Below are 60,948 nucleotides of genomic sequence, written 5' to 3'. Positions count from 1 at the left end.
TCTAAATCTCCAGGGTTCCTGAGAATCAAAGCACATCTCAGCTGATCCAGAATCCAGGGACCTGCATCAGAGTTATAGAGCTAATGAGCATCATTTGTAGCAATGATCTGAAATGTGAGTAGAAATTGTAGTGAACTATTCTGACATTCTGCTACCATCAATAGTGGGGATAAGGTGATGATGAGTTGGACTTTCTATGGAACTGGAGTTAAGCATACAAAGCCCTAGAGACATTGTAAATAATGTAGGTGCTACTTGTTGCCTTTGTTGTCTTCTAACTGCCTCTGCCACGTTCTATTTTAACTTGTGTTGCCCAAGAAACTGATTTCAATAAACAGTTGGTTCTGAACAACAGCATTGGCATTGCCTGAATCACTCTGAGAGTGGAGGAAAAAAAAAAGAAACAGTGTGTAAAGCTGTTTATGGCCTCCTGGTGAGTACCAGTCCCGGCCCTGGTCTCAACCAAATAAACTGTTTATGTAGGGGGTCTCCATAATATCTGGGTATACAATAGGGTCTGCCTTACACTATAAAGAATATGCATAAGATAAATTTATTTATACTGGAGACACACTGAATGGAAACCTATCTCATGCAAATTCATCGTGATACTCCTGAAAACCCAACTGGCTAGATACGTCTCCATGAGAGAGTTGAGAAGCACTGGTACAGTATACAGAGAATCCTCAGAGGATTAAGATTGATACACAAACACACATATACAATCTCAGTGAAACAACTGTCTTCATCCCCAGACCCATACTTTATTCAGCTCACATTTTTTTTGTATATGGGTTCTAATTTCTGCATTGTTTACTGAATTCCATTGTAGCCTTTATTGAACAGATGATGCTGTGGACCAGCTGAAGTGAATCAGTCAACGTTGATGGTAGCTCAAACTCTTCTGTAATTGGAAATGCTCCAGTGAAAGTCATCAGACCCTGGGTTTTCTAAGCAGATGGCTACTAGTTCGTCCCCTCCCTCTCTAATTAAAATGATTCCTAGTTGAATGCAAGTTTACTGGTGGTTCCACAAGGTCTGTTCAGTTATAGGAATAAGATAAAGACTCATGTATTGCTTGACCATTGAGATGCAGAAACATGTTGCATGAGATAGCCTTCACTTACATCGGCACACACTCATAAATGACACCCTATGAGTACTGTTCCCTCTAAGCTAAGCAGGGAGTCCTCCAATTGCATTGCTACCAGCAGGGGGTGGTGTTTCAATGTTGTGTTTTGAAACACCAGGGACAGGCAGATTCCCTGGAGTCTGCAGAACTTGCCTGTCCCTCACTATTGAAAATGTGATAGTGATATAGCACCCCCCCCCCTCCTTCCACTACTGGCAGGAGAGTAGATGGAGGACTCCTATGAGCCTTTCTCAGCATACACTTTAACCTCTGGGGTGGTAATAATCAGAACAAACCCTTGTTTGCACATGTCAAATTTCAGGCTTATTATGTTCTCTTGTGCAGGCAAAAGTGGAGGAAGTCAGATCAGGTGAAAGAAACTGTGCACAAATTAGGAGATATTCAGTGCCGTTTAAGTGGAAAGAAGAGGCTCCTGCCTGTATAAACCAAGGAGGTTTGATTAACAGGAGATGGCGTGATGACACAAGACTGAAGCCACTCCACTCAAGGAGGTTTTCATTTTCCCCAATGCGGCCACTGCCATCTTGGTACATCCAAAATAACGTAATTGATATGGAGACAAACTCCGCCTACTGGCTTCAGTCCAGATAATGGGCCAAGTACACTCCTGCCATCTCCTGTTAATCAAACCTCCTTGGGATAAACCACACTGCAAGGACCAAGAATGGATATTCAGGATATTGAATCAGACAGCGTCTCTGAATAATCACTCTGACTGGCCAGCACTTATCCGGTTATCAGCCATATTCAGACCATTATCCTTTGGCCTGGTGTAAGTGACCATGCCTAACTTTTGGAGCACCAAAGAAGGTTTATGCTAATTTTCTATAAAGTCTTAGGTGCACCTAAGTGCCGTTATAAAGTTGATGTTCATTCCGCCCCATTGCGGTGCCTTATTCAAGGCACCAAGGTATAGGATTACCCTCATATCGCAATGCCAATCATCTGAACCATGTAGTTTGAGAGATATGAAGATGCATGACACTGTGACCACCCCTTCAGCTATCTAATTCCTAGAGGTGAAAGACAGTATCCTTTTTCCGGTTCTATGAAACATCCAGTCCCTGAGGTGAAAGCCTCTGCAGCCCTGTTACCATCTCCCAGAATCAACCATTCAATCTTTGGCCTGCAAGTATGGAAGTGTATTAGTCAAAAGAAATACCACCTGGACTGTCAACTCCAGGAGGGCCAGCACTAAAGACGCCAACAAACACTAGTACATCAACCCAACACAGCCATGTTTCGACATCCACTTGCATCGGGGTAATACATCTCCTTGGACAAAAACACAGTGCTCTGCTGACTCTATAGGACTTCTTGATTGAGAATGTTCTAATGTCAAGTAGTTCTGCACAACTTCACAGTGGCCACGTTGGGTTGATGTGCTAATAAATTTGATCCTGGTTGTCATAATGGCGTTTGATGGTGTCTTTACTGCTGGCCCTCCTAGAGTTGCCAGTCCAGATGGTATTGCTTTTGACTGCTTCTTTCTCAAAATTAAGTCAGATGGTAGTGAATTTTCTCATTGTTGAGAGAAGAAAATAGAGAATCTGTAATTAGAACAAATTTATGTGCATCCTCCCATGCATCCCAGAGGATAAGCCAGGCTATGATTATCATCACACCCCATTATTTTAAGTCACACACCTACTCTTCAATTAATGAGTTGGAAGGCACCTGAGGACCACCTCGATTATACAGCAGTAGAAATACAGAGGCCAGTGAAATAATCTCCAGACAGAGAAGATATAAACCCACTGATTCTAAAGACAGTCCTGTGGCACAGTTATTCAGCCACAACATTATTTTTCATAGTCTTGTCTTTTCTGCAGATTTCGAAGCGCAGCTGTGAGAGCTCTCTGCTTCTCTCTTGGTCTTTCCTGAACAGATCTACATTCCACATTTCTCTGTTGTGTTTCCTTCCCTTGTCTTTTGTACCCTCAGCACTGTTCTTTGCTACAGTAATAAAACCAAAGACTTTATGGGAGAGGGTGGGAGAATGAGACTTTATGGTTGGGTGACTCTTCTGCTGCTCGCTGTCCCCCTGAGGGAAGCCACAGCTCCAGGATGTAAGCTGGAACGCCAGACGATGACTCCCTCCTCCATGGATGGAGACTTGATGCTAGGGGTAATATCTGCAGCTCACACTGATGTGGTTTACCCCATCCTTAACTTCAGAGAAGCTCCTCATCCAACGCACTGTAAAGAGTAAGACCTACTGCCTAATCTGATTAACCTGGAAAAATATAGGGGTCATGGGGCTTATTTTCAAATTGTTTTGGGGCATCTCTATAACTGGGCGCCAGCATATAAGCATCACTTGAGTGCGTGAATGTACAGAATGCTAACATACGAATGGGTAAGTGTACATGTATGTAAAGGCAGCAAAGTGATTAAGCTTGATTCTGAAAGGGAGCACGTGAATGGCATGGAGTAAATTCTAGAAACGGCAATGAAAAATCAGCCCTGGAAAAAATCGACACTGACTGCTATTCTATGAACAGCGCTCCAAATTGAGCACAATTTACAGAATAGAGCTTCGAGCTGATTCCCACACCCAAAGTTGGATGCTGAAACCTCATATAAATGCTGGCACCCAACCCTTGGCATTCGGATGCAGAAATGGCACTATTCTATAACAACGCATGCAATTTTTCGGAATGCCCCTGCCCCACCCCTATTGAGTTGCGCACTAGTGGATCATATCGCCTGGTGTTATAGAATAGTGTGCAGGAAGATGTGCTCAACAATTTCAATTACTGCCAATTAACTGCACTAATTGATTAACATCAATTTTATTGCAAGTTAACAGCTTGTTAGCTAATTCATTTTCATGCGCGTCATCTTTGATCCATGTGCACATTTTTCGGACCGATATATAGAATTCAGGGGATAGATGTAAAAGCAAGGAAGGCATTCACATGGGTAGAGCATGGTTGGGATTGATTGATTTATTTATATTTTAATTTATAAATATTACTACTACTACTATTTATCATTTCTATAGCGCTACAAGGCATACGCAGCATTGTACACCATACACAAAAAAGACAGTCCCTGCTCAAAGAGCTTACAATCTAGATAACACAGGTAAACAGACAGAACAATTAAGGGGAAGGGAATAAATAGGTAAGGTTAAAGGACAGGGCAAGTGAGTAGTGGTTAGGAGTCAAAAGCAGTGGTAAAGAGGTGGGCTTTAAGTTTGGACTTGAAAACGGCCAAAGACAGGGCTAGACGCACAGGCTCGGGAAGTCTATTCCAGGCGTGGGGTGCAGCAAGACAAAAGGAACGGAGTCTAGAATTAGCAGTGTACAATAAAACATACAGAATCATTGTATACATCAAAAATCATCTAAAATCATACATGACAGACAACCACTCCCTTCTGGTTATAATTCTCACATCGCCAACCCAACTTTAGCCTTAATATATACTTAAATAATCTGAAAAGACACACTGAAAAAGAAATGTGTTTAGCATTCGTTTACACTGATCCAAAAATTTAAGCTTATTCCACAATATGGATCCCCACAGTTTAAAAAACTGAGGTTCTGTATTGTTGCAAATGCACCCCCCCCCCCCCGAAGAGTGGGCATATAAAAAAAAATTAGCTGTAACAGATCTCAAAGATCTAGCTGATACCAATGCAAACTGGCAGAAATAACAGATGGTACAGTATTAGTTATTACTTTAAATACTAGTGACAATAATTTATACTGAATCTGAAATTCTATCAGCAACCAATGCAACTTCATCAATATTGGAGAGATATGGTCACAATGACTCAATCCAAAACAGAATTTGGGCAGCAGTATTCTGTGTAATCTGTATTTCCGTGTGCACATTACTGAATAAGTTAAACCCTCCCTTGCCATATTTAGGTCTCTGCAGTTATGCCAGGTCTACGGCTGGTGCAACCGTCTGCCCTGACTGCTGCCCAATACTGCCCTGGTACGAACTGGAGAGTGGCAAAGCAGAGCTACAATCCAATGGCATTTTCTGGTTATGGGCAGCTGAATCTTAGCAATTGGATCAGGCAGAGTGATATTATAGACAGAAGCCTGTCCTGCCCAGTTAAATTGCTCTGAATATCCACTGGGCAAGTTTTAAGCTCCTATGTTTGGCTGAAAATAGACCACAAACTTAGGAACCCATCTTTTTCTGAATCTCAGGCTCTTTGGAGTCGATATTCAAAGCAATTTAATTACAGTTAAACTTATATTCGGCAACTTACCAAATTTTGGATCACTACGGATTACAATGTATAAAAAGAAACTAAAACAACCCTAGAAAGGAACATTAACCAAAACTTACAATAAATTAACATAACCCCTAAAAAAGAAAACAAAAATCCCTTAAAACAAACATTTATTTATTTGTTACATTTGTATCCCACATTTTCCCACCTATTTGTAGGCTCAATGTGGCTTACATAGTACCGGAGAGGCCTTTGCAGGCTCCGGTGTGAACAAATACAGGGTGATGTTATGGTAAAATCAAGTTCACGTGGCACAGCCACATTAGGGAATCGGAGAACGGAAGAGTTGTGTTATGTCCATTACGTGCTTTAGTTTGGTTGTGTTGCAGAGATTAGGCATTTAAGCTGGATCGGTAGGGTATGCCTTTTTAAACAGGTTAGTTTTTAGTGATTTCTGGAAGTTTAGGTGGTCGTACGCAGGGGCGTAGCCAGACAACAGATTTTGGGTGGGCCTAGGCAAGAAGTGGGTGGGCACCAAATGTTCTCCCCCACTACCACCAAAAGACATCTCAGCTGGCAGGAAAATGCTTCTTTCCACTTTGGCAGTCTGCAGCAGGCATGAGCTGAAAACTGAACATGCGCAGGTGCCAGTATCATGGAGAGTAGCGTTTTCATTACTGTAATATATGGTAACATATATTAAATGTTTTTTTCCTGGGGCTCTGAGGGGGTTGTTCCAGGGTTTAGGTGGATGCTGCTGGCTGGAAAAGGTTTAAAGTTAGTTTGTGAATTATTAATAGAGTTAGGTGAAGAAAGTGTGAGATGTTTCTTAAATATGGTTTTATTTTATCAGAAATAAACCATGATTAAGTGGGGATTGTACTATAAAATGTTCCTTGCTGTTTCAGGTTAAAATTTGACCTGGAAATTCTCTGTGTAGGAAGTTTTGCAGTAACTTCTATGGGGGTTGGGACAGCCAAGATTCTAAACAGATCAGAGAAAAAAAAACTGTCTTTTCCTGACAAGCTGATTGGTTGAGGGACATCAGGTGTTCCTCTAGAGGGAGTGGGTTGCCAGGGGGACCAGTGTTGCCAGGTGGGCGGTTTTACCACCCAATTGGGCGGTTTTCCGCAACCCGCCGCGGGCAATTTTTGCCCGCAGCGGGTTGCGGTTTTTTGGGCTGCTCTTTGGGCTTCAGGGCGGTTTTTTGGGCGGTTTTTTGGGCCACGGGGGCGGGGTTAGTGACATTTTGGGTGGGGTTAGTGATGTTTTGGGCGGGGCCAATGAAGAGGGAGGCGGGGCTGATGACGGGGAGGCGGGGTTGATGACGGCGGGGGTGATGACGCGGGGGTGGGGGTGTCAGGGGCGGGGTTTGAGTTTGGGCGGGTTTTGGGCTGGATTTAGGCTGGTTTGGGTGGGAAAAAAAATTTCCACCTGGCAACCCTGAGGGGGACTGGTGAACTGAAGACCAGGGCTGTGAGCATGGAGAGAAAGGCTGAGTGTGTGAAATGTAAGAAATAAAAGTATATATTTTATGGGTTTAAAGTGGAATAAGTGATAGTAAGAGTAATTGGGAGACAAGCTTGTGTGTACCAGTTTGAAAGTGAGTACTTAAATAGACAAGACTGCCTTTTTCATGGCTGTGTTGCTGAATACATGTGGGGAAAACTGATGTGTTCTGGGTGAGAGAGAGTTGTACTTATAGAAAGCTGTGAGAAATTTTAAACCAAATTTAGTTTGGTTTGGAGTGAAACAGAGGTATGTCCCTGCATGCAGTGAATGGAATGGTTAAGTTCTAAGAGAATTTAAAGTCATGGAAGGTGGAATGAGAGTCTGTATGCAAAGGTACTAAGAGGACACATGGCTGCCTACCATTTTAGGGTGAGAGAGGCTTTGATTTGTGGTGGGAATTGTACTACATGAGAAAGCCTAAAAGTAAGTGTGACACAGGGGAAGGACTGTGAGGTGAATTGGATATTTAAAAAAAAAAAAAAAAAGAAACCATTAAGCTGTGTCTATGGGGAAGGTGTGTTGTTGGTGAGAGTTCTGAGTTCAGTACAGGGTTTGGAATCAGACTGCAGATTAAAGAAAATCCAGCACTGTTTTTGTTTGAGTATGCTGTATTCTCCAGATTGATCTGATAGCTGTGCAGGGAAATGTTATGTTTATATGTGAAGTCTGTGAGATGCAATGTTGAATCACCATTTGAATATGGAATGGGTTACTGTGTGAGATCTCTGAATGCAGTGTGAAGCCTGCTGGATTTTAGAACAGGGAATCAACAGTGAGAAATGGGTTTTGTAGTGAGAAAACCTTTAACTTATTTTATTTCAATTAGAGAGTGTGACCACAGTATTGAGAACTGATTAATTGTCACCAGAGTGGAGTCCATTCCTGGACAAGCAGGGAGTTTTAAGGGCTTTGCTTCCATTTATTTTCTTTATAAGTGAGGTTTTAGGAAGAAGAATTCTGTAGATCATCCACTGAAGGATTTCCAGATGAGCTCCAACGCAAGAAAGACATCATCTAAGTAAATTCAACTACAGCTAAGTGACATTGCCAAGGGTGTTGAACGGAATATATTATTTTTTTCACAACATTTTAAGGGAAAACAAAGGAACAGACCATCAGATATTAAAAATCCATGAGATCCCTGCAAAAACACCAATAGTGCACACAAAGAGACCAATTTTTACATCAGGAAAGAGAATAACCACAAATATCTGATTTTGATAAAAGACAATTTAAATACTTATCTGAAAAGGTTCTTTTCTGCCTTTTTAGGTGAAACAGACAAAGTTAAGGGTATACATCTAGTTCTACATTTGAATGTTGAATATGTTATTGCAGTTCTATTAAGCCTCACACTAATTGTGAATTAGAGTTTATTTGAATGAAAATTTGCTTGCATTTGTATTCAATAAAGAAAAAGATAATTTGCAAATCTGTAGGTGAGGTTCTTCCAGTTCAGGAACAAATCCTAAATTTAGCTTCTTTTCCTCCTTTATTATTTGAGAGTAAAGGACGAGATTAATTTATTTGTTCCACTCCCTCGGCTGTGAGTATGTGTACCCTGGATATTCACCACGACTACAAACATCAGGTATCTGGGAGCACATCACTACAGTCCAGCCAAGAGGGGTGGCAACATTACCATCAGGGGGAAGTCTTCAGCTGGTAGAGCTTGGGATCTCCACCAGCTATTGCTAAACATGTGCTGCTGTTGGGTGGGCCTGAGCCCTAAGTGGATGGGCCCTGGCCCACCCAGGCCCACCTGTGGCTACGCCACTGGTCATACGTCATATGTATATGTCTTCCATCAAATAGATACATAGAAAAAAAGATGGGTCTTTACATAGTAACATAGTAAATGACAACAGATAAAGACCTGTACGGTCCATCCAGTCTGTTCAACAAGATAAACTCATTTTACATGGTATGCGATACTTTATACCCGAGTTTGATTTGTCCTTGCCATTCTCAGGGCACAGACCGTAGAAGTCTGCCCAGTACTGTGCTTGTACTAAGTTCTGAAGCTGACGTTGAAGCCCCTTAAAATTTACATTTCAGCCCATCCCTATCTATTCACGATCAGGGCGTAGACCGTAGAAGTCTGCCCAGCTCCTGTTTTGTTTCCCAATTACTGGCGTTGCCACCCAATCTCCACTAAGATTCCGTAAGTCCATTCCTTCTAAATAGAATTCCTTTGTGTTTATCCCACGCATATTTGAATTCCATTACCGTTTTCATCTCCACCACCTCCCACGGGAGGGCATTCCATGTATCCACCACCCTCTCTGTGAAAAAATACTTCCTTAACTTTAATAACTTACGAAACTCTAGGTAGCCTGTTTGGAGCTAACTGCTCATTTTTAGTGGTACTTAAGCGGCTAGTGTCACTGAAAATAACCGGTTAACACTGAACTGAGAACCGGCTATTTGGAGAACATTCTGAGGGCGGAATCAGCATTTGGCCAGTTAAGTTCTAGTATTCAGCGTTAACCAGCCAGGTTAATCACATAAATACGAACACATAAAAGTCAGTCCTGTCTTTATGCAGTAATCAAGAAATGGTTAAATGCTGAATGTTGCACTTAACCAGCTATGCGTTAGCCAGTTCTGGAAACCCGGAAATTCCATGCTGGAACCCAGAGAGGACAACATTGAATTTCTGGGTTCAACGCCAGTAATGGTCAGCAAAAGCTGAGTGCCACAGGCTGGAAATCGGGCCCTTTGTCTCTACATATTTAACAGTTCTTATTTTTGCCATCATGCTTCTCTGTTTTTAAATTGTTTTTCCTAATCTTTTGAGACCACAGATGTCAATGTAAGAATATGTGAAATCTTTATCATTACCACACATCTCTGAGGATCAGAAGTATTTGGTCCATGTTGGGTTCCTGGGAAGGGATTCATATTTATCTGTTGGGAAGGAGAATTTTGTCAATGCTCTATCTTTTATATATTTTTTCTTCTTACCCAGTTTTCAGATACGGTATTATCGTAACATCTTGGCCATCCTCTTCGCCATTGAAGAAATTAACCAGAACCAGCATCTACTGCCGAACCATACCTTGGGCTTCCATCTTCTGGACTCTTGCCTTTCAGAGGTAGTCGCACTTCAAGAAACTCTGCAGCTACTCTCTGGGGGTATATTCCCAAATTATATGTGTGAGGCTCACCCAACAGTGGTGGGAATACTTGGGGAGCTGTTCGCTTCGGTGTGTGAGGTCATGGCCAGGATACTGGGCGTTTACAGGATCCCACAGGTACGAAAATTCCTCTCTTTGTGACTCTATCACTGATCCAAGGGGTTGCCATTTAATTTCTTTTCATCTATATATAAGTCTGCCCGGGTATCTTCTGAAGTTATTCAGCTAAACCTTTGGTTTTTAAAATTTCTTCTTAGTGTGGGATAATTTTATCTAGTTAATGAGTTAGCCAAGCAGTACTTATTTGAATAAGAAGAGGGTCAATGGGGAAGGCACAGCATCAGTTTAGTTTGATAATACTGAATATTAGCGCTAACCAACTAAACTTGTATAGACCACCTTGCCATGCCGGAGCGGAGGGCTGTCCTAGCCATAACTGGATACTTTTATCTAGTTAACTTTAGCTAGCTGCATTCAGGATACTGTTAACCAACTGCAGATATTCACTAACCCAGCAGAAATAATGCTCTCCAAGAGCTTCTCAATTTCAAACATCAGCAAAAGAAGAAAAAAAATACTTCTTAATCAGAAAGAGCAGTTCCATCCAGTGAAAGACTCAATATACAAGCAAAAAAAAAAAACCTTGCTATTTTTGTCCCAAAGCCCATGTATGTAGAAGTATCAGTACAACCATCCAGCAACCAGAAATACATTCTGACTACAAGCATGTTTTAAATATGACTAAAGCTAAGTTTCAGTCTGAAACTGAAAATATGACTGAAGCTAAGTTTTTCCTTCTGTGCACATATTCAGCAGACTGCAAAAACCTGTCGTTTCTTTCTCTATAATATCACCAAAATTTGCTCATTCCTTTCTGAGCATACTACCAGATCCCTCATCCACACTCTTATCACCTCTCGCTTAGACTATTGCAACTTGCTTCTCACAGGTCTCCCACTTAGCCATCTCTCTCCACTTCAATCTGTTCAAAATTCTGCTGCACGACTAATATTCCGCCTGTCGTTATGTTCATATTAGCCCTCTCCTCAAGTCACTTCACTGGCTTCCTATCCGTTTCCGCATACAGTTCAAACTCTTCTTATTGACCTATAAGTACATTCACTCTGCAGCTCCTCAGTACCTCTCCACTCTCATCTCTCCCTACACTCCTCCCCGGGAACTCCGTTCACTGGTAATCTCTCTTATCTGCACCCTTCTCCTCTACTACTAACACCAAACTCCATTCCTTTTATCTTGCTGCACCATATGCCTGGAATAGACTTCCTGAGCCGGTACGTCAAGCTCCATCTCTGGCCGTCTTCAAATCTAAGCTAAAAGCCCACCTTTTTGATGTTGCTTTTAACTCCTAACCCTTATTCACTTGTTCAGAACCCTTATTTTATTATCCTCACTTTAATATTCCCTTATCTCTTATTTGTCCTGTTTGTCTGTCCTAATTAGATTGTAAGCTCTGTCAAGCAGGGACTGTTTCTTTATGTTCAAGTGTACAGCACTGTGTACGTCTAGTAGCGCTTTATATACCGGAAGAGAGTGTGTATGAACAACTTAAAAATCTAAAGGTGGACAAAGCAGTGGGACCGGACGGGATCCACCCTAGGATATTGAGGGAGCTCAGAGAGGTTCTGGCAGGTCCTCTTAAAGATTTGTTTAATAAATCCTTGGAGACGGGACAGGTTCCGTGGGATTGGAGAACAGCAGAGGTGGTCCCGCTTCACAAAAGTGGTGATAGGGAAGAAGCCGGAAACTACAGGCCGGTAAGCCTCACTTCGATTATTGGAATAGTAATGAAAGCGATGCTGAAGGAAAGGATAGTGAATTTCCTAGAAGCAAATAAGTTGCAAGATCCAAGACAACATGGTTTTACCAAAGGGAAATCGTGCCAAACAAATCTCATTGAATTCTTTGACTGGGTGACTGGAGAATTAAATCAAGGATGTGCTATGGACGTAATCTACTTAGATTTCAGCAAAGCTTTTGACACGGTTCCCCACAGAAGGCTCTTGAATAAACTAGACAGGCTAAAGATAGGACCCGAAGTGGTGAACTGGATTAAGAACTGGTTGAGGGACAGAAGCCAGAGGGTGGTGGTGAATGGAATTCGCTCGGAGGAGGGAAAGGTGAGTAGTGGAGTGCCTCAGGGATCGGTGCTGGGGCCGATTCTATTCAATATATTTGTGAGTGACATTGCTGAAGGGCTACAAGGTAAAGTTTGCCTTTTTGTGGATGACACCAAGATTTGCAACAGAGTGGACACCCCGGAGGGAGTGGAAAACATGAAAAAAGATCTGCAGAAGCTAGAAGAATGGTCTAACGTTTCGCAATTAAAATTCAATGCGAAGAAATGCAAAGTGATGCATTTAGGGAGTAGAAATCCAAGGGAGACGTATGTGTTAGGCGGGGAGAGTCTGATAAGTACGGATAGGGAGAGGGATCTTGGGGTGATAGTATCTGAGGACCTGAAGGCAACGAAACAGTGTGACAAAGCAGTGGCCGTAGCTAGAAGATTGCTAGGCTGTATAGAGAGAGGTGTGACCAGCAGAAGAAAAGATGTTTTAATACCCCTGTATAAGACGTTGGTGAGGCCCCACCTGGAGTATTGTGTTCAGTTTTGGAGGCCGTATCTTGCAAAGGATGTTAAAAAAATGGAAGCAGTGCAAAGAAAATCTACGAGAATGGTATGGGATTTGCGTTACAAGACGTATGAGGAGAGACTTGTTGACCTGAACATGTATACCCTGGAGGAAAGGAGAAACAGGGGTGATATGATACAGACGTTCAAATATTTGAAAGGTATTAATCCGCAAACAAACCTTTTCCGGAGAGGGGAAGGCGATAGAACGAGATGACATGAAATGAGATTGAAGGGGGGCAGACTCAAGAAAAATGTCAGGAAGTATTTCTTCACGGAGAGAGTAGTGGATGCTTGGAATGCCCTCCCGCGGGAAGTGGTGGAAATGAAACCGGTAACGGAATTCAAACATGCGTGGGATAAACATAAAGGAACCCTGTTCAGAAGGAATGGATCCTCAGGAGCTTAGCCGAGATTGGGTGGCAGAGCCGGTGGTGGGAGGCGGGGATAGTGCTGGGCAGACTTATATGGTCTGTGCCCTGAAGAGGGCAGGTACAAATCAAGGGTATACACAAAAAGCAGCACATATGAGTTTATCTTGTTGGGCAGACTGGATGGACCGTGCAGGTCTTTTTCTGCCGTCATCTACTATGTTACTATGTTTAGAAATGATAAGTAGTAGTAGTAATCTATATAGTCAACAGTAGACGCATTGCCCTTGGGTGGCTTCAGGCATGTGGACATCTGGTTGTCACCCCTCCCCCCCCCCCCCCCCCCAAAATTGCATCTGTAATATATGAGGGAAGGTTCTATAACTTGGTGCCCACATTAATGTAACACTGACAGGTGTGAGAAACAACACAGAAGCAGAGGGTGACAAACAGGCTTATTTTCAAAAGGGATCGCTGGCGATCTTCCGACACAAATCGGGAGATCGCCGGCGATCTCTCAATCCCGGCCAAATTGGTATTATCGAAAGCCGATTTTGGCCGGCCCCAATTGCTTTTTCGTTGTGGCGCCAGCCAACCTTCAAGGGGGTGTGCTGGTAGGGTAGCGAAGGTGGGAAGGGGGGGCGGGGCGGGGTTACGAGATGGCTGGCTTCACCTTATTATGAAAAAAAAAAAGGCCGGTTCGAACGAGCATTTCGCCAGACGGACTTGGTCCATGTATTTTTAGGAACAAGTCCCAAAAAAGAGCCCCAACTGACCAGATGACCACCGGAGGGAAGCGGGGATCACCTCCCCTTACTCCCCCAGTGGTCACCAACCCCCTCCCACACACACAAAAAAAAAATTAAAAATTTTTTTTTACAGTCTGTATGCCAGCTTCAAATGTCATACCCAGCTCCCTGACAGCAGTATACAGGTCCCTGGAGCAGTTTTTAGAGGGTGCACTGCACTTCAGGCAGGTGGACCCAGGCTCATCCCCCCCCCCCCCCACCTGTTCCACTTGTGGTGGTTAATGATGAGCCCTCCAAAAACCCCCAAACCCATTGTACCCATTGTACCCCTCTTCACCCCTTAGGACTATGGTAATGGTGTAGACTTGTGGGCAGTGGGTTTTGGGGGGGATTTGGGGGGCTCAGCACACAAGGGAAGGGTGCTATGCACCTGGAAGCTAATTTTGTTTTTTTAAAGATTTTTTAAGTGCCCCCTAGGGTGCCCGGTTGGTGTCCTGGCATGTCAGGGGGGCCACTGCACTACAAATGCTGGCTCCTCCCATGACCAAATGCCTTGCATTTCGCTGGGTTTGAGATGGTCGGGTCCGGTTTCCCTTATGGCTGAAAATCAGAGCCGGCCATCTCATCTAAACCTGACGATCCCGTTCCAAACCCGATGAGCGATTTGGCTGGCGCCAAGCGTATTTCAAAAATACGCTTGGCTCCGCCCACTCACGGAGCCAGCCCCGGAGATGGCCGGCCAGCGCCGTTTGATTATGCCCTTCAAAATGACTTCCAGCCTGAGAGGAGATATTCAGAAGTTCTTTATTTGTAAAGCACAGGTAGGATGACCCGATATGGGTCTGCGTTTTGGCGTTATTTTTGAAGCGTCGGATATGACGGCGCGCTGGGGGTGGGAACTACCACCGGCATGCTGAGGTAACCCAGCGGTACTTCTTTTTTAGCGAGCGGTAAGCCCACGTTGGGCTTACCGCTGCTTTGTAAAAGGGGCCCTAAGCATACCAGTGCCTGATTACACTGGTATTTTCCCAACCCAGTCCTCGGGAAACTCCTAGTCCCATCGTGTTTTCAGGATATCCACAATAAATATTCATGAATTACATTTGCATGCAATTGAGGCAGTGCAGGCAAATCTACCTCATGCACATTCATTGTGGAAATCCTGAAAACCCAATGGGACTAGGAGTGCCCCAAGGACTGGGTTGGGAACCAATGATATAGTGTAGGCTCTCAACACACACATTAGACACAGCATATTTTCAATCCAAGCCCCTGAACTATGGAACTCATTGTCAGTCTATTTAAGGCAATGCCATTCCGTAGACACTTTTAAAACTGATTTAAAAACATTTCTTTTTAAGGACACCTTTTCTATTGATTGAAGACTCTACACCTCATGTTTGTAAACAAATGCATATAAATTGATGTTCTCACCCTCCATCCTTTCCTATCTATATTGTAGTTCTACCCTCTTTCCTAGTGTTTCTTGTCCTGTCTCAACTTAATTTCCACTTAAAAATTTAGACTGTAAGCTGCCTGGATGGTTTTTCCAGTAGGCGGGATAAAAAAAATTCTAAATAAACTTGAAACCTAAAAGGAGATGCCACCAAAGCGACATTCAGTGCAGGAAAGTGATGGGGCCACCATGTTAGTCTACTTTTAAAGGTAATAAATAGAAATAAAACAAAACAAAGAAAACAAAATAAAATGATACCTTTTTATTGGACTAACTTAATATGTTTTTTTGATTAGCTTTCGAAGGTAACCCTTCTTCTTCAGATCAGAAGAAGGGTTACCTTCGAAAGCTAATCAAAAAATGTATTAACTTAGTCCAAGAAAAAAGTACAGGAAAGAAAACTGAGTCATAGGCATGGAGGTTTTGAAATTAGTCTCACAAATTCTCCACATCCGTTGTTCAGTGCTTTCCACACTAAACCACACCTCTTCTTTTCATAAATGCCATTGGTCCTAGCACGTTTGTCATTATCTTTGCAACATAACCCTTAATATTGTTATTACAGCACACTCAGATCACGGCTAGAGTTCCAAGGGTGTAAATGAGGGAGATAATGGAAATCTTTCTTTTTCAGATCAGCTTTAGAGCACAACACCCAATGCTGAGTGATAAGCACCAGTTTCCATCATTTCTACGCACTTTCCCCCCAGACACCCTGCAGCCCCGGGCCGTTGCTCAAATGCTCCTACATTTCAATTGGACATGGGTTGGAATCCTGTCTTCCACTTCAGATAGCAGAATCCTGAGCAGCCAGAAGATACGGCAAGAGGTGGTGCAAAATGGTGGTTGTGTGGCTTTCCTGGAGAATATCGATGATCGTTACCCCAGAGAGAGGCTGGCAAGAGTAGCAGAGGTAATCCATCAGTCCTCAGTAAGTGTGATTGTGTGCAACTGCTATGAAATGCACCTTAAACCCCTCTTGGAGCTGCTATCCCTCCGCAACATTATCCATATAGCCTGGATCTTCTCCTCAGGGATGACGTTCAATCCACACCTGTTCAACAGGGAGTTGTGGCAGACGCTGAATGGCAGTATGGCATTCATTGGCTTCACTGGTGGCATCGCTTATTTTGCTGACTTCCTCTACCACATGGGGCCTTCTGTATACCCCTGGGACACTTTCACTAAACTCTTCTGGGAAATGGCATTTGGGTGCCGATGGGATGAACAGAACATAACCTATGTGTTGACCACTGAAGACGCTATCCCATGCACGGGAAAAGAGGACCTCAAAACTCTGAACCCAGATCTCTTTCAGTTGAATGATTTAAGCTTTTCCTATCAAGCTTACCTGGCTGTCTATGCTTATGCACACGCCCTACACAACATGATTTTGGATGGCATTAAGGAAGACATTTTTGGAATTCACAACAACATTCAGAACGTCAAACCTTGGCAGGTACTGGTAACGATAATTAGGATTTTCATTCTGCTAACCTTCAGATGGGATTACAATAGCGTTTTCCACTTTGGGACAGAGCTTCCTAAACTGTGGGTTAGGATCTCAAATGGTGGTCACAAAATCCACATTTGGGATCGTGACCTGGTTGGGCTTTCCATAGGTGCATCATTAGTCTGCACCTCTGGGGAGGAGGGTGTCACACAGTTTTATTTGGCTACGATCATAAGGTCACAGCCACGAAAAGGTTGATAAACTCTACTCTAGGACTTTGAAAAGATGTATACAGCCACATCTAGGGTGTATATTCAGAAAAAGCATTATTATGAACTTCCAAAGACCAGGAGAGAAAGCACAATATTAACGTTCTATGAAACTTGTCAAATATATTTGGCCAAGATCATACAGCAGTAGACCTGAATGTTAGCAGTGACACCCAGGAAAGTTACATGACCCACTCAAGGTCGTACAAGGAATAAATGACTGAGCCCTGATTGGAACGGAAGTAAAGAGTGCTGTGGTGTTTTGCCCAACTCACGTGAGCAAGTTGCAAGTGGAAGCGAAGAACAGGGAGCTTATGTGACTTGTTTTAAATCAAAGAAAGAATTTGTGGCAGTTCCTTTGCTCTCTTTCATCGTACGTCAAAGCATAAGCCATTAGATCACACCCACTCTGGTATAGTCTTAGACCTATAATGGGATGAACACTTTAGCACATCTAGACCATCTGATGATATGGGATGTTCAAAGGAAAACTGGATCCTGAGGGCTTCGGAAATGCACCATAATAGGATTGTAAAATACATAGTAAATGACAGCAGATAAAGACTACATGACCCATCCAACCTGCACAGAAAGATGACCAGGGTAGTATCTGCAACTCCGTGTGGGTTATCTGCTTATGTTTAGGCTAGTAAGAGATGTCCAGTGCAGTCTACCCCACTCTCGGCCCTTTTATCCCTTTAAAATAAAGTATGGTGTCATTTAAAAATGTTGCAGTGAGTGGAAATGCTTTATACTTTTATTCCGTCCTCATGTCATATAGGGAATCTCTGTGTTTATCCCACACTTGTTGACCTCACCACTTCCCGTGGAAGAGCATTCCAGGCATCCATCTCTGTGAAAAAGTATTTCAGGATTTTTTTTTCAGTTTCCCTCCTTGCAACTTCATTTCATGTCCTCTAGATCTATTGCCTCTCTGTTAAAACTGTCAGTCACAAGGTGGCTCCATAGCAGTGCCATATTGAAGGTCTGGGATGGATTTTTAGGTCACTTGGAATTGAGGATGCTGTATTCTTAGTTCCCGGGAGGAGGGCTTACCAACCATTGCATAACAACACTGGCATCATTGAAACCAACGCTGTTCAGTCCTGGTTCAGCCTACTTAGTCCTATTTTTCTTAGGGGAAACAGAGCTAAGACAAAATTGACAGAAGATGACAGCACCTTTTATACTGAGGCATGAGCTTTTGAGTCTCCTCTCTGCCCCGTGCAGTTTCCTGAACACTTTATTCACTTCATGCATCTGAGGAAGTGGACTCTGATCCTCTAAAGTCCATGCCTTGATAAATTACAGGGGCAGTAGGACCCCTTTATGATTAGAGGGGTCACACAAATCAATCTCTTCCGCCCCTAAACTTCTGCATTGATGATGCCATGTTGGGCAAAATATCGGTATAACCATGGCCCTATGGCCCAACCCATTCCACTGCCTATGAATTAATATTTAAGGTGTTCCCTGATACTGTCAATGTTGTTACACCAGACTAACACAGCTACCCCTTTTAAAGTTCTTTCAGAGCTGAACCTGAACCTAAACAAAACTGCTATAATTCCATAGCAGTGTGGCAAAACTGGGACTAAATCAGTTTAAGGTTAACTTAGATGTGATGGCTTTCCTAGATTTGAGGGGTGAGGGCATGGATGGATGACAGAAGCAGGGCCAGTCTTAGGCAGGGACGACAGGGAGTCACAAAGGGCCCCATACTCCAAGGGGCCCCGCATCTCTGACACATCTGTCCTCTTGTTTCGGAACACCGCCCTGCTCCGTACCTTAATGTGCATCCACATTTCAGTAGAAAGCAGCAGACAATGGCAACGATTTTTATATCCCCATAGCTGCCGAGCCCAGATCGCTGCTGCGTCTCGCCCTTTTTGATGTCACTTCCTGCTTTCGCAAGGGCGGGATGCAGCAGCTCGGCCCTTCTCTCTCTCTCTGCTCTGGTCCCGCCCTCATTTCCTGTTTCCGCAAGGGCGGGACCAGAGCAGAGAGAGAGAAGGGCCAAGTCTGCACGCTTTTTACCGCTGCTGCCAGCCGCCGTAACCCTGACGTGGTAAGTGAAGATGAGTTTTAAAAATCGGAGAGAGGGGGCCTGGAACTGGAAGGGAGGGAGGGAGGGATGATGACCCTGGAACTGGGAGGGAGGGACGGAGAATGTTGGAGGAGAGTGACGTCAGGAGCTGGCTACGATTGCAGGTAGCCTCATTGGAATGTTGCAGGAGCAAATTATTATATTAGATTGGAAGATGAGCATGTGAAAGATTCCTTAATGTTGAATATTTTTCCTTTGTGAATGACCGTGGGGTTCTGTGAAATATTTTGGCATAGTTTGCAGCTGGATATATTGCAAGAATGTGTGCCATTCTTTTCTTTTTGAGTCTGCGTTGGGAGCTTACTTCTAATTAGCTTGTGTTTTAAGTTGGGTGGCTGTCGGAAGGCCAGCACTGGTGGGGATGGGAATATCTCTTTCAGTAATTCATCCTCCTGGAGTAGAGGCTGCAGATCTTTTATGATTTTTCTTTAATTTTTCCAGCTTTGGGTTGTATGTCACTGTATTTAGCATAAAACCTTACTTCATCATTGAATTTCACAGGTTCTCCATTACCTGTGGGGTGTGCATTTCACTACAGATTCTGAACAGGAAGTCTACTTTGATGCAAATGGGGATGTACCCACCATCCTCGACATCAAAAATATCCAGATATACCCTGATGACAACAGTGAACTCATAACAATGGGTAGATATGATTCCAGAGAATCCCAGGGAGAGGAAATTACCCTGAACCTCTCAGCTATCTTATGCAAAATGGTGTATAATCAGGTGAGGAGTGTAGGCTATGGATGTATAAGAATTTGGTCAAAAGAACAAAAACCTGGAAAATTGTCTTGCCTTGACTTTTCTGCAGTGTCTGGAAAAGAGTAGGGCTGGTCCTACCACTACCACTTGGTAGACTAGGCATCTGCCTAGAGTGGCATCATTTGGGGGTCTGTGGCATAGCACCTGTGCGGAAGGAGAGTTGCACTTAAATGCTGCTTTCATGGGGGTGGCAGGCCTTTTGATACAAGCCCTTACTCAAGGCATCGGAGGGAGTGGGACTTGGCAGGCATTAACTTTCACTACAGCAGCAGCTGAGGGTGGAGGGTGGAGGGCAGAGTGGTGGTGGCGGCAGAGGGGGGAGGTACTGCTCATGGGAAAGGTAGAGAAGATGAAAGGCAGGACAATCGTCAAGGGGTAAGGAAGAGAAGGGAAGATGCTGAACAATGGAAAGAGAGTAGGTCCTTGAGCCATGCCTGGTGGGACCCCACAGCTGAAGGTTCGTCTAGAGCTTTGGATACCTTTGGGAAGGCCCTCAAGGGGGATAAGAAAGCACTCACAAAATGGAGACAACAAAAATGACCCAATCAAAATTTATCCCTTACTTAGGGGGTCTTTTACTAAAGATTAGCTCGAGTTATCTGTAGCAGGGCCCATAGGAATAAAATGGTGCCTGTTGCAGATAACGCAAGCTAAAAGACCCTATTAATGGGGAAGTGACTTTGAATATTTACAAGGAATAAATAATGTAGAGATATAACAAATGTTTCAGTGGAGAAGAGATTACAGCAGGAGACAGTACGGGAGCAGTCACAGGGATAGCATTGCTTGATATATGATGGAGTCAATTTTCAAAGGATTTAGGTTCCTAACATTTCGGCTCCTGAAATGGCCTCTTTGAAAATTTAGTAGATCTAAGAGCCTAAATTAATGCTCAGAATTTCACTGCAGCTGAGGTTAGGTGTCTCTTTGCATATGTACATGTCCCAAAACAGTAGCGCATACATGCATGAGCCCTTAAGGGAGGAATTATCGAGCTGTGTTAGGCCTTTAAGTCATGTTATTTGCCCCTTAACACGACAAAGGGCCCTAACATCAGCTTGACTTATTTTATCGCAGCGATAGTTAAGTCATCATGGGTTATGTAATATTACATAGTAATGAGATACACAACATGTAAATGCATGTAAAGCAGTTCATTTCTATGTTAAAAAACCTCCAATGTGTCTTAAGTCACCAGGTGCTCACTGCAAGTCACGTTAGGGTCCATAAATTGTAGAGCTGTACTGAATACAAATAATGAAAAATATTAGTTGGCTGAATAATATGAATAATGGTCTTTGAACTTTAACCTTACAAATAATAAAAGCATGAAATCAGAAATCAAGTGTTTATTTCAGAAGGATTTAGCACAGCAGAGCCCCGGATTATTCATATTTGAATTTAAATCACTATTTGGCTGAATATGAATCATGACTTCAAGGCATTATTCGGGGCCGAATTGAATCGAACACGAATATTCGGAACAACCCCTAATAAATTACAGTAAATGTATTTTACCACCCAGAAGCTTTGGACCGCAAAGCTGTGGCCTGATGCTCCCAGGACGGCAGAGCAGCCCAACACCCAAAAGACTCCAGACCTCCCCCCCCCCCCCCCCAAAGAGCTCAAACTCTACCATCAACAAAAGGCCCCAGACCCCCTGATAGGGTCTACCATGTTTATTAGTGGTCCAGGGGGTCTTCAGGCAGGAGTGATGCCCAGTTGCTCCTCTTCAGTCCAGCGCCGCCAACAAAATGGCGCCCCTAGCAATTTCTGCTTCATGTCCTGGGTACCGGAATACCTTGTTCTGGCATTGCATTTCACTCACTTCCTCTCACATTCCCTCCAATCTAACTCCTTCATCACCAATTATCCCCTTTTTCAAATTTGCTCACTCCTTATAAAACCCTGCTCTGAGTCAACCCTCAGTCATCTGCTCTCATGCCCACTCCATTGCCCTCTCTCTGATTTCCTCTCCCTCCCCCAAAACCAGTGCCTTCTCTGGATTTCTCTCATATATCCACCCCCCATTACACCTTCTGGCCCTCAAACACACCTTCTTCATCACTCTCCCATTCTCTCAAGTCCTTCCCCCTCAGAACACCAATTTATATCCCCATCACCACTTCTTTCCACCAAAATTCACATACTTCCTCTCCTCCCCCAACAATCACCCCCTCTCTCAGTCTCCCCCACACCCCCCAGCATTATCCCTCTCAGTTGTCACTAGCATTCACTCCTTTCCCTACCCCTCAAATTATTCTCTTCTGACTGGAGTTTTGGATGATCTCCTCCCCCTGTCCCCAGTCATTTCAGTTCAAATCCCAGGAGTACAGAGGTCTTTGGCCCTGAGACAATGCCTATTCCTGGCTGACTCCTGACAGCAGGTGGATGAGAGGAGTGGGCAGGAGGGGAAGGGCTGGAATAGGGAGCTGAATGGTTCTATTCCACTGTGTTCTCACTAATCTTTCACTCTATCCTCCTTCCCTCTGGTGCTGCTGATTGATTCAGGGGCAGGAAAGGAGGGGCTGAGAGGAGCTACATCTATAGAAATGATAACCATAAGTAGCAGAAGAGCTTCTTCTCCCTGCCCCTCCTCTCCTTTGCTTGCAGCACCAGGGCAACATATAGGGGAAGAACAAGGTGGGTAGGAGCTGGAGAAGGAATCAGAATTGGCGTTCTCTGCTCTTGCTTCAGCTCCTCCTCTTCTGTATTTCCTGTGCTGCCAGGTGTGGCCAGGAGGGAGGGGCTGGAGCAGGAAGTAGAGCAGCTGTTCTAAGTTGTGGAGATTTGGGGAACTATCTCTATACCTGTACTTAACTTTGCTCCAGATGCCAAAGCTATTATACATAAGAACATAAGAATAGCCATACTGGGTCAGACTAATGGTCCATCTAGCCCAGTATCCTGTTTCTAACAGTGGCCAATCCAGGTCACATGTACCTGGCAGAAACCCAAATAGTAACAAGATTATGGCTATATTATAATCTTTTTATAATCCACAGGTGCATCGCTCTGTTTGTAGTGAGAGCTGCCCTGTTGGATATAGGAAATCTGCCCGAAAAGGACAAGCCTCCTGCTGTTTTGACTGCATTCCCTGCTCCACTGGAAAAATAGCCAATGAAACGGGTGAGACACTTCTGGTGCCTTTGTCAATGTAGGCGTCTAGCATGCTGCATCATTGATTTCCTAAGACCACAAGTGCCAACATTTCAGAATGGTTGAGGTGCTAAACACAATACAAATGACCCCTCCCTGGATACAATGAAGGAGCTTGCTCAGTATTGGGGTGCTCAGCACCTACGGCACCCAAAGAGCTGTATCCTATGCGCATGACTACTGTACATTCTAGGCCTATCGCTAATGAATTGGGTCAAACCTTTTGGATTCTATAGGGTGTAATATTCGGCCCATGGCGGTCGGTGTTTTTTAAGCCACTATGTGCCACGGGTAGAAAGGCTTGGCTAATATAGTTAGAACAGCCTTTTTGCTTCCTAACTTTAGCCACTTACACAGTCGGTTAACGAACTGAATATCTCCGCTAACTGGTTAAGTACTGGGTCCACCCAAGTTCTACCCCAGCACTAACCGGATAGTTCTGATATTTAGTGGTCCTCTCTGGTGAAGTGTTAATGTTAATGTCAATGTTATATTCCCCTCAACATCTTAAAATAGGTTCGGAGTGGATTATAATTCAAAACCAGTTTATAGAAGCTAATTAGAAAGCACATATTTTCTAAACATGTTTGTCTTAAAAAACTTATGAAAAGACAAGTAGTTAGATTGAGATTTCGTCAGGATTGGTAAAGAGTTCCAAATTTGAGAAACTTGATAGGAAAATAAAACCGAAAAATATTTCTTAAAGCGTAAACCCTTATAAGACAGAACTGATAAATTCAAGTTATTGTGAGTATTAGAAGTTAGTGCATTCAACATAAAATACATGTAGTAAGGGGCCACTCCCTGTAGTATCTTATAAACAAGGCAACAAAGCTTAAAGAGATCCCTAGCCTCTAGTGGAGTTTATTCGTAATATGGGGAAGCTCTATCAAATTTGCCTATTCCACAAATAAGACGAATTGCAGAATTTTATACGGTTCTTAATTTTCTCAGTAAATATTTCGAAGAACCCAGGTATATAACATTACAGTAATCAAGCTTCGAAAGAATCAAACTTGTACTAACAGTAGGAAAGATTCTGGAGAAAAATATTTCCAGATATGTCTTAGATTATTCATCATCCAAAAACATTTTTGTTACAAGACAATTGATTTGAGAATCCCAAGACATATGTTCTAACAGTACTCCTAAAATTCTCAAAGGTTTTTCCAATTTATAGTTCAGACCATTCAATGAGATAGGAGACTTCAATTAAATATTTTGATTATCAATCAGCAGGAACTTAGTTTTCTCACTGTTAAGTTTAAGATGGTTATTAAACATCCAAGTTACTATCATATCCATGCAGTTCTTTATTTGCAGAACTATTTTTACCACGTCTGTATCTGTTGGAATCAGGATAGTAATATCATCTGCATAAATATAAGCTTTATATCCAGCTGCTTCTAATTGATAATCCGGTGATGCCATAAGCATATTAAAGAGACCCATGTTCTCTCTGGGTTCCTGAATGGGACTCATCCATGCATAGATACAGAAATATATTGAGTCTGTTAAAAATTATTTTTCAGTTTTTTTGATATGACTCACCTTCTTCCACCTCATCTTCCATTGCAGATGGACCTTACTGTATCCCCATAGAGAATCCAAAGCTTTTCTTAACAGGCTTTCACTATCCACTCTCTACATCCGAGGCTTTGCAGTGATACTGCCTGTACCACTTCTACTCTGTGATGTCCAAATACCGTTGGTTCCCACTATAAGACTTGCTCGATCACTATCTCAATTTTCAATCACAAATTTCCTCTTTAATTTGATTCTGCTTCTTCAAATTACGCTTGATTCATTAGATCACTCCTTCATCGCTCTGCCCTACAAATACTAGCTCACTCTCTTGTCCTTACACTAATAGATTACTGCAATTCATTGTATAAGACCTTGAGATAAGAAGACTTACATCGCATTCAATCAAAACACTTCGAAGTGATCACAGGCTCAAAGAAATTTGATCATGTCACCTATCTTCTAAAAAATGAACACTATGCCAGTTCCACATAAAATCACATATAAGATCCTTCTGTTAGTTTTCAAACTCAAGAACTCTGGCACTCCTTCCTTCTTAGCTCGTGTCTTGACTCCCTATTCTCCACGGCATGCCCTTCGTTCATCTCAACAGCATCTCCTGGTTGCACAACCATTCCGACATATTAGATATGATACCAAATAGATCATCAAAAAAACTTCTCTCTCAGATGGTGTTTTTGGACAAGGTCTTTTATTCAAATCAATAAAAACGACCCGACACGAGTCATGTTTCGGCCTTGACGTCCTGCGTCAGGGATCTAGTGATTTTTGATACAAAAAATCTTTTCTAGACCAATTTGTTTGCTTGGCTTTCATTTCTCTCGTGGAGAGATCACCTTCTGTAGGTGTTGACCATATAGATCATTCAATACCACATAGACCATTTGATCTTTTCTGTTGTTGGTCCCACTTTATGAAATGCCTTAATCATCTTATCTTAGATTGCAGACCTCCCTGGCAAAATTTAAATCTGACCTTAAACATTTCTCTTTGAAGACACTTTTATACTTTCCTGAGGCTGTCCATGGTCATATCAGATTTGCTGCTTTAATCCCTCCCTGTCCTCTGCTGCTACCCTATCTTCCCTGTTATTTATTGTAGTTCCATTCCTCCCTCCCAGCATGTAACTTATACATCTTCTGTTTCTACCTTGACTACTTTTAGAATTGTAAGCCGCTCAAATATTAATTTGATGCGTGGGATAGCAAACACTAAATGAACTTGGAAACTTGATAGTTCTCAGGTGGAGGAGTCTCACAGACTTTTACCTGTCTTTGAAACACAGTGGGGACAAATCTACAACATCCCTGGGATCCGTGGCATGAAATCTTCTTACTCTTTGGGATTCTGGAATAGTACTGCTTTTTGGGATTCCAGAATGTTGCTACTCTTTTGGATTACGGAATCTTGCTGCTCTTTGGGATTCCAGAATCTTCCTACTTTTTGGGATTCTAGAATCTTGCTGCTCTTTTCAGATTCTGGAATCTTGCTGCTCTTTGGGATTCTGAAATCTTACTACTCTTTGGGATTCTGGAATCTTGCTGCTCTTTGGGATTCCAGAATTTTGCTGCTCTTTGGGATTTTGGAATCTTGCTGCTCTTTTGGATTCTGGAATCTTGCAACTGTTTGCCAGGATCTGGTGGTGTAGCACACTCAGCAGTATTTTTTACTTGTATCTCTTTCTTTTCTATTATTTATTGACATCTTTTCAAAGTATTTTTCCGGTTTTATGTTCCACTTTGGTAGATTCATCTTTTAAGCGATTAATCAAATAAAAAGAACCTGAACCTAATCAAAACTGCTATAATTTCATAACAAAAATTTTAAAAAGATATACGATTTCAACCATTTACAAAAATGCTTATAGGAAGGACATAATCTAACTTCTGCTGGGACTATATTCCAAAATTTTGCTATTTGAAATTTAATAGATTTCTCCGGAAAACTTTTCAATTTAACACCTATAAAGGAGGGAAATTGTAACATGAAAAACTGTGTAGTCCCATCCCTTGTCCCTGGGGAGGGGAAAACACTTCAGCCCTAGCAGCTGGAATAAGAGAGACAATCAGACTTAGGTGTAGGTGCAACCAGTAAAACTATTTATTGGTATTTCACTAAGCCAATACAAAATAATTGTTCTCTCTGGAGCAGGTTGTCACACAAAAAAGCCAGACGCAAAGACTGAATAACAAAATCTGCTCAGCAAAACTTTCTCAGTTTTCATATATATACTGTTGTAAGTTTCATTTCTCCTAAATCATGTGATTTCTCCTAAACTAACATATTCATATATGGATTTTCCTGTTTCCTTTCATTACACAATATAGTAATATTCTGTTATTTTTTATATGTATACAAAAATGGCAATTTCCTCCATTCTATCATCCTCTCCTGTTTGTGTTCACATGCACACTTATGACCATTGGCTAATACCCTATCAGTAAAGCGTGATCCTAGCATTCAAAAACCATGTAGCAAACAAATAGTATGAAACACCTGGTGAACTTCTTCTCTGAACACATATTTCCTGCAGAATATCATGGTCTCTGCAGGATCTTCAGTCTCTCTTCACCATCAAGGTTATATCTGCCCCTCTTTTGGATTACCTTGCTGGAAGCTGTTCTTGCCACTCAGCACCGTCTCAGCACCTGGACTCCACCTTTGACCAGCCTGTCTTGGATAGCCTACTTCTGCATCACCTCATCTTACTTTCAGTCTTTCTAGCCCTTTCCCCTTTTCTTCTTACCCTTTTCTGTCTATCCTTCTTTTGTGATTTGTAATTCTGTATCCGCTGATTTGGCGATGGCCTAATCAGTACATTGTAAGCCACTTTGAGTCCGCTTGTGTGTGGAAAAAAGTGGGGTATAAATGTAGAAATAAATAAATAAAATAAATATCCATGTGTATCTGCCATATATGGGCCACGTGTCCTCAGTTCCTCCTGAGTTTCTCCTTGGCATAGATATGTACTTTCCATTTACTGATAAAGCACTCTTGCTTACATGCAGCTGCAGGGAGAAACTAAAATTATGCTGATGACAACAAATCTAGGAAATCTGAGGGCTAGCAGGGCCATCTTACAGGCCTAGTATAGGAAGGAATATACAAAATGCACAAGTTCATTGATCACTAAAGTCACCCAACAAAGTAAATAATAATGTTAAATCAGTCAGTGACCCTCTAAAATTTTAAATGCAAGACAACATATTTTGAAAACTATTCTTGCGTTCACTGGGAGCCAGGGCAGATCAATCAACAATGGAGACACATAATTGAATTTAGCTTTACAAAAAATAAGCCTAGCTACTGTATTCTTAATCAACTGTAATCTCTGTTATTGCTTTTGATTAATTCCAATATACAAGGCATTGCAGTAGTCCAATCGTGATAGAATTAATAACTGCACTAGCACCTTAAAGTGATTAGGAATAAAATAAAAATGAACTATGCTGTGTTTTATTTCTATTTATTACCTAAGTAGAGAGGTGTGGTAGCCGTGTTAGTCCATTTTTAGAGGTAATCAATAGAAATCAAACAAAATAAAACATGGGAAAGAAAATAAGATGATACCTTTTTTTATTGGACGTAACTTAATACATTTCTTGATTAGCTTTCGAAGGTTGCCCTTCTTCGTCAGATCGGAAATAAGCAAATGTGGAAAATGTACAGGTTTGAAATAGGCACCTTAAATATTGTTTTTGCAGGTACCCTGTTATAAAATTATCCTTGTAGTGATTGTGGTGAGCACCTTCAGTATATATTCAGCCCTTCCACCTGACTGTAGGCTGAATATATGTGTTTTTTTCTAATGCCATAGCCAGCATTTAAAAAAAATGCTTGCCACAGTGTTTATAAACTGACCAAATAAATTGTTATGTGTGTGCAAAGTCCTTGCAAGAAATGCATTTCATCTGTAGAAAACAGTGATTACCAACAGGCATATTAGACAAAATTAGCAATAAAACGCTAGCAAAGTGGATTACTTCTGTAGCTTAATAACTTCTACTTGCAGAATGGAAGAAAAACATCCCTAGGCAATTCATCCAATCTTATGACACTGAGGCTTTTGTCTCTAGGTTGCATATTATATTTTTATGATGCGTCCACTGATAATATTCACTATTCAAATTGGACTTACAGAACTTTCTAAAGTTATAGTATAGCTGGTCAGATTGCATCTGTAGCATGGGTTTGTGATTGGTGCTTCTCCTCTGTTTCAGATATAACCGAGTGTTGGCAGTGCCCAGAAGACCAGTGGCCCAATGAGAGTCAAGATAAATGCATTCCAAAAGTAATAGAGTTCCTGTCCTACCAGGAACCCCTGGGAGCAGCCTTGGCTGCTGTTGCCATCATCCTGTCCTCGGTCACTGTCCTCATTCTCTCCATCTTCTGCCGGTTCCAGAACACTCCCATGGTGAAGGCCAATAACCGGGGCCTCAGCTACCTCCTGCTTTGCACTCTCATTCTCTGCTTCCTCTGCCCTTTGACATTTGTCGGCCTTCCTGTAAAGCTCACCTGCGTGATCCGTCAGCCTGCCTTTGGTCTTATATTTACAGTTAGCGTCTCTTGCATATTGGCGAAAACCATCACAGTAGTCATCGCTTTCAAGGCTGTCAACCCCAACAATCACCTCAGAAAGTGGGTTGGACCAAAGATACCCAACTTTATTGTTGTTTTCTGTTTCTTTATCCAACTGATTATCTGTACTTACTGGATTTCTAGTCACCCTCCCTTTCCTGAGAACAGCACCAGATCTGAAAGTGGAAAGATAATCATTGAGTGTAACGATGGGTTGACCATACTCTTCTACTGTATGTTGGGATACCTGGGCTTCCTGGCCATCCTTAGCTTCATTGTGGCCTTCTTGGCTAGGACATTACCTGACAGCTTCAACGAGGCCAAGTGTATCACCTTCAGCATGCTGGTCTTTCTGAGTGTCTGGCTGTCTTTCATTCCTGCATACCTCAGCACACAGGGGAAGTATATGGTTGCAGTGGAGATCTTTGCCATCCTATCCTCTGGTGCAGGCTTACTTTTCTTAATATTTCTCCCCAAGTGTTACATTATTCTTCTACGACCAGAGATGAACACCAAGGAACACTTAGTAGGAAAAACAGCAACTCGTAAATGAAGCCTACAGTATACAGCCAGAAACTGAATGGCGTGTTGGAGTAGCAGAAGGGACATGGGTATTGGATCATATAGGGGATTATTTTAAGAGTAAAGTGTAGAAGAAGTCTTTTCCCTCTAGGACTGGATAACTCAAGAAAAGGGAAAAGAGGTACATCTCCCTGTGAAAATCTCTGTTTGAGACACACTGCTTGAGTGTTTCACCATGTTACACAGACACCTACCCAAGCAAACCCTTCTACACTGAAATCAGAGTTCTGCTGATGTGTAACTTTATTAGTCAAACGCATTCCGTACACAGGGGAAGTACATAGTTGCAGTGGAGATCTTTGCCACCCTGTGTTCCAGTGTAGGGTTACTTTTCTAAATCTTTCTCCCCAAGTGTTATTCTCCTACGGCCATCAATGAACACCAAGGAACTCTTAGTAGGAAAAAGCATGAAACATAAATAATGTCTAACTAGTATATCCAGAAACTTCTCCTGGAAATTTCAGCACCAAAAACTAAGAAATTCTACTCCAAAAACTTCTCTTCCATAAAATTTCCGCAAAATAATATGACATATTCATTGGCATTCAAGAATAATTCACTTAAAAGCTGTAGAATTTTAAAGTTTGTAGTGCAAAATAATACACCATAACTAAGGCTTTTCTTTTTTAAGATTTTAATTTGGCAAATGCAAAGGCCCATGAATTCTGAGCTACAGGCAGTGCCCGTAACATCTCTCGAGGTCTGCAGATTGCCAGATCAACAGTTTGAGACCCATAATCCCTATCTGCGACTCAGCAGACCATTTCTCTCTCATCACACTCTCCTTGGATCAACTCTCTGCCTCCCAAACCAATTCATCCCGTCTCTTTGCTTTTTTTCCCTTCCTCTACACCAACTTGTCCCCCTCTGCTCCTCCCTCGTTCACTCTCCAGTTCCTTGTCCCCCTCTGCTCCTCCCTCGGTCACTCTCCAGTTCCTGTGTGTCAGAACCCACATAAACGCAATCACCCGGGTCCTAACACACAGGAGCAGGAAAGCAACAGACCAAGGGAGCAGAAACTTCTGGCACTGGGCCCCCCCATAGAGGCCAGGCCTGGGGAATCTTGCCCCCCACTCCTACCCCCTTGGCAGCCATGGTCCAAGTTTCCAAGTTTATTCAGGGTTTCTACCCTGCCCATCAAACATGTAGTCTGAGCGGCTTATGTTCTAAGATTAGGAAAAAAAATAAGGTGGGAGGTATGAGGACAGACAAAGAGGGGAAAGAAGAGTTAAACTCAGGGCTGGCGTTAGGGGATGGCAAACAGGGCAATTGCCCTGGGCCCCTATACCATGGGAGGCATAGGCTGAAGACCAGCTTTTGGCCCCCCTCTCCAGTTTCTGCCTTGGGCCCCTGAATGTCTAACACCAGCCCTGGTTGAACTACAATATAGGAAAGTGGGGGAGGAGTACACATGATGGTGGGAGGAAGACGTGTAGGTCAGGCTAGTCATTGGTAACCCCAGAAGCGGAAGGTGAAGACAGCATTAGCCAGAGACATCAGAGAAAAGGAGGGTCTGTTTTGAATTGTTGGAGGGAGGGTGATAACAGCTGCCACTCTGTAAATACATGATCTTGAATATCCAGTCTACTGTTTACTTCTGCCGACATTTAAAGGGAAAAAAATATGGTGGCTAGAAGAATAGATGGATATAATTTATGATGGGTTGAAGACTGAAGCAACCATGAACAACAACTGAAAGACGGTATTTATATTACATATGGGATGTTTTGATGAATATTTTTCTTTTTAAGAAGATTATAACGTGAAGTTCAATAGAGAAATAGCAGACTTCCATCGGGCAGTGATATTCAAGATACGTGTTCTTTTTAGAATGTGAGTGTTCAATGAGTTGATAATATATTTGAACTGCTTTTGGCTGGACAAACTTGAAAGTTACAGGCCAGTATCCAACATCCCGTTTCTAGGGAAACTCATAGAACAAACAGTCTGTGTTCAACTTAATGAATGGCTAGAAAAGAGTAACTGGCTAGATCCACGTCAATCTGGATTCAGACCTGGTTATGGAACAGAAACGGTCCTCGTATCCCTGCTAGATGATCTTCACAGAAACCGAGACAAAGGATTTGCCTCAACGTTAATACTGCTAGATTTCTCAGCAGCTTTTGACACTGTGGATCATGATATCTTGCTAGCACAACTGACAGAAACAGGTATCAATGGAACAGTACTTGCCTGGTTCAGATCCTACCTATCAGACAGGCAACAATCCATAATGATTGGCAGCAACTCATCACCACCATGGACACTGACCTGTGGGGTACCACAAGGATCGATACTGTCATCTATTCTGTTCAATATCTACCTCAAGCCACTAGCTAAGCTGATTCGGTCAATGGACACTCAGTTCTACATCTATGCGGATGATGTGCAGCTACTCATACCCATTGAACCTGACTTACCTACAGCCTTGAATAAACTGATCACTTGTCTAACATCAATTCAAGAATGGGCTAAACACAACAAACTTTGCCTGAACCCAAGTAAAACCGAACTTCTCTGGGTCCCTAACACAAGTGGATACATACCTGACATCAAAATCCCTTTTGGGAAGTATGAACTCCCCCTCAAATCACAAGTCAGGAACCTTGGAATACAGTTAGATTCAGCACTTACTCTGATTCCTCAAATGCAAGCAACCTTCAAGAGCTACTTCTACTATTTGCAAAGCTACGCTGCCTCTCTCCTTACACCGAGAAGGTAAATCTTATCCCAGTTGTGCATGCCATGGTAACATCAAGACTGGATTACTGCAATGCACTATACAATGGTCTGACTACAAAGGGCCTGCACCAGCTCCAGTTGATTCAGAATGCAGCAGCAAGACTCATAGAAGGTTGCAAGCGACATGACCACATCACACTATTTTTCCAAAAACTTCATTGGCTTCCAGTACAATACAGGACTAAATTTAAAACTCTATGTCTGATCTTTAAGGCCCTGAAAGGAAATGGCCCAGAGTATTTGAAGAATAGGATGATCCTCCACACACCGCCAAGGACACTAAGGTCCTCCCAAGGACTTTCACTAACTACACCCTCTCCCAAAGACATTACACGATGTGATACCCGCAAGCGAGCCTTCTCCGGAGTAGCCCCTACACTCTGGAATGCATTGCCTGAAAGGCTCCGCTTAACACAAGACTACCTCTACTTCAGGAAGCAGGTGAAAGCTTGGCTCTTCAACCAAGCCTTTAATGGAAGAAGTAACTAACTTGTTAGTCTCACTCACACACACAAGGATTGACTCGGGCTGCACATACTGCAGCGGGACATGTTTAACCACTCCTACCCTAGCTGACATAATATTTAACCATCTCTCTGACCTCACGTGCAACTTTCTTCAAATCAATCACTTTACTTTCTAATTCTTCCTACTTTCTTACTCATCTATATGTTACAACTTTGCCTTACCCTTCATTACCAATTATAATGTTCTAGTACATTTTGTGTTATCATTGCAAGTAGTATACCATGCTATACTTTGTATTGTTCGAATATTTTTTACTGCTACTGCTCATGTTTGATCTATTCTTACTGTACACCGCCTTGAGTGAATTCCTTCAAAAAGGCGGTAAATAAATCCTAATAAATAAATAATAATACGATGGTTAACAAGCATGTTTGAAGCCTAGATTTCCACAAGTGACTCAAACAAGTGACAAAACTGTCCACTCTGCAGACTTCACTTACCTAGGAACGTCTCATATTCCGCCAGAACCGATATACTCATATCACCCCTCTCCTCAGGTCACTTCACTGGCTTCCGATCGGATACCGCATTCAATTCAAGCTTCTCCTTCTTACCTACAAATGCACTCAGTCTGCTGCCCCTCACTACCTCTCTACCCTCATCTCCCCTTACGTTCCCGCCCGTAACCTCCGTTCACAGGATAAATCCCTCCTCTCAGTGCCCTTCTCCACCACCGCCAACTCCAGGCTCCGCTCATTCTGCCTCGCCTCACCCTATGCTTGGAACAACCTTCCTGAACCCTTACACCAAGCCCCCTCCCTGCCCGTCTTCAAGTCTTTGCTTAAAGCCCACCTCTTCAATGCTGCGTTCGGCACCTAACCCTTACCGTTCAGTGAATCCAGACTGCCCCAATTTGACTGCCCCTATCGGACCGACCGTTCACTTGTCTATTAGATTGTAAGCTCTTTGAGCAGGGACTGTCTCTCTTTGTTAAATTGTACAGCGCTGTGTAACCCTAGTAGCGCTCTAGAAATGTTAAGTAGTAGTAGTAGTAGGAACCAAATGGTGGAACTCCTTACCACCCAAAATAAGAAATGTACTGGAATATACTAGATTTTGCAAAATCCTCAAATCTTTCCTTTTCAAACAAACCCTCACAAAGAACCACCATATCTCAAACAATTAATTATGACCTGAATTGTTTATTACTCTATTTACCATTATTTTTCTCTTTGCTTCATGTCCAATTTCTCATTCATAATATATTTTCTAAATATTAAACATCCATAGCTATCCCAGTATATTTATGATATTGTATTGTAAAATTGGATTCTTACAACAAATTACTTTATGCATTATTCTTTGTTACGTATCCTATACTGTTTATTATAAGCCACATTGCACTCAAACTTCTTTGGAATAATGTGGGATATAAATGTCACAAATAAAGAAATAAACAAGTGACTAGTGTGAAGCTACTGAGGTCTTGAATTAATAGCTTATTAGTAATGTTAATAACTTAAAAATTAAATAAATGAAAAAATAACTGATTTTTGAATCCAGCTTTTGTTTAGTATTTGGGTTGAGGGAGGGAAAAATCATAGATTGCATTTTCAACTACCCATGTTATTTTCCATGGAAATAATTACCCGCACGAAAAGTATGAAAATGTACTTGACATTTTCCTATATATCCACATGGAGCACATGACGGCACCTAAATCTACATGCGACCTATCCGCTTACGCATTATTCTATAAAACCGTGCCAAACTTTACATTCCATATATAGAATCTAGCCCTAAGAGTGTGACCGATAAGTACTGAAGATCCTTAGGGGTCCATTTACAAAGGCGTGCAGAAAAATGGCCTGTGGTAGTGTAGACGCATGTTTTGGGCGCGCGCAAAATCATTTTTCAGCCCACCTGCAAAAAATGCATTATTTTTATTTTTACCAAAAATGGACATGCAGCAAAATTGCCCCATGTTCATTTTGAGTCTGAGACCTTACCGCCAGCCATTGACCTAGCGGTAAAGTCTCACGCGGTAACCGGGTGGTAATGACCTATGCATGTCAAATGCCACTTGGCGCGCGTCCGAAAATAAAAATGATTTTTCGGATGCACATATCGGACACCCACCAAAAATGAAATTACCGCATGAGCCACGCCATAGCTTCTTTTTGGTGCTCGTTGGGTGCGCGTAGATGCTTACGCGGCTTAGGAAAAGGGCCACTTAGTTTCCAAAAAGAGAGAGACAAGCTAGAGAACCTGGCAATACGTTGGAGCATTCTTATCACTGTCCTGGTGTGCCAGTGAGTTTTGAGAATGCCCTAATGTATGACAAAGGGGGAAAGGGACTTGATATTCTGCCTTTCTGTGGTTACAATCAAAGCAGTTTACATATTATATACAGGTACTTATTATTTTTGTTCCTGGGGCAATGGAGGGTTAAATGCAGTGGTGTGCTGGAGCCGGCTCGCACCGGCTCGCAAGAGACGCTTGTTAAATTTTGACAGCTCTTGTGACCCGGTTGTTGTAGGGGGCGAGCCGGCTCCACTGCACGAGGTAAGCATGGCAGGAGGGCGCCATGCTTACCTCCCCTCCCGCTTCCATCCATGTGTAGCGATGTCCTTCGCCCCCCCCCCCCATCCTCCCCTGCCGCTCCCATCCATCCGTTTCAATTACCTGCCTCGAAGCGCCGCATTATCTAAAGCCTGCCTGCTGCCCGTCTCCAGCTGCCTGCCTTCCCTGCTTGCTTCTCAGGAGTTGGTTCGCGCCCTTAGTCACGCCTTCTGACGTCATTCTGACGTCATTTCCTTTTCCCACGGCAAAGCAAGCAGGGAAGGCAGGCAGCTGGAGACGGGCAGCAGGCAGGCTTCTTTAGATAACGCGGCGCTTCGAGGCAGGTAATTAATGGATGGATGGGAGCGGCAGGGGAGGATGGGGGGGGCGAAGGACATCGCTAGACCTGGATGGGAGCGGGAGGGCAGGGGAGGGAGGAGAACTGCTGGGCATGGATGGGCAGAGGGCGGCAGGGGAGGGAGGAGAACTGCTGGGCATGGATGAGCAGAGGGAGGAAGGGGAGAGAATTGCTGGGCATTGATGGGCAGAGGGGGGCAGGGGAGAGAACTGCTGGGCATGGATGGGCAGAGGGAGGCAGGGGAGAGAATTGCTGGGCATGGATGGGCAGAGGGGGGCAGGGGAGAGAATTGCTGGGCATGGATGGGCAGAGGAGAGAATTGCTGGGCATGGATGGGCAGAGGGGGCAGGGGAGAGAAGAGAATTGCTGGGTATGGATGGATAGAGAGGGGCAGGGGAGAGAGGAGAGTTTCAGGACATGGATGGCGGGGAGAGCAAGAGAAATTCTGGACATGGAGGGAAGATAGAGGAAGGAGATTAGATGAGGGAAAAGGAAGTGAGGAGAGAAACTGCACATGGATGGAGAAAATAGGCAGAAGCTGGATCCACTGTACAGTCAAGTATGCGGAGGACCAGAAATGAAGAAGAAAGGAGGAAAGAAAAGAAATAAATGGAAAGGAAGCCCTGGAAACGGAGTCAAGGGAACAGATAGAGAGCAGCAGAATCAGAGAAACAAAGTCACCAGACAACAAAGGTAGAAAAAAAAAATTTACTTTCATTATAGTGTTTGGAATATGTCCACTTTGAGAATCAGGTGCTGAACGTTAAAAGTTTATGTATATTTACTTATTTATGGCATTTTATCCCATATTAAACATGAATTAGATTGGAACCTGGGATCATTTAATTTCCTGGAGAGAGTAATGTGTTGGCCGCGGCCCCCCCCCCCCCCCCCGGGTATAGCCAGCTCTGCAATTTTTTGGGGGGGGCGCAGAGGTGGGTGGGGGGCGCAGTGGTGGACGGGGGGGGCGCAGAGGTGGACGGGGGGGCGCAGAGGTGGATGTGGGGGCGCAGAGGTGGGGGGGCACCGAGGTGGACTGGGGAGAGAGCCTGTTGTTAAAAATTTACCAGCACACCACTGGTTAAATGACTTGCCCAGAGTCACAAGGAGCTGCAGTGGGAATTGAACCCAGTTCCCCAACTTCTCAGGTCACTGTACTAGCCAGTAGGCTACTCCTCAACTCTAGAAAGTGAATATGAAATGTTAGACATCACATCAGTTACATGTGTTTCCACATGGCCAGGTTGTCTCACTGACTGAAATGGCAACAGTCAACCAGCAGCTAAATTAAGGGCCGAGGAGACTGGCAAAATGACAATGTCCTCGGCAGAACACCATCATCTCTTTCCTTGTAAGCTCTTGGCAGCAGGGATCACTCTCTCTCTTTTGTAAGACTTTCTATATTTACTTTATAAAAAGTTGTAGACACTTGTTTATGGTATAGATTAATTAAATGCACTGGGGGACACAGAGCAGTTCAGTTCTCTCTGGGCTTAAATCACTGGGATTCTTTAGAGGGATCGGGAAACCTCTGTAGATTCTGGGACAGGTTTATATAATATATTAACAGAGCAGCTACAGGTGTTTGTGTGTTCTTACATTAAGTTGCATAATCCATTCTAATCATCTCTAACTACAGGGAGCACGCAAAATATTTGCTATTAATATTATATTTCCAAAATAATATATGAGTTCCATCACATCGTATTCTTGAAAACAAAGGCACCATGAACTCTGTGGGATTTGTGCTTTCAAGGTTAGTAAATCATATTTTTTTTTGTCTGATTGTGATATGTTTATTTATGTAAAACATTTCTAAACTGCTCTGTCCTGGTGTACATCTTAAAACATACATAATCAAAATACAGGAACAATAAATGATTTACACATTAGAGGTGATATGAAATAGACGCTCAAATATTTGAAAGGTACTAATTCGCAAACAAATCTTTTCCAGAGACGGGAAGGTGGTAGAACTAGAGGACATGAATTGAGGTTGAAGGGGGGCAGACTCAGGAATAATGTCAGGAAGTATTTTTTCACGGACAGGGTGATGGATATGTAGAATGCCCTCCAGCGGGAGGTGGTGAAGATGAAAACGGTAATGGAATTCAAACATGCATGGGACAAACACAAAGGAATCCTGTTCAGAAGGATCAGATTTAAAGAAGTTTAGGGGAGATTAGGTTGAAAGCCAGAGCTGGGCAGACTTCTACGGTCTGTGCCCTGATCAAGGCTGAATAGATTTGGAGGGGCTGGAGTGGAGCTTTCCGGGGGCTTAGACAACATCTTCAGAAATTTTAGAACAGGGCCAGTGCTGGGCAGACGTCTACAGTCTATGCCCTAAAAATGGCAAAGATAAATCAAGATCAGATATACATATGAAGTATCACATACCATATGTAATGAGTTTATCTTGTTGGGCAGACTGGATGGACCGTACAGGTCTTTATCTGCCAACATCTATTATGTTAGTCATCGTTTTAAAGGCTTGATGTCAATAAGTAGCAACAACATTTTCTTACGAGGAAGATAAAGTATTTATGCTCCTGACTTTTGAGAGTTAGTCTCTTAAATTGGCATCTTTGAAAATTTACTTGGGCTGGGTGGTAACAGGGGCAGATTTAGAGTGGAGAAAAAATTTAAATGAATGACAGTCCTAAATTTATAAGCTCACGACATATCCCAACGCTACTTATTCATTAAACATTTCAAACTCGCATAAGGGTTAAGTTCCTAAATTGAGAAGAAAGCTTAGGTTCTTAAGTTTCGCTGAAAATTGAGTACAACATTAGGAGGAGAAGCTTTTCTTGAATATTGGGCCAAAAATGAATAAACTGACCTCTGGTTTAGAAGGTACAAGATCTTTTCCTGGGTTTTCTGTCCATGGAATCTTCCATTTTTAATTCTTGTCTCCAGCTGACCTCACTACCCTTTTCTTGCCTCCTTTAGCTCTACCATTTCTCAGCTCAGATGTCCATTCTGCTCTCGTTCATTGATTACAGCTCCTCTCTTCTGTACCATTGTTTCTGCAATAAGGTAGACCCCCCTGATAGAAACATAGAAACATGACGGCAGAAAGGCCATATGACCCATCCAGTCTGTCCATCCTCTGTAACCCCTTCCTTTTCCTAAGCGAACCCACATGCTTATCCCATGTCTTTTTAAATTCTGAAACAGTCCTAGACTCCACAACCTCCATCGGGAGGCCATTCCATGCCTCCACCACCCTTTCTGTGAAATAGTACTTCCTTAGATTACTCCTAAGCCTGTTCCCTCTTAACTTTGTCATATGCCTCCTCATTCCAGAGCTCTCCTTCAGTTGAAAAAGGCTCTCTTCCTGTATATAAATGCCCTTGAGATATTTAAACGTCTCTATCATGTTTCCTCTCTCCCTCCTCTCTTCCAGCGGTGTGCTGGAGCCGGTTGTTAACTTTTCAACTGACTTGGGAGCCGGCTCTCCTCCCTCCAGATCCGGTCCCTCACGTCACCGACCTGACTCTTCAAATTCTTCGGGGCAGTCTTGCCTGCCCGCTGCCAGCGCTGACTCTCCCCCGCTGGTGCTGCCGGTTCGCGCTTTAAAAATGGCCACCTAGACTTCCAGAGGCGGCCTCGCGAGACTTCTGCTGAAGTCTTGGAGGCCACCCTTGTAAGTCTCAGTGGCCATTTTGAAGCGTGAACCGGCAGCGCCAGCGGGGGAGAGTCAGCGCTGGCAGCCTGTTGCCATCACTTGCATGCCTGTTGTCATCAGCTGGCAAGTGCTTCTGGATCCTTCTTTGGCAGGAATGGATGTGGAATTCTTGAGTCGTGTTTATGAAGAACTGAGGAATCTTTTCTGCGTTCTCTTCTCAGAACATTTGCTTTAAGGTACATTAGGCTCTTGTTTCTATTCTTGGTGGCTACTGTAAGGCAGATTAGCACTCTAATATCAGAGCTCACCTTTCAGTTACTGCTTACAAATGAATAATGTGAAAGTAAAAAAAAGAAAAAAAAACTTTCTGTCACATCGTTAGCAGTTCTTGAAGCAGAGGGGCATACATATGGCAGTATGGATGCACAATATGGTGTACATCCATTTGCTATTAATATTATATTTCCAAAATAATATATGAGTTCCATCACATCGTATTCTTGAAAACAAAGGCACCATGAACTCTGTGGGATTTGTGCTTTCAAGGTTAGTAAATCATATTTTTTTTTGTCTGATTGTGATATGTTTATTTATGTAAAACATTTCTAAACTGCTCTGTCCTGGTGTACATCTTAAAACATACATAATCAAAATACAGGAACAATAAATGATTTACACATTAGAGGTGATATGAAATAGACGCTCAAATATTTGAAAGGTACTAATTCGCAAACAAATCTTTTCCAGAGACGGGAAGGTGGTAGAACTAGAGGACATGAATTGAGGTTGAAGGGGGGCAGACTCAGGAATAATGTCAGGAAGTATTTTTTCACGGACAGGGTGATGGATATGTAGAATGCCCTCCAGCGGGAGGTGGTGAAGATGAAAACGGTAATGGAATTCAAACATGCATGGGACAAACACAAAGGAATCCTGTTCAGAAGGATCAGATTTAAAGAAGTTTAGGGGAGATTAGGTTGAAAGCCAGAGCTGGGCAGACTTCTACGGTCTGTGCCCTGATCAAGGCTGAATAGATTTGGAGGGGCTGGAGTGGAGCTTTCCGGGGGCTTAGACAACATCTTCAGAAATTTTAGAACAGGGCCAGTGCTGGGCAGACGTCTACAGTCTATGCCCTAAAAATGGCAAAGATAAATCAAGATCAGATATACATATGAAGTATCACATACCATACAGTATGTAATGAGTTTATCTTGTTGGGCAGACTGGATGGACCGTACAGGTCTTTATCTGCCAACATCTATTATGTTAGTCATCGTTTTAAAGGCTTGATGTCAATAAGTAGCAACAACATTTTCTTACGAGGAAGATAAAGTATTTATGCTCCTGACTTTTGAGAGTTAGTCTCTTAAATTGGCATCTTTGAAAATTTACTTGGGCTGGGTGGTAACAGGGGCAGATTTAGAGTGGAGAAAAAATTTAAATGAATGACAGTCCTAAATTTATAAGCTCACGACATATCCCAACGCTACTTATTCATTAAACATTTCAAACTCGCATAAGGGTTAAGTTCCTAAATTGAGAAGAAAGCTTAGGTTCTTAAGTTTCGCTGAAAATTGAGTACAACATTAGGAGGAGAAGCTTTTCTTGAATATTGGGCCAAAAATGAATAAACTGACCTCTGGTTTAGAAGGTACAAGATCTTTTCCTGGGTTTTCTGTCCATGGAATCTTCCATTTTTAATTCTTGTCTCCAGCTGACCTCACTACCCTTTTCTTGCCTCCTTTAGCTCTACCATTTCTCAGCTCAGATGTCCATTCTGCTCTCGTTCATTGATTACAGCTCCTCTCTTCTGTACCATTGTTTCTGCAATAAGGTAGACCCCCCTGATAGAAACATAGAAACATGACGGCAGAAAGGCCATATGACCCATCCAGTCTGTCCATCCTCTGTAACCCCTTCCTTTTCCTAAGCGAACCCACATGCTTATCCCATGTCTTTTTAAATTCTGAAACAGTCCTAGACTCCACAACCTCCATCGGGAGGCCATTCCATGCCTCCACCACCCTTTCTGTGAAATAGTACTTCCTTAGATTACTCCTAAGCCTGTTCCCTCTTAACTTTGTCATATGCCTCCTCATTCCAGAGCTCTCCTTCAGTTGAAAAAGGCTCTCTTCCTGTATATAAATGCCCTTGAGATATTTAAACGTCTCTATCATGTTTCCTCTCTCCCTCCTCTCTTCCAGCGGTGTGCTGGAGCCGGTTGTTAACTTTTCAACTGACTTGGGAGCCGGCTCTCCTCCCTCCAGATCCGGTCCCTCACGTCACCGACCTGACTCTTCAAATTCTTCGGGGCAGTCTTGCCTGCCCGCTGCCAGCGCTGACTCTCCCCCGCTGGTGCTGCCGGTTCGCGCTTTAAAAATGGCCACCTAGACTTCCAGAGGCGGCCTCGCGAGACTTCTGCTGAAGTCTTGGAGGCCACCCTTGTAAGTCTCAGTGGCCATTTTGAAGTGTGAACCGGCAGCGCCAGCGGGGGAGAGTCAGCGCTGGCAGCCTGTTGCCATCACTTGCATGCCTGTTGTCATCAGCTGGCAAGTGCTTCTGGATCCTTCTTTGGCAGGAATGGATGTGGAATTCTTGAGTCGTGTTTATGAAGAACTGAGGAATCTTTTCTGCGTTCTCTTCTCAGAACATTTGCTTTAAGGTACATTAGGCTCTTGTTTCTATTCTTGGTGGCTACTGTAAGGCAGATTAGCACTCTAATATCAGAGCTCACCTTTCAGTTACTGCTTACAAATGAATAATGTGAAAGTAAAAAAAAGAAAAAAAAACTTTCTGTCACATCGTTAGCAGTTCTTGAAGCAGAGGGGCATACATATGGCAGTATGGATGCACAATATGGTGTACATCCTGCCAGTGGCGTAGCAAGGGCGGGGCGGTGGGGGCGGTCCGCCCCGGGTGTCACCAGAAAGGGGGGTGCCGCCGCTCCCGCTACTCTTCATCCTGGCACCCCCCCCCCCCGCACCAGCCCTTTAAATTTATTTGCCGACGTGATAGCGAGCGCAGCACCTCGTGTGCAAGTAAAAGAAGCCGATCCGATCATCTCATTGGGCCTTCCCTCACTGTCCCGCCCTCCTCTGATGCAACTTCCTATTTCCTCTAGGGCGGGACAGTGAAGGAAGGCCCAATGAGATGATCGGATCCGCTTCTTTTACTTGCACACGAGGTGCTGCGCTCGCTATCGCGTCGGCAATTTCTTTTTAAAGACCGGGTGGCAGGGAGAAGACGAGGCAGGGTGAGGGTGGGGGACAGATGGGGTGAAGGTGGGGGGGACTCGGATAGCAGAAGGGACTGGGTGGGAGACAGATGGGGTGAGGGGGACTCGGATGGGCAGAAGGGACTGGGTGGGAGACAGATGGGGTGAGGGTGGGGGGCACTTGGATAGCAGAAAGGACTGGGTGGGAGCCAGATGGGGTGAGGGGGACTCGGATGGGCAGAAGGTACTGGGTGGGAGACAGATGGGGTGAGGGTGGGGGGCACTTGGATAGCAGAAGGGACTGGGTGGGAGACAGATGGGGTGAGGGGGACTCGGATGGGCAGAAGGGACTGGGTGGGAGACAGATGGGAGAAGGGGCATGGAGCTGGAACTGGGGTCTGAAAAGTGAGCAGGAGGAAGAATGGGGTCATGCCTGGGGCAGGGGTGGATGGGAGAATCAATGGATCTGGAACTAGGGGCAGCCGCAGGTGGGAACTGGGAGCCGAAAAGAGGGGGCAGTGAGAGAGGGGGGATAGATCCTGGATGGAATGGGGAGTGAGAGGGAGGGCAGACCCTGAATGGATGGGAGGGGGAAAGAGAGAGGGCAAATTGTGAATCGAAGGAGCAGAGAGAAAGGGCAGACAGTGGATAGAAGGGAGTGAAAGAGCAGACAGTGGATGGAAGGGGGAAGAGATAGAGGGCAAATGCTAGAGGGAAAGGAGAGAGAGAGGGCAGATGGTGGATGGAAGGGGAAGAGAGAGATGGCAGATTGGGGCAGATGGTGGATGGAAGGGGCAGAAATAGAGGGCAGATGTGGGTGGAAGGGACATTAGAGAGGGCAGACACTGGATGGCAGAGAGAGAGCGAAGACAGATGCTGGATGGAAGGAAGACGGTGAAAAGAAGATGAGGAAAGCAGAAACCAAAGACAACAAACTGTAAATATATATTTTTATTATTTTGCTTTAGGATATAGTATTTTAGCTGTGTTAATAAATGTTTATAAATAGAACATGTAAATAAGGTAATCTTTTTATTAGACTAATTTTAATACATTTTGACTTAACTTTCAGAGAACAAAACCCCCTTCCTCAGATCAGGATAGGATACTGTAACAGCACTATACTGTATTGACCTGAGGAAGGAGATTTTGGCCTCTGGAAGCTAAATGTATTAGTCCAATAAAATGGTATTATTTTATTTTCTGTATTTGTTTTATTTCTATTTGTTAATTTGTAAAGTGGTGATTGGTATTTGTTAGTTTTTTTCAAATTTACATCTGCTGTCTTTATATTTTGCACAGTACTAGGAGACATTTTCTGTTTCTGTGGTGTTGCATTGTATGCAGAGTCTGGCATCGGGGGTTCAGTTTAATTTTTGTCTACATAGAAAGTTTATGATTACTTATTCTATAGTGGATTAGGGTGTATCTGTGTTTGTGAAAAAGACATGGCTTTCAGTTGGCATTGACTGTGCAGGATTGACGATCTGTACTATTCTGTCTGGTTTCGTTTTACAATAGGTGAATTGATGTTCTAGTGCTCACTGTAGTGCTTAAGATGCTTTCCTTTTCCTTGTGTGACTCATAGAAACAACTGCTTATGGTATGGTAAAATTGCTCTATAGGTCGTGAGTGTTTTGTATTCTCGGTATGCCTAGTTCTGGATTTGGGGGGGGGGGGGGGGGTGTTAAAAAATGACCGGCCCCGGGTGTCAACTACCCTAGCTACGCCACTGCATCCTGCTGTGCTGTGGAAGAGCCTGGACATGTCTTTAAACAGGTGTGTGGAGGAGGTAGGGCAAGTATAGCTTTTCTGGCTCCATCAGAATTAAAATGAAAAACACAGAAAAAAGCTTGTTAATTTCATGTCTCGACAGCTTTTATATAGTGTATTTTTAAAAACAGTCACCAGACAACAAAGGTAGAAAAAAATCATTTTATTTTCATTTTAGTGTCTGGAATATGTTCACTTTGAGAATCAGGTGTTCAACATTACAAGTTTATATTTATTTACTTATTTATGGCATTTTATCGCACATTAACATGAATTAGATTGGAACCGGGGATCATTTAATTTTTTTGTCCTGGAGTAATGCATTGCCACCCCCCCCCCCCCCCCCCCCACCCAGGCTCTCTCCCCGGCTATAGCCAGCTCTGCAATTTTGGGGGAGGGCGCAGAGGGGGACCGGGGAGAGAGCCTGTTGTTAAACATTTACCAGTACACCACTAAGCGTATACATGTTGAGGTTCATAAGCCTGTCCCTATATTTTTTGCATTCAAGACCGCCTACTAATTTTGTAGCCGCCCTCTGGACTGACTCCATCCTGTTTATATCTTTCCGTAAGGTGCAGTCTCCAGAACTTTACGCAGAACTCCAAATGGGGTCTCACCAGAAACTTATACAATGGCACTATCACCTCCTTTTTTCGTGCTGGTCATGCCTCTCTTTATGCACCCAAGTATCCTTCTGGATAACATAAGAAGGAGCCTAGCGAAGCTTGAAGAATAAGTACATAAGTACATAAGTAGTGCCATACTGGGAAAGACCAAAGGTCCATCTAGCCCAGCATCCTGTCACCGACAGTGGCCAATCCAGGTCAAGGGCACCTGGCACGCTCCCCAAACGTAAAAACATTCCAGACAAGTTATACCTAAAAATGCGGAATTTTTCCAAGTCCATTTAATAGCGGTCTATGGACTTGTCCTTTAGGAATCTATCTAACCCCTTTTTAAACTCCGTCAAGCTAACCGCCCGTACCACGTTCTCCGGCAACGAATTCCAGAGTCTAATTACACGTTGGGTGAAGAAAAATTTTCTCCGATTCGTTTTAAATTTACCACACTGTAGCTTCAACTCATGCCCTCTAGTCCTAGTATTTTTGGATAGCGTGAACAGTCGCTTCACATCCACCCGATCCATTCCACTCATTATTTTATACACTTCTATCATATCTCCCCTCAGCCGTCTCTTCTCCAAGCTGAAAAGCCCTAGCCTTCTCAGCCTCTCTTCATAGGAAAGTCGTCCCATCCCCACTATCATTTTCGTCGCCCTTCGCTGTACCTTTTCCAATTCTACTATATCTTTTTTGAGATACGGAGACCAGTACTGAACACAATACTCCAGCTAAGATTTAATGCTAAAAAATGCAGGGTCAAGCATATGGGCTACAAAAACCCAAGGGAGCAATATAGTATAGGGCAGTGATGGCGAACCTTTCAGAGACTAAGTGCCCAAACAGCAACCCAAAATCGAATTATTTATCGCAAAGTGCCGGTACTCATTATGGGCGGGGTCACCACATATGCCTCCACCCCTATGATAGCCACACCCCTTACACCAGCCATGGCGCATATAAACAGACCAGTGGCGTAGCTACGTGGGGCCTGAGGGGGCCTGGGCCCCTGCAGATTCGCCCCTGGTCCCCTGCCGACGACCTCCCTCCCGCCACCAACCCTCCCCTGCCATCGCCGCCCGCCCCGCCACCGCATGATTTACCTTGTTTGCTGGCGGGGATCCCCAAACCCCGCCAGCCAAGAGTGTTCTTCAGCGCCAGAGTTAGTACACTCCGGCGCCTTCATTCCAGGAAGTTCGTCTGAAGGATCAGCTGGTTTTGACGCATTACGTCCTGCACCGTGCGTGTAGCCCCGTGCAGGACGTAAATGCATCAAAAACCAGCTGATCCTTCAGACGAACTTCCTTGAATGAAGGCGCCGGAGTGTGCTAACTCCGGCGCTGAAGAACACTCTTGGCTGGCGGGGTTTGGGGATCCCCGCCAGCAAACAAGGTAAATCATGCAGTGGCGGGGCGGGCGGCAATGGCGGGGGAGGGTTGGTAGCGGGAGGGGGGGTTTAAGAGTGTCGGCGCGATCGAGCAGGGGGAGGGGGGTCGCCGGAGGGGGAAGGTGGCTTAACAGTGCCCCCCCACCTCGGGCTCTGCCCCCCCCCCTCCTGGCAAGGTCTGGCTACGCCCCTGAAACAGACATCATTGAAAATATTATACTAGTATAGGACAAAAAAAATAACATGATTTTCTTCCATTATAAATCATTTGTGTAAGCTGTTACAGCTCCAGTATACCCAGTGCAAAATAAGACAGCAGATGTAAATTCTCAAATTCGACATATTCCAAACATTAAAATGAAAATGAAATGATTTTTCCTACCTTTGTGGTCTGGTGATTTTGTTTTTCTATCCATATTGGTTCTAGTTGCTGATTCTGCTGCACAAAAAGCCTATAAAGATGCAAATTAAAGCATGTGCTGATGGTCCTTTCAGTTTGTATGACTGTTTTGGTTTGAATACAGCTGCCTTTTGCTGCCCCTAAGAAGCTGCTGCCCTAAGCGATCCCCTAGTGTTGCCTAATGGTTGGGCTGGCCCTATCTATAGTATTCTATTAGGTCAGAACAGACTACATGGTTCTTGTATTCCTCAACTGCCATCATTAGTTCTTTTTCTGTGGCTCTATGTCTTATATCTTAGTTCTAATTGGTATTCAGAATAGAGTTATACTATGGGGATCATCAGGGTACTGGTACTAAGTATCTGGGTACTGAGAAGCCAGCTAAGAGTTAACCAGGTATCAATGGTATGCAGCGGTAGTACCTGGATACCTGCCCAGTTATCTTAAAACTGTTCTAAAGCTAACCACGTAGCTATCTGTACTGCCGCTGAGTATTGGAGGTACCAAGTTAACTCCCAGACTCTACCTCTTTACCACCCTGGCACTAACCAGATAGTTGAAAATCAAACCCAGGTTCACATTACCTGCATGTATATGTCGTGGATATCACATAGAAATAGTTTCTTAGATAGAAGATTTAAAGCTAAGTGATTTGGGTTGACTCTCCTGGATATGTGTTTGACTTGGTTGCATTCAAAATAACGGCATGGAACTTGTGTTGTTTTATCAGTTCCATTAATTAGATGCAGTACAATTATAAGAAGGATTAGTGGACACATAGAGTAATATTTAAAATTGAAATTGACACACTGAGGCACATGTGGAGTTTTTTTTTAAGCTAAATGATGGTACGCCGAGCTCATGCCTTATAATTTCACTGAGAGGTGGTATGCTGGGCGGCGACTCTGAGGCTTTTTTCTCCACTTACACATTATTTTCTATCTAAGAAACTATTTCTATGTGATATCCACGACATATACACGCAGGTAATGTGAACCTGGGTTTGATTTTCAAGTATTCATTTAGAGTTCGAGTGTAATTTTTCTTTAGACTAACCAGATAGTACCATCAAAGTCTGCCTGGAGTGGCTCTTCCCAACCTCAAGAGACTGTTGATTTGGTGGATTCCATTGCAGTGCTCTAGGACTCGACTACACCTTCCTCATGTTCCTCCCCTTCCCTCCTTTCCTATCAAAGATTGTAGTTCTATCCCTCCTACCTTTTGTGTGATGTACAATTGATGTGTGTTCTTCTCCTGTTTTAGACTGTATGCCACTCCAATGGCCTGTATCGTAGGGCGGGTTAGTACATTCCAATTAACTTGAGAAACCAGGTACAAGTTTCTCCTTCCTGCCTAAACAAGGCTGAATATTGACTCTTATATTTTTATATACAGTTTGATTGCATTCAGCATCAACACAATATATTAGTGCAGCAGAATCAGAGACACTATAGAGTACTTTTCTTGTATGTGACAATTCTTAACTGATAAACTTTGTCATTCCAGTAAAATGGGGACCAGTAACCACAGCACTGTGAAGGAATTTATTATTGCCGGTTTCCCTGGCATTCATCACGTCCGGCATTTTCTCTTTGTGCTCCTGCTTCTCATGTACCTTTGTATCATCACCGGGAATGTGGTGGTCTTCCTGATCATCCGGCTCCAGCCTCGCCTCCACATCCCCATGTACTTTTTCATCAGCATACTGTCCTTTCTGGAACTCTGGTACACAGCCGTCACCATCCCCAAAATGCTTTCTAACTTATTGGATGTAAGGAAAAGCATTTCCTTTCAAGGTTGCCTCCTGCAGGTCTATTTCTTACATTCCTTGGGAATCACTGAAGCTTTGTTGCTCACGACAATGGCTTATGACCGGTACTTGGCCATCTGCACTCCTTTACATTACCCTACCATCATGACGTTCCAACTTGGTGTCAAGTTGACAATATCCTGTTGGCTCTTTGGTTTCTTCTACCCTGTGACTGAGATTATTCTGATTTCCCAATTGCCCTTCTGTGGCCCAAACATAATCGAACACATCTTCTGTGACTTGTCACCTGTACTAAGCTTGGCCTGCACCGATACATCAACAAGCGTGATTCTTGACTTTGCTTTAAGCGCCTGTGTGATCACAGGGCCTGTTTCACTCATAGTGCTCTCCTACGTTAGAATCATCCGGGTTGTGTTGAACATCCCATCTGCGGAGGGACGGCAAAAGGCCTTTTCCACCTGTGCCACTCACCTCATTGTGGTGGTGCTTTTCTTTGGCAGTGTTGGCTTTATGTACATCCGACTAACCAAGACATATTCTTTGAACTATGATAAGTCATTGGCAGTGGTGTATTCTGTCTTAACACCCCTGTGCAACCCTGTGATCTACAGTCTGAGAAACAAGGAGATCAAAGAAGCCATATGGAAGATAATGATAAGAAGAAAGACCTTTTCCAATAAGAATGAAGTTTGCAATGCTCTGTCTCAATGACCCCAGTAAAGAAAACCAAGTAATGAGTCTAGAAACTTAAATATTTTCTACCGTGTGTTTTCGGCACTCGCCAAATTCAGAATTACCGCCTGGGGCATGCGGTAGCTGGGCAGTAATGTTGATTTGGTGCATACTGGATGCACATAGGCCCTTACTGGTAGCTGGCGTAGAAATTATGTTACACAGAGGCATTAGCCAATATCCAAGTTAATGCACGGGATTGTATACTTTCTGTTTAAAGACTCACTGCAAAAGAAAACTGGCTTCTTCCTGCAATCATCGCATTGTGGAAAGTCTCAGCTACACATTTACATATACAGTCACTGCAGACCATCCAAAACATGGAAGCAAGACTAATATTCAAAAAATCGAAATACGATAGAGTGACTGCACTGCTTGTAATGCTACACTGGCTCCCAATTAAGGCTAGACTGTTCTTTAAAGCCAGCACCCTGATACTATTCAGCATGTCTCCCGACTACATGCTAGACCTGATGGAATTATCACCAAGGAATGCAAGCCCAGAAACCTGGAGCTACTTACTACTACATCTACCCAACTGCAACAACATCACCTACAAATCCATCTACATCGCTGGACAAATCCATCTACATCGCTGGGTTTAGCTACCTGGGTTCCAAGTGGTGGAATTCATTCCCCAGGGCCATAAGAAACATCAACAACTATCTACAGTTCAGAAAAGAACTAAATACATATCTATTTAAGAAAGCCTATGATTAATTTTACATGTCACTCACATTCTTTAACACACGTAATCGAATAGCGTACTGTAAACCTTTTGCTAATTGTAAGCCACATAGAACCAAAATTTGTTTTTGGATAATTGTGCGATGTAAGACTGTATAAATAAATAAATAAATTTCTGTAGTTCAACAGGAAAAAAAATGTTCTGCTCATAAATTATTTCTTTGTGATGGCCTCATCAATAATCCAAGCAGCAATAGGTGAAAAAATGTATATTTAAGGGTGCATCTATTTAATTTAATTAATTATTCTTGTACCTATTACACCTTGCAAGTTTTGCTCAGTTACATTATTGTACTGCTTCTGCTTATTACTGTATTGCTCCCTAGATGATGTTATCATTTACTCTTTTATTGTATTATGTTATCTATTGGTCTTATTTTATGAAAATCAATAAAACTGTTTAAACTCAAAAATAATCCAAGCAATAGTTTCTGAGGAATCTGCATATGTTTGGTTCCCCTTGGTGTATTTGGCAAGTACATTTTAATTTTAGTTCTTGTATGATTGTTTTAGTTTTTTTGTTATTTATTTTGCAGCTATTAACTTGTTTATGCATTTATATTGATTATTTATTGTCAATATCCCCCAGATTCTATGTAGCGTGACAGGAATTGGGTGCGCAAATCTGGTCATATTATGATTTGTGCACGCAATTTAATTATCTTAACAAGCCAATCAGTGCTGATAATTGCCACTTAACAAGCAATTCTTGTCACTAATTGGCATTAATTAGAATTTACGTGACAACTTGCTAAGCGAATTCTGTAAAGCAGTGCATGTAAATTCTAATGTGTGCAGCGAAAAAGAGGGCGTGGAATGGGCGGGTCATGGGTGTACCAGAAATTTACGTGCAGGGTTATAGAATAGACCTGCTCAGCGACTAACATAGGCGTCGCTATTTATACCAGGTTTTACTTGGATTAAATGGACGCACCTAGTTAGGTGCAGGCATGGCTGCTAGGCATGTTCTCTCAGGGCATTACAAGTTGTCCATTATGCGGCTGCTCGAACAATAGTGGGTATGTCAAAGTTTTCCCAGGTAACACTTGTTTTTAAACAACTGCATTGGCTACCTGTTGTTCTGGAATTTTCTGGCCTTTTCTTTTGGGTCTACTTATTTCTGTTTGTGTTCCTGTGAGTTTCCACTGATAGTGGCAAGACAGGAATTTCTGGCTGACCACAAACTGACAAGACCATTGCCATGACATCCCAACCAACTGTCTTGTTACAAACAAACTGACAAGACCCCCCCCCCCCCCCCCCATTGTCATGACATCCCAACTGTTACTGAGAAGAGGTGTGGCAAGGACACTAAGGCCCTATCACAGGTCTCCTATGTACTTGCAGGATTGCTGATTGGGTGATATATGAGGTGGTCCTTTGTGATGGGAAGGGTATATAAGTAACTTCTCATCTAAAGAGACTCTGAAATGGCCCGGCTGGTGAGAGAAGTTTCATATCCTTGCCCACAGCCTATTTCCCGAAGGGGGTGTCCTTCTCCCTCGTAAGAACTAATTCTTTACAGCTAAGAATCTTTCTTTCTTTCATTCATTCTTTCTTCCTTCCTTTCTCTTCTTTCTCTCTGTTCTGGGACCTTCCTCCTTTTTCTCTTCTTTATATAATTAGTCTGATTACTTATACTTACCAGAGGTACTGATGTTAGATTTTGTAAGTTTGTTACAACTTGCAACTGATATCTGATGCTGTGCTGGTGAGTAAGAATAAAAGACTTTTTTCTCTAATTCCTGTCCAATTTTTCTGTAATATGTTTAGAGAATAGCAACCGCGTAGCCTAGTACACTGTTTTGCAAAGAATACAATGTAAGGTGCTGACAATTGTATATCAGGTTTTATTTGCTGATGCGGAAGTAAGTTTTGAACATTTATCTAACACATTCATTGAGGTCAGAGACTGCTATATGGTTTTCTACTGATGTAGCGATGCAGCTGCGCCATGCAGATACACGAGCTACAGCTTTTGTTCCAGCTGGAATCTGTTTATGGAGCGCACTATCTGGTCAGCTTCATCTCTGTGGTAGTTTTACACAGTTTTGAAAGCTGTTAAAAGCACAACTGTGACTGGAGTTTTTTTTTACTATCTCTGGACTTGACCTGAGCTCTCTGGTGTTAAGTGATGCTATTATTTTTTGTTTGTTTGTTTTATTTATTGTTGGTTTATTATGAATGTTGTTATGGAAACCACCCAACTAATAAAACACATATCATCTCATTCTATAATCTACGTGCCATGTGTGTGAATACGAGCACTTACAGGCGTGAATTTAACATTCATGCGTGTATGTGCCAGTTGGGTGCTAAGCAGTATTCTACAATTTAATGCGCAACCTTCATAGTGCACAACTACAAAGGGAGTATTCAGATGGGTGGAGCATGGGCGGGTCCAAGGAGGTTTAATAAGACATGAGACGGCATAATGTCAAAAAGTTGAAGCTGCCTTCCCCAAGTGGCTGCCATATTGGTATACCCAAAACAAACCCTTCGAAAACTCCCCAACTGCCCTCCTAAGAGAAAAAATGCAAAACCAAGGAGGTTTAATAAAACAATATAAACCTCATGTTTCTATTGTTTTCAATAGCGTCTGCGGATGTTTTGGGTCACTCAATATGGCGGCACGCTCCACCTATTGGCTTCAGCCCGTACAATGGGCCAAATAGGCTCATGCTGTCTCCTGTCTTATTGGGCGGGTCCCACACTTAGACCTGTAACTTATAGAGAATGCTATAAGTTACACTCTAAGCTTCAACATTTATGTGCTCACATTTACGTCTGCCTTTTACAATGGATAACTGATGGTGCCTAAATGTTGATGCACAAACCCTGTCTAAAACAGAATGTGGGTGCCCAGCACTGTTCCCTATAAGCTGAGCGGGAGTCCTCCAACCGCCTTGCTGCCAGAGGGGGGCAGTGCTTCAATATTGTGCTTTCAGTAACTAGGGACAGGCAGGTTCCCTGGAGTTCCACACAGCTTGCCTGTCCCTCACTATTGAATATGTGATAGTGAAACAGTGCCCTCCACTGGCAGGGCTGTAGGTGGAGGACTCCCTTTCAGCTTTGAGGGAACAGTAGTACCTAGATGCCATTATACAATCAATGCTCAGTATCCAGCATCGGTAGCATAGTTATGTGGGCCACAGGGGCCTGGGTCTCCCAAATTGACTCTGGGGCTCCCGGTTTGGCTGCTGGAAGTCCCAACCCCCATCAGCTAAAGCTTTTGTCCCATGCTGGTCTCACCAGGGCCGTGCCGATGCGGTAAGCGAGGTAAGCGCCGCAGGGGGCGCCCACCTCTGGAGGGCGCCGCCGCGGTGCTTACCCTCGCCCCGCGCCGCCGAGGCCTTTAAATCTTTTGGTCGCCCCGGGTGTCACCAGAAAGGGGGGTGCCGCCGCTCCCACTGCTCTTCATCCTGGCACCCCCCCCCCCCCCCCGCACCAGCCCTTTAAATGTATTTGCCGACGCGATAGCGAGCGCAGCACCTCGTGTGGAAGTAAAAGAAGCAGATCCGATCATCTCATTGGGCCTTCCCTCACTGTCCCGCCCTCCTCTAACGCAACTTCCTATTTCCTCTAGGGCGGGACAGTGAAGGAAGGCCCAATGAGATGATCGGATCCGCTTCTTTTACTTGCACACGAGGTGCTGCGCTCGCTATCGCGTCGGCAATTTCTTTTTAAAGACCAGGTGGCAGGGAGAAGACGAGGCAGGGTGAGGGTGGGGGACAGATGGGGTGAAGGTGGGGGGGACTCGGATAGCAGAAGGGACTGGGTGGGAGACAGATGGGGTGAGGGGGACTCGGATGGGCAGAAGGGACTGGGTGGGAGACAGATGGGAGAAGGGGCATGGAGCTGGAACTGGGGTCTGAAAAGTGAGCAGGAGGGAGAATGGGGTCATGCCTGGGGCAGGGGTGGATGGGAGAATCAATGGATCTGGAACTAGGGGCAGCCGCAGGTGGGAACTGGGAGCCAAAAAGAGGGGGCAGTGAGAGAGGGGGGATAGATCCTGGATGGAATGGGGAGTGAGAGGGAGGGCAGACCCTGAATGGATGGGAGGGGGAAAGAGAGAGGGCAAATGGTGAATCGAAGGAGCAGAGAGAAAGGGCAGACAGTGGATAGAAGGGAGTGAAAGAGCAGACAGTGGATGGAAGGGGGCAGAGATAGAGGGCAAATGCTAGAGGGAAAGGAGAGAGAGAGGGCAGATGGTGGATGGAAGGGGGAGAGAGAGATGGCAGACTGGGGCAGATGGTGGATGGAAGGGGCAGAAATAGAGGGCAGATGTGGGTGGAAGGGACATTAGAGAGGGCAGACACTGGATGGCAGAGAGAGAGCGAAGACAGATGCTGGATGGAAGGAAGACGGTGAAAAGAAGATGAGGAAAGCAGAAACCAAAGACAACAAACTGTAAATATATATTTTTATTATTTTGCTTTAGGATATAGTATTTTAGCTGTGTTAATAAATGTTTATAAATAGAACATGTAAATAAGGTAATCTTTTTATTGGACTAATTTTAATACATTTTGACTTAACTTTCAGAGAACAAAACCCCCTTCCTCAGATCAGGATAGGATACTGTAACAGCACTATACTGTATTGACCTGAGGAAGGAGATTTTGGCCTCTGGAAGCTAAATGTATTAGTCCAATAAAATGGTATTATTTTATTTTCTGTATTTGTTTTATTTCTATTTGTTAATTTGTAAAGTGGTGATTGGTATTTGTTAGTTTTTTCAAATTTACATCTGCTGTCTTTATATTTTGCACAGTACTAGGAGACATTTTCTGTTTCTGTGGTGTTGCATTGTATGCAGAGTCTGGCATCGGGGGTTCAGTTTAATTTTTGTCTACATAGAAAGTTTATGATTACTTATTCTATAGTGGATTAGGGTGTATCTGTGTTTGTGAAAAAGACATGGCTTTCAGTTGGCATTGACTGTGCAGGATTGACGATCTGTACTATTCTGTCTGGTTTCGTTTTACAATAGGTGAATTGATGTTCTAGTGCTCACTGTAGTGCTTAAGATGCTTTCCTTTTCCTTGTGTGACTCATAGAAACGACTGCTTATGGTATGGTAAAATTGTTCTATAGGTTGTGAGTGTTTTGTATTCTCGGTATGCCTAGTTCTGGATTTGGGGGGGGGGGGTGTTAAAAAATGACCGGCCCCGGGTGTCAACTACCCTAGCTACGCCACTGCTGCCGACGTCTCCCTTCCCTTGCACTCGTTGGTTCCCTCAGTGTCCCGCCTTCTTCTGACGTCAGAAGAAGGCGGACACTGAGGGAACCAAGAGCGCAAAGGGAAGGGAGACGTCGGCAGCGCTCCGCTTTCACTGACGCTGCTGCGACCAGAAGTAAAAGATTTAAAGACCCCAGGGTGCGGAGGGAAGGGCAGAGAGGCATGGATGGGAGGGCAGGGCCCAGGGAGAGGACAAATTGCTGGAAGGGGAGGGGAGGGGAGAGAGGATTGCTGGCTATGGATGGAGGAGGGAAGGGCAGAGAGGGACAAGGATGGACATGGGGGCCCAGGGAGAGGACAAATTGCTGGAAATGGAGGGGAGGGGATAGAGGAGGCAAGGATTGCTGGCTATGGATGGAGGAGGGAAGGGCAGAGAGGGACAAGGATGGACATGGGGGCCCAGGGAGAGGACAAATTGCTGGAAATGGAGGGGAGGGGAGAGAGGAGGATTGCTGGCTATGGATGGAGGAGGGAAGGGCAGAGAGGGACAAGAATGGACATGGATGGGAGGGCAGGACCCAGGGAGAGAGGAGAAATTGCTGGAAATGGATATAGAGCAAGAAATGAAGAAGAAAGGAGAAAAGTAAAGAAATAAATGGAAAGGAAGCCCTGGAAATGGAGTTAAGAGGAAAGATAGCAGCAGAATCAGATACTGGACCAGCATGATTGAAAAAAGAAAGTCACAAGACAACAAAGGTAGAAAAAAATTATTTTGGAATATGTCCACTTTGAGAATTTACATCTGCTATCTTATTTTGCAATGTATAGCAGTTTGTTTCTAAGAATATTGCTGACAATTCCTTTCAGTGTGGCAAGTGGTGAGCGATCATTTTCATGGGGGGGGCGTGATCATTTTCACGGGGGGGGGGGGGGCGCCAACTGATAGTCTGCAGGGGGGCACCAGAGACCCTAGCCTGGGTCTCACACTGCCTGGCGCCCTGTCCTGTTTTCAGTCGCTGTGCACGCTTGTTTTAATGAAACTGAGCATGCTCGCACATGCTCAGTTTCATTAAAAGGAGCATGCACAGTGACTGAAAACAGAACAGGGCACCAGGCAATGTGAGCCCAGCACGGGATAAACGCTTTAGCTGGCGAGGGTTGGGGACCTCCGCCAGCCAAGGCACCTTTGCAGTGGTGGGGGGGGGGGGCGGAAGCAGCGGTGGGAGGAAGGCGGCGGGGAGGCGGGCCAAAATGTGCCCCCCCCCCACCTTGGGCTCTGGACCCCCTCCCATCAAGGTCTGGCTACGCCCCTGCCCTACATCTTAGCACCCAATTTTGGGTGACTTTTATAGAATTGCCCCCTGTAACATTACCATTGCTGGCTTGGATTTCACAGACATTTCAATTAGCATCATTCTCCCCTAAAAGCTCCCTCCATCACAGTGATTTTACCTAGTGAATTCCTGGCTCCTGTTCCATCCCTGGTGTCCTGTGCCCTGGCCTCTCCAGGCACGCTGCTATTGTAGGGCACAAGTACCCCCATAGCTGAGGGCAACCCCTGGTAACAGTTCATTGGCAGACCTGTGAGATGCAGGTTACTGTATTCTAAGGGGGTGGAGGGGTGATAAAGGAGTGGATAAGGAGGTGTTCAGAGGATGAGGTTAAGGGTGGATATGAAGGTTGTTTCTGTATAAGAGACAGGCTATTGCTTTGGGTCATCTGCTTGTTATTTGGTTAAGTGCTTTTATGCATACTAAGAGAAGGAGTTATCCTAGATGAATGCCCAATATTACATTTCTTGTAAATAAATTAAAAATATTCTGATAGTGTGTTCAGTAGAGATGTCCATTCATGGGAAATATCTAACCTGAAATGAGAAGACTAAACCTCAGTGAGAAAGATGTTTTGTTTTTGTTTTTTTAGTTTCATTGTATTAGATATCCAATTGTAAATTCTCTTGACAATGACTTATTGTTTGTAATCCGTTTAAAATGTCTTTTGAACTTAGCGGAATACAAGAATCATATAGCATAGCAGAACAGAATAGCTTTCTCTTCAGTGTTAATAGGTATCAGGCAACAGCCAGTCTTGAATTTGTGACTTTCAGTTTTGGAAAACAACTGCCTTTCAGGAGGAGCTATTCTGCCCTTTACGAGTCTGCTATAGCCAGATATTCCTTGCTATGGTAATCTTAGTCCCTGTTTCCTGATTGGCTCTTTGCTTTTAGTAATCCTTCTGCCCATGTGTGCTGAATGCACTTCTTGAAGTTACAATGATTTACCTTGAACAATCCTACTTCTTGTCTTGTTCTAGTCTAGAATTCAAGCATCAGGACTCTGTGATAGAATGAACCAGCCTACATAAAAATAAAAATGCTGATAGATGAACTCAATTAAATTTGAGGCTAACCCAAAAGGACAGCCCTTACCCCCCCCCCCCCCCAAAAAAAAAGGTTTCTTTCCAATGTCATTACACTTCAGCTTTTATTTCTAGTATTAACCAGTCTAGATCCTGTGACCTATGGGTTAGGAGCTACTCTGCCTCTTCAGAATCTGTTATAGCCAGCCCGTTCCTAGCTGTGTCATGTAATTCCTTGACAAAATGAACCAGTGAAAGTAAAAGGTACTGAAAGATTGACTCAGTCACCTAAACAAAAAAGCTAATAGAAGAACTCGGCTAAATTTGAGTCTAACTCGAAAAGACAGGAAAAATCCCAAAATGACAGATTTTTTTTCCTGTGTCCTTAAATTTTAGCATTTTTTCAGTGTTTTATCATGTACAAGTCATCCTTGACCTTGTGACCTACAGGGTAGCAAATAGTCACCTTCTAGCAAGAGTTATTTTGCCTGCTGCAACTCTGTTATACCCAGTCCATACCTTCCCGTGTCTTGTATATCTAGTTGTCCCAGCTGGTCCAGCACAAACCAGCTCAGGTCAGGCTTGAGCGTTTCTGCCTCGCCTCAGGGCTTGTTTTCTATTGCTTTCATATTGTTCTTGTACACTTGTACCCTCAAAAATCCCTTGATAGCAACAAAATGAAACAAGATAAATAAAAGCAAAAAGAAACAAATTTTTGAAACCTGCAAACAATACAGAAAACTAAACAAAATGAAACTTTTTGCTTCCTTATCTTGCACAGGAAGGAAGAAATTGATTTTCTCCCATCCTGTGAAGGAAAGAACACATTTTTGCAGTGTGTTCTGTATATAGACAAAGAGGAACAGAAGTTAAAGATGCTCCCGGGATTACTGGGGACTGAAGGATGACAATGCTGTCTGTAGAAGAACATCATCATCCCTTTCCCACTCCCTGGCTTTCCAATTACTAAGAATGTAAGCTCTTGGGAGCCGATATCTCCCTGTTCTTTGTAGGACTTGTGTGAATATTTACTATATATGTTGAAAGTATTATTTAGATTTTACAGTAATTAAAGGCACCAAGGAGGGCCCCAGAACAGTTGAGTTATCTCTGTGCTTCAATCATTGGGATTCTTTAGAGGGATCTGAAAACCTCGAAGGATTCCGGGACAGGTTTATATAATACATAGATAGAGCGGGCCAGATCCTAACACGGCAAAGAAGGTGTTTGTCTGTTCCTAGGTTAAGCTGCATCTTCCATTGTAAATTTAGTTGCCTCGAAGTCCCGACTGAACACAGATGTCTCCTGCTTTCTCTTACTCAAAGTATGGGTCATTCGTTTATTAACAAGGTGGTGGACTCACCAACGATTGGGCTCGGTGACCACAGTATTCCTGAAATCAAAAGCACCACGAACACTCTGAGATTTGTCCCCTCCGAGGTTAGTACATTTTTATTTATTCTTTGTCATACTGTGCCGTGCTTTTACGCGTTAGTCCTCAACGTTAAAGTTTTAAATGAATAGTAAGTGGAACCAAGGAACAAGAAATAAACTTACCTCTCTAGATCAAGTTTATAAGGTACAGAGAAGAGTCACCTAGTTTTAGTTTATTTTATTATTAATTTAAAAATTTTTTATAACCTGCAACAAATAAATATATTGCACACACACAAATATTATATATATATATAAATAAACTATATATATATATATATATATATATATATATATATATATATATATATATATATATATATATATATATATATATATATATAGTTTATTTATTTATTTATTTTGCAATCTTAGAGGTGCCATAGTAAATGATGGCAGATAAAGACCTATATGGTCCATCCAGTCTGCCCAACAAGATAAACTCATTTTACTTGATATGTGATACTTTATATGTATACCCGAGTTTGATTTGTCCTTGCCATTCTCAGGGCACAGACCGTAGAAGTCTGCCCAGCACTCTTCTTGTACTAAACGTTCTGAAGCTAACGTCAAAGCCCCTTAAAATTTACAGTCCAGCCCATCCCTATCTATTCAGTCACAATCAGGGCATAGACTATAGAAGTCTGCCCAGCTCCCGGTTTGTTCCCAAATTACCGTCTCCACCTAATCTCGTTAAGATTCCACAGAACCATTCCTTCTGAACAGGATTCCTTTGTGTTTATCCCACGCATGTTTGATTTCCATTACCGTTTTCATCTCCACCACCTCCCGCGGGAGGGAATTCCACATATCCACCACCTTCTCTGTGAAAAAATACTTCCTGACATTAGTCCTGAGTCTGCCATCTTTTCAGGTTATCATGCTTCATAAATATCGCAAGTCTTCTTTTAAAGTTTGGGGGCCGAAATTATGGAATGGGTGTTACTAGAGTGATAGATTTCTTTTCCAGAGTCTTGTGGGGAGGGAGGTCTCTGCCAGAGGGCTGGAGTGGTAGGATGACCCTGGGTGGGAGGAAGTTTGAAATAAAATACAGATACTGAACAGTGACGGGGGGGGGGGGGGGAGGGAGAAGTTTGGGAGGAGATAAAGCTATGGTTATGACCTCTAGGGGGGGGGGGGTCTTTGGTTGCCTGCAGGTCTGGAGGTGCCTGTACATCCTCCGCCATTGACTGAGAGGAGAGAGAAGGGAGTCCTAAAAATTGGAGAGATCCACTGGCTGTGAGTGAAAGGTTGCAGATCCAATAAGTGGCAACTTGGAGATAGTGTGCTATGAGATCATCCCAGAGCCAGGGTGGACCAAAGGTGATGGAGGACTGCTGCAGGAGGGTAAGATCAAGGGAGGTCTGAGCTCAGAAAAGTAAATCAGTGTTAAGAATAGGAGTACAGCCTTTGGGGATAATATCTCTCTACAGGATAGGCATGGACAGGAGAAGCTGTGAATAACTATAAACATAACACCAAGTATCCTGTAAATATAATTCATGGAAGTAGTGGAAAAGGGAGTTCCCTTTTGGGAGTAACAACAAGGAATACTTTGGATCGATAATTTGCCAGTTGCTGCTTGCCTGTTGCAAGAGTTCTAATCAGTGGCGTAGGATGGGGGGGGGCAGTGGGGCGGTCCGCCCCAGGTGCACGCCGCTGGGGGGTGTCGGCGCCTCGCTAGTTCCTTGCTCTCTCTGCCCCGGAACAGGTTATTTCCTGTTCTGGGGCAGAGAGAGCAGGGAACCAGCGAGGCGCCGACACCCCCCAGTGGTGTGCACTCGGCGGATTGGCTCTCCCGCCCGCCCCTCACCGCCTTCCAGGTATGCTTTCGGGGGGGGGGGGGGGGGTTGCGCTCCGGAGGGGGGAGGGTGCACCACGC

General features: G+C 43.5%; 2 protein-coding genes across 2 annotated transcripts; both read left to right on the top strand.

Moving 5' to 3' along the window:
• Window positions 1-3,242: 3,242 nt before the first annotated feature.
• LOC115464561 (vomeronasal type-2 receptor 26-like) lies at window positions 3,243-29,658 on the top strand. The gene is made up of 6 exons (XM_030194927.1): window positions 3,243-3,361; window positions 9,835-10,120; window positions 15,864-16,688; window positions 19,560-19,787; window positions 22,820-22,952; window positions 28,748-29,658. The coding sequence occupies exons 1-6, from the start codon at window positions 3,243-3,245 to the stop codon at window positions 29,656-29,658; spliced, it is 2,502 nt and encodes an 833-aa protein (XP_030050787.1).
• Window positions 29,659-48,352: 18,694 nt separating this feature from the next.
• Window positions 48,353-49,324, top strand: LOC115464997 (olfactory receptor 6N1-like). Its single transcript, XM_030195392.1, has one exon. The coding sequence runs from the start codon at window positions 48,353-48,355 to the stop codon at window positions 49,322-49,324; it is 972 nt and encodes a 323-aa protein (XP_030051252.1).
• The last annotated feature ends 11,624 nt before the right edge of the window (window positions 49,325-60,948 follow it).

This window comes from Microcaecilia unicolor, chromosome 3 (genome assembly GCF_901765095.1).
Source record: "Microcaecilia unicolor chromosome 3, aMicUni1.1, whole genome shotgun sequence".
Classification (NCBI taxonomy): Eukaryota; Metazoa; Chordata; class Amphibia; order Gymnophiona; family Siphonopidae; genus Microcaecilia; species Microcaecilia unicolor.
This window is presented reverse-complemented; position numbering and strand designations above follow the sequence as displayed.

What these genes read in the sequence shown, in the direction of transcription:
- LOC115464561 (XM_030194927.1), top strand. Translation starts at nt 3,243, where the DNA reads ATGACTCCCTCCTCCATGGATGGAGACTTGATGCTAGGGGTAATATCT. An exon ending in GCGTTTACAGGATCCCACAG is followed by an intron (nt 10,121 to 15,863) that starts GTACGAAAATTC and finishes TTTCTTTTTCAG; the next exon opens with ATCAGCTTTAGAGCACAACA. An exon ending in GCAAAATGGTGTATAATCAG is followed by an intron (nt 19,788 to 22,819) that starts GTGAGGAGTGTA and finishes TAATCTTTTTAT; the next exon opens with AATCCACAGGTGCATCGCTC.
- LOC115464997 (XM_030195392.1), top strand. Translation starts at nt 48,353, where the DNA reads ATGGGGACCAGTAACCACAGCACTGTGAAGGAATTTATTATTGCCGGT.